The following is a 72089-nucleotide window of genomic DNA, read 5'->3' as shown; positions in this document are numbered from 1 at the left end:
AATATTCCTACTTACCTGTGAACACATCACCCATGAACGTAAAAGCATAGATGCACACAATCATGTGTTTCTATTTCTCTCTGACACGCAATAACCTACCACCTGAATGCTCACGCATAGAACAAGCACAACATACCTCTTCCTCAATGCAAACGCACACATGCACACGCACACGCACACGCACACACACACACACACACACACACACACACACAGAGAGAGAGAGAGAGGTTGGATGGAATGATGAAACTTGATATCAGAGGGACCACCAGGGAAAACTCAACTAAATCAATTCCTATAATGAATGGCCCAACAGACTGCTGCTGTGTGTGTGTGTGTGTGTGTGTGTGTGTGTGTGTGTGTGTGTGTGTGTGTGTGTGTGTGTGTGTGTGTGTGTGTGTGTGTGTGTGTGTGTGTGTGTGTGTGCTTGCGTGCGTGTGCGTGTGCACGCATGGCCTGGGACCAGCACACTTTCATAAATATTGAAGAGTTATCTTAATGCTTTCATTATGGCCCTGACTCACAATGGCCGAGCTTTGTCCTTTTGACTCTTTGTTAAAGGAAGTTGGCCCTCTCTCAATCTCATCTGCTTATATTATGGCTTGGTAGCCAGCTATACCTACTGCCCAGAATTAATGACAGGGACGGGGAGCGCTGGGACCATCTTTATTTGTCTGTATGTGTGTGTGTGTGTGTCTGTGCAAGGAGGAAGGGCAGGGAATAGGAAAAGGAAGGACGAAGGAAGGAAAGCATGGAAAGGCGGAGGACACGGAGGTGTGTTGAGGTTGACTGGGTGAGACACGCACACCAAAAACTATCAATGAATATATGTAAATCTGATGAATGTGTTTGGCTCTAATTTCTCCAGCTGCCTCAGCTAACCCCATGTGAGGCATATCCTGATGAAAACTGTGAAAAAGTCAGTGATATCCGTCTTCCATCACAGGGTTGGTTCCTGCTGCTCTGTTATTGCAACTCCTTTAAAAATGAAGCCATGGAAGTTCCACTTTTCTTTTTTCTTTTTTTTAAACTGCACGCTGGGTGAACTGCTGCTCCAACACCCAGAAGAAATAGCAGGGTAAAAAACAAATCAACGTTTGCTCTCTGCGGAGCTACAGGAAGTTTCAGAATATGGTTTGATGAGTTAAAGTAATACTCCACGATATTTCATGATTAAAAGTCAGATTTTAAACGCTCTGTTGCTGATTGACAACATGAAGGGTGATTCACCGTGAAGCAATTCATGAACACTGGGTCTACAAGGAGTACTAGCAATACCCAGTTTTTATTACAATCCATGTATTATGGAGGTATCGAATATATCGCCCACCTCCATGTTTCTCCCTGTTCCGTGTGGGACGTAATACATTGCTATGTTGCGAGAACCAGGTACAAATTGTCACCTAATTTTTTTGAAGACCCCAGAATGAAACTCACTTTGGCCGGGGCTCAAGGAACTCCAGTTGCCCAGGGGCTGACAAAAATACGATTGGAAAGGATGTCAATTAATTTTGGGATTTGAGTTGAAAAAAGAAAACAACTCTCCTTACATTACAATTAACGCTGATAAAAAAAAACAGACGTTTTGCGTAGGAGCACCGTGTTCTCATTCCCAGGGTGTCAAACAGCGTCATTTTGTTAAGGCCGTTAGTTTCAGAGCAAAAGGTTCCCTTTGGTGTCGGCACTGTGACCACACAGGTCAAAGAAGGAGGTCAGAAACAGCGACGAAGTCCACGTACGGAGGCGGTTGGTAGTGGTAGGATAGAACAAACACAGAACTGTCACCCATGTGACTGGTGTTGAAGTCTGTGAGAAAGCAAAAGTTCTTTTAACTTCTTAGGCCTGGAACACACCGGCGTTTTTCGAGAAAAAAAAAAGAACAGTTCTCTGATGTATCAATGCGTGTTTACATACATATTGTGAAGAAACATTAAATAGCATTTGAAAATCTTAAAAATGTCATTAACATGCTACTGACTTGAGAGGAAGCAGTAAAATGTGGAATGTATCGAAAGAAAGAACATGTGTGAGCAATAAGAAAGCCTCATGAGACTGGCTCCCTGAAGATTGCTTGTGCCAAAAGTTATCACAACCCATTGTTGTTTCATTGTGAAATGAATGATTATTATAGCAGCAGAAGAAGTGAGTTGACAGTTATTGAGTCACAAAGTCTGTGTAACAAGGAGGACCGGTGTGGACGGGACCGATGGGTCGTTAAACATTGAACTTTAACATGGGAGGCTGCTGTTCAGTTCCCACCTCAATCAGAAAGTCATAGTTTTTTTTAACCTTTACCCTACCATAAAAATGATTCTTGTAACCATAACAACGAAGCCCTGATCTTTCCCTGACCTTGTTGTTTTTGTGCCCGAATTTAGGCAAGCAAGGGTGAAGAATATCTGTGTTATACGCTCTTGTTGGTTTTGGACAAGCAAGCTATACCATTAAAACATTATAATATATATATAGTATGAAATACACCCTCCATAACTTTATCTCAAGTGGCTGGCATATGTTCTGGTGTCATGATTATAAGGTTAAAATGTACTCGCAGACATGGAAACAGTAAAACCACAAATAGTAGAGTCATCACCAGTTTTAAAAAGAAATGTATTTCTGGATGGTGTAAGTGCAACTTTTTGAGTGCAGAACATGTTTATCTTTCTGATGCAAAAAGGCTTTGCATGACCCTGAAATCTGTGCTATGAATGCATGTGAGTTGCACAACTATTACATGAAGGAGCACTTCCTGTTGTGTAATGGATCCTTGACTGTTCTTGCTTTCCAGCACCCCTTCCTTCTTCATTACTTCTCATCATTCCAACCAGTCAACAAGCTTCCTGTCACAATTTGCACATCAGTATCAGTGGATTGCTCGCTGACAAATGCTGGCAGTTTTCACTACCACACATTTCCAATGTCACTCGTGACACAGTCGGAGCTTTGGGCAAACTCATGCAAACATGCACTGCAAAATTATTTTGTGCATATCTGAATCAATTTCAGAAGATGTGAGTCAAGCATGATAACATATCTGCTTCCGCGTGCGTCCCGGGTCAATCCGAGCCACCGGTCCTGGAGGCACGGGCCGTTGTTACTTTTTTGCCAAGCTCCATGTTTGCGAATGTCAAACTGGATAAGTGTCATCAAAGTGCCAACACTTATCATGTGTGGAGGAGTGTGTGTTTGTGTGTACATGCATCGTGAAAATACTCCAAAACGGCATTTTGCTTTCATCAACACAAACTCCTACACTCACAAATTGCAATTAGTCAAGCAGCGACATTTCTAACATTACTCTCCACTTTGTAAGTTCAGCTCCAGTTGTCTAATATTCTCATAATAAACTGACCGAAGCAGGATTGTGTGTGTGACAGAAAGTGAGAGAGAGAGGTACACAGAAACAACTGCAAATACAAGAATAGAAAAATAAGCCGAGTTACTTTCTGTGTTTTCTGCAGTTCTGGAAAAGTAGCAATCAGCCTGCATTGATTTCCCAGCATCCCCTTGTGGTTTAGCACAAGCTAAATTAATGGCAGATTACAAACCTTTACCTCTTTCTCGCAACCTTCTTTTTTTTTTTTTTTTTTGCTTTTTTTTCATTTTCTTCACATTTGAACATTTTATTTTTGTCTTCTCTTTATATTAACTCCCTTCTCATACTACTTTTTTTTTTCTTTTTCTAGCTACTTTTCTACTTCTGGCTTTTTGTCTTTTGCACCTCGGTCTGATTCTTCATTTTTCATAGATTCAGAACATGAGCCTCAGTCATAGGATGAAGGTAATAATTATGACACTAAACACTAAACAGTCCAGTGCAGTTTAAACCCGGTTTTACTCTCTGTTATTGTCTCCCCCCTAATCTTGTCAGTATTAATGTAATCGGTGGTCAGATGTACATATCGATGTCTGCCCTTGTTGCACCTTTCTAGAGTACATAAACATTTCTCTGAGTATTTTGTGGCAGACCAGAGTGATATTTCAGTGAAGCCTTTCTCCAAAGTTCTTATGTGGGATTGGGTTATGAATCCACATGACAGTGCTGAGACAGAGCAAGGCCACTGAACACACACACACACACACACACACACACACACACACACACACACACACACACACACACACACACACACACACACACAATGACACACGCCGGGTCCCTTTCTTTCCCCGCCCATATTTTATACACACAGCATGTAGAAACCAGGAGCTTTTTCCGCTGACAGTGCAATCTTCAACAACAACAACAATAATAACAACAACGCTGGCTTTCCTGCAGCAGTAGTGGAGAACTGAGCCCTATATATATATATATATATATATATATATATATATATATATAGGGCTCAGTTCTCCACTATATATATATATATATATATATATATATATGTGTGTGTGTGTGTGTGTGTGTCTTGCAGGAGGCAGAAGAAAAATGGGCAAACAGAGACAATAGCAGGGAATACAATTTACATTGTACTATCCTGCATGGATCCCTGGAGGGGTGCAACTGCAGGAACTGAGACATCTCTTGTGTGTGTAGGTGTTTGTTTAGATAGGATAGGATAGCAATGGGATGACTATGGGTTGCGTGTGAACTCATATCTACAAATAAAAGATATGTGCATGCTTATGGAAAAGATATGAGAAATCTGCATGACATCACTTCAAAAAAAAACATCTGCCCATAAGAGACTTCCCGCTGTGTGTGTGTGTGTGTGTGTGTGTGTGTGTGTGTGTGTGTGTGTTATTGGCTTGTGTCACATTGGAGAAATGGTTGCGATGGCTGCCTCTTTTTTTTCTGAACTCTTGACCTAATATTTGCAGCCACTGCAGAAATCCCCTGTAGGATGTCTAACGTGCATCATGCAGATGCCACCATGCGGAGGAGTCTTTAGCCTGGTGTTCCCAGACTAGTTCTCGCAGCTTCAATTTTCTTCCCTGTGATTACAGTCTGGAAACCCTGTTCGCATTAATGCCTGCACGTTCCATTTCGGTCACTCTGCACTCCTGAAAGGGAAATAAAATGTAAAATATCCTCAGAACAATTCTGAACTGCAAGTCAGTCATTGTGAATGAAAAGTCTGTTTAATTTGTCATTTTGAAGAACTGTCATCATGTCTCCGTACAGTCTTTCAAGTGCATCTCTGATTGCAGAGTGTGTACGTGTGTCTGGTCTGTCTGTCTGTCTGTGTGTGTGTGTGTGTGTGTGTGTGTGTGTGTGTGTGTGTGTGTGTGTGTGTGTGTGTGTGTGTGTGTGTGTGTGTGTGTGTGTGTGTGTGTGTGTGTGTGTGAGAGAGTGTGGAGGGTCAGTGAGTGTGTCTCTCATTAGTTAGAGATTGAGAGCTGGAGATTTTCTCTGTCACTCTATAACAAATACATACATTAATGTAAAGTGTGCACCTGCAGCCTCTTAAAGGAGTATACACAGTGTATGAATGTACTATAGGGCGGCTTGTATCTTCAAATACTGTGGTTATATGGGGCTCCATCTGCGCTCTGTGTTCCTTTCTGTGTGTGTGTGTGTGTGCGTGTGTGTGTGTGTGTGTGTGTGTGTGTGTGTGTGTGTGTGTGTGTGTGTGTGTGTGTGTGTGTGTGTGTGTGTGTGTGTGTGTGTGTGTTTGTTGAAGCCTAATGAAGAGGGAGAAAACTCTCAGAAGGATTTAGAAATCCACTAGGGAGCCTTAAACACAGCTTGTTAGCTAAGTAACAATGCTTTAGCACATAGATTCCCACACACACACATCCATGTGAACAAGCAAGGAGAAGTGAGAATCTCTCTCTCTTTCACACACACCCTATCATAATGTATAAATTCAGGTTTTTAATTTCTGTTTTGATTATAAAGCAGGTCATGGTGCTTTTTAAATACTGTTAAAGTGTCAAAACATTTAGTCCATGGGGAAACTGCAACATTTGGACTTCTTTAAGTTTGTGATGTCATAATGTCACCCTCATGTCATTTGCCCGCCCTCAACACGGCACACTGTCCAACTGTTTATGTGGTAGAAAACACTGAGCGGTCATTCAGGCACAAAACTAGGAAGCTACAAGACTGAAGATAACCTATGATTGGTCTGGCCTGTGTGAGAGGATCATTGATATTAATGTAGCTTAAAAACACAGACACAAAACAGCCTGTTGTTGGTAGAGCTCTACAGAGATATAATACTGAGATGATTTTTGATGAATAAAACCACAAAAATATCTTATAGAGATCAAGACTGCAAATAAAACACCAGGGAAGTTTCAAAGATGAGACCATTAAAGTAAATTACTCTCATATAATCTCTTTGTCTCAATTTATTCATCCATCCATTACATCAGTTTGTTTTTTTATTCAAACTCAACACGTTTTCATAGTCCTACACACACACACACACACACACACACACACACACACACACACACACACACTCATTAAAAGTCTGACAGCAGTCGTGGTCGATATAAAACAAGTTGTACCCTTTCATGCATCTATTTAAAGAAACAACATAAGCTCTTGAGAAAGTGGATTGAAATGACCATCCTGATGATTTTGTGTAAATATTTAGGGTTTCGAACAAAAGATATGATTTTTTGTTTGTTTTTATGCTAAAAGTCCACCAATTGAGAGAGTGGGCCTGCAGTTTTCCATTGTAAAGTAGAAAGCGTTCAACGTTTTTGCCAGACTACCCCGCAGCAGCACCACTGTTGCGTTGACAACAGTCGTGTCATTGAAATTAATTAGGAGCCCGTACATCTTTTTTTTTTGATCCCTCCTATTGTCAGTGTGAACAGGGACTAAGAGAAGATGGTATTAACAGCCAGCTGAAAGCAGGCTGTGACTGACAAGTAAAAGCAGATAGCGAGTGAGAGAAAGAATGAGAGAAGAAAAATACAGTATCATACAAACAGTAGTTTTCAATGTTTCCAATCATTAATCTGAGCCTTTTTTAAAAGTTACCAATAGAAGCTAAATTGAATAAGATGTAATTGATTGGATTGGGGAGATAGGAAGACAACCCTGTGTAGTAATAGTCCTTTTTGAGTCCGGCAGGAATTTTTCCAGGCCCTTTTTATTTTCAGGCGATCAAGTATTTTTCCTTCTCTTAAACTGTTTTAGTTTCTTCAATAGTTCTGACCCCTGAAATTTTGGGATTAAGGACTTTTTGGCTATGTTCAGACAAATCAAATTTTTGTTGTATCCAGATTTCATCCAGAGGACAACAATAACAACACTCCTCGGACATAAACTGTCTACTGCAACTTTTGTGCCGGCAGCTTCTGTGTTGGAAAGCTGCGTCTCAGTGTAGCTGCGCCAACATCGTTACCGCAGCAACCCATTCAGATTGGTTGGTGATGACTGGACACACAAAATCCAATCTGCTCACTCGCAGATAAAAGTGTGGACAGTCTGTCCTAAAGATCTGATTTGAAAATAAAATCCAATTTGCCTGCAGTCTGAACAAAACCTTAGTTGTCCCAGGAAACTTTAAGGTAGAGTTGGCATGAGAGTCCATCTCCATTTCAACATCTAGAGTCTCCATTGTTATATTTACTTTCATAAACAACAACAAACTACTTTCAAAATCCACCTCTAAAATAAAGTTGTCACCTACATCTTTTGGCTCGGAACAAAAATATCAAAATCTTCACATTTGCTGCGATGTAGTGAAAACGTAACTGAAAATGTAAGAACGAGCCTTTGTCATCATCTTAATTCCTAACTTTCACTTTGTTTTAGGAATAATTCAAGGGACTGCCAGGTCAAAAAAGTCTATTTTCTGCATAAACTTTACCGGCATGTAGATCAGGGGAATAAATTAAAGCCGAGACATCAAAAGCAGAAAAGCAGCAGTGATATAGAGACGAGAGAACATGAAATAAAAAAGAGCAGGCGGAAAAGTCTGTTGCGAAGAGGAAGTGGAGCCAAACAAGGAAATTAGGTGCTAAGGTGGAAAATGATTGACATCTTTGATTAGCATCAAAATAAAACTCGCAAAGAGGCGTTTGATAGATTTATTGAATGCCAACGGAATGAGTCATGGTGGAACGAGGTCAACTCAGCATCTGCTTATTGTTTGATGATAATTGTTTCGCAATGGGCCAGATTTGAAATATATTAAGAGATATTTGATTATATTCTAAAGTGTCACAATGACCCTTTACGGTAAATCAAGATTACATAATGTCTTAAAATTGATTGCACTGCCATAAATGTTAAACTGTCTTTGGGGACAACAGGAAGTTGCTCAGCAAGTATGGTGTTACAATGTGCCACTTCAACATGATACATCTACTGTAAACAGATTGTCCTGCTTCTCACTGTCACATCTTCTGGCTGGGATGTCGCACACAAACTGCTGATATTACCATATTCCCCGGCTCCCTGTGAAAGAGACAATAGCAACAGTAAACATAGTGGATGTTGCGACAGCTTACTAAGATGACAAGCGACTATTATACACACCAACACATTCACATAAACTCTATTCTACTTCAAAGTCAATTCTCATGCAATAATGCAAGACCCCTCATCAAAATAATTACAGCTATCACTCTCCTTATCTTTCTGAATGTAATGTATATATTCATATATCCTTCTTCTTCCGCCGTGTTCACCCTTTCCACTTTCCTCCTCCTGTTTCTCACACAACATCCCCTTCTCATTGATCTTTTTTCTCTAATTTTTCCTCTCTTTCTGTTATTTCTCGTCTCTTTAGCCGTCTGAGCACTTTTTTTTTTTTCCTGAGAAAGCAACAACAATAAAAGAAACAGAAAAATCACACCTCGGCTGTACGTTTTTTTTTTTTCTCCCCTTTTGTTTCCCTCAGTCGTCTGTCTTCCCAAACAATATTACAAAAGCAATTCCACACCAGTCAATAGGCTCCAGGATTGGCTCTCATCTACCTTGTCCCATAGGGGCTGCCATATCATCAATACAGATTTATACTGTAGCCTGGTAGCTAATATACACAAATGCCAATACGCTGGCGCTCTGTAGCTGGTAAAAATACATGGAGCAATCTGGGCCAATTTTATGAACAGTACTAAAAGCTTGGCAGTGGAAAGAAAACAAGCCAGATAGATAGTTGTGGGGGGGGAAGAGAGAGTGGGATAAATTAACCTAGTAAAGTTGCTGGTGTGAAGAAAGATACACAATTTCATGTTCGACAGGAATTGTCAGTATGTCTGATCAACCACATTACATGAAGCACACCATTATGTTGAAGACACCATTGCCCTGAGTCGCCTGTAATTGTGAAATTTGTTTGTTGTAATGTAATAATCTGAGGTCCGTTACAGTATCTTAATTTATCTACTCAGATCTGATGTTTCTTCTGCCACCATTTCTTATTTTGTCAGTAGAGCAGATTTCCTTTGAACTTTGTTTTTATTGATACACCAACTTTTTCACTTCAGCCAAGGGGCAGCAGAAACAGGTCAAAACTGTTTTGTAATATATTTGCTTTTGTGTTGCTGAATTTTTGGTCTTAAAACTTGTTTTACATGTAACAACTTTGAAATGCACAAAAAAATGTGTGTCTGTGATTTGGCAGAATAGCCAAAAAGGTGGCATACGCTGGGTTTATAAGAGGTTCTTGTTTTTTTGCCTGCAGCTGTAAATGATTCTGATGTGAGCAGTAAGACTGAACTACAACAGCAAAGTCAAACCAAAACATCCGGCTGAAAGTGCTGAGCACTCTGCAGTGATATTTCTCTGTTGCTGTGTATTTTTCAAATTTTTCAATTACAAATAAAAAAATTTTGTTGTTGTTTTATAAGCTCTTTCCAATTAGTACAGATGTGAATGCACCTTCTGGTATCATGTCAGTTTGGTTTATATCATGACAACTTCATCCTAAAGCTTTTTGTAATGTTCAGCCGAGTTAGTTAATCGTAACAATCTTAACTAAACCAAGTAGCTGTGCAATTTACAGTCCTCAGACTTAAAATACAAATTTTATATCGGGCAAAGTTCAGCACGGTGTCAAGCCAAAGTGTGTAATACACCCATCTGTCCACTAGAGGGTATAGTGTGAGTGTCACGTTTTGCCTCGCCTTAGCATGAAAAGTAAGGTGCCTTCGATTTAGGCACCACCGTTGTTAGTTTTAGAAAAATAAAAAAACAGTTGCACTTCAATGAGGTTTACGCACCACAGCTACTTGGCTAGGTTTAGAATAAGATTATGGTTTTGGTTAAAATAAGTAATTTTATATAAGCAATTTTACGCAAGTATTGTTACATACATAACACAAGTTAACATAACTCACTTAAGTTGAATATGCTACGTTATCTGAACAATTTATTTTTGACTTTTGGTTTCTCATGGACTCAAACACCTGTCTCCCCGATGGAAGTGCTGTCTTTGTACAATCCTCCCCATTTCACGCCTTGGCGAGGCTAAACATGACGCTGACACGGTATCCTCTTGTGGACTGACTTGTGCTTTGGCGTCATACCTGTCTGTCCGTTTATATTATCATCTGTTTAGTAAATTAAACTCACTGAGCAACAACAGCGGCTCTGTGTTTGGGTTGGAAATATCAAGGTGCTGTACTATTTTACTCTCACTTAAACCAAACTTACATACACTTTCATACACATTTACCTTGACACATTAACCTCCCTGTAACCTTTATGTCATCCAATGATCTGTTTTTATGTTTATGGTCCTGTCTTCAAAATGTAATTTTCATGTCCCGGAACACAGGAAGCATCGTTGTTGCTTTTATGATTACACTGGCAAACTGGCAGTTTTTTTCTGCAACTGTTCATTACCTGGGAAATAGAAAAGAGCTCTGACCATACATCCAGCTGTGATGATAACTTCAATTTTGATTTACCTTTTGCTAAGACACAGACGGGCGCGCACACACACACACACACACACACACACACACACACACACACACACACACACACACACACACACACATAGGGCAGGAAATTATTGTCGTTGCAGACTGGGACCAGATGCTCGTAACATGTGCTGGGGTGTATGTGTGTTTTGAGTGAAGGAGTCTGTATTGTGGGGGGCAGCTTAATGAGGCTTAGTAAACCTGGGGAGCCAGGAAGGGATAAGGTGTATGTAGGAGGTAGAGAGGAGTCCTTCTGCAACTCTCCCTGTCTCTCACACACACAAACACACAGGGAGTCTTGCTCCTCAGATGCACAGCTAACAACAGCAGGATCACAGTAGGAAAACATAACTGGGATCTGAAGCAGGAAGGGAGAACAGATGGAGAGAATCATTACACATGCACACACATACACACACAAAATAGCAGTCACTGTTAGAGACAGCCAAGCACACACACATTCAACTAAACATGCACTCTCACACAGATGCACTCACACTCCTGAGCCAAATCCAGTCACACACACTGACCCCCTTCTGACTCAGTCACTTGATGTCTTTTCACTGGTTTCAGCCGATAGCATCTATCTACCTCGGAGTGTGTACGCGTGTATTTGTGTGCGTGTGTTCACTACCTGTATACAGCTGTCATTGTGCAGATTACAAAGGCACCTTCTACAAGACAACACACATCCCATAGCTCTGCCATATGTGAGCTCATTCCAGCCCGGAATCGCATAGCGTGTGATGACTGTGTCATTTGTCAGGTAAAAATCATATACAGATGCAGCCATTATAGCACCGTTTTTTTTCTGTGTGCTTGATGGTTTGCTGCTCAAAAAGGAAGTGTTTAGGAAAATCAGGTTTGTGCATTTTTGAGCAGTACATATAGAGACTGCAAAATAGACTTTGCTTTATTCGTATATAAATCTATTTGGACTGATTGAAAATTGTCTCTTATTTTCTGTAGAGCAGTTGTAGCAGATGGAGCTTCCTTGAGAAACGCGATCTTGAAAAAATCTTGAGAAAAATATAATATATATGAATGAGCATAAAACAAATGGAGACTGCTCTCAATGAACAACTCTCAGAGTCAACACTTAAAAACAGGGCCGTACTTTAGCCAGAGTCCCTTGATCAGTCCAACCTTGTAAAAGACTAGTCAGGAACTACACTTAAAAGCACGACTTTAAATCACTGTGTTAAAACATACATGGTGCTATGAAAAGGTTCAGAGAATGTGCACATAAAAAACAAACAACGTACCTGATTCAAATCTGGCCATCATCTCCTTCAAAGTAGTCCCCTTGTGCAGCAATGCACTGCTCCCGGTGCTGCTGGCAGTGTTGGAACGCTCTTTGGTTGTCCCGTTCTGTAAGCGCGTCAAGCACCATCTGTGACTCACGTTAGATCTCCTCCACAGTGTCAAAACAGCGACCTTTCAGCTTGATGTTCATTTTGGGGAACAGAAAAGAAGCAAGTAGGGATGGTGGGAAGCGACAATTGTGTTGTTGCAGGCGAGAAACTTGTCATGTCGGAGAACCTAACTGCCATCGCGCCACATTTCAGGTCATATTTGCTAAATATTTTTCCCCGGATGTCTTAGAGCATCAAAGTAGAACTTCTTTAGCCTTAAACAGTCACCCCTCCCCTTCCCACTTGAAATGCAAAATGACACCCAAGACACTTGGTTGCCTCCTTTCTGCATGTTTTCTGAGGCATTTCAAGGGTTTCTATTGACAACATTGCAAGTTTGACCCAAAGTCTCTTTGCTCCAATTTAGGGGCCATTATGAAATCCTGAATGCTCCCGTATCAGTGGTCACCAAAAGTGTGTAACTCAGGTGCTGATGTTGATCAATCGCCTTTACTGGAATACTTACTCACAAAACACATTGCTTCACACTCCTCCATGTGCATTACTGTGCTGCCAGAGGAACAGCCTCAAAACCTTTCGATTGCACCTCCATCATCAACATATGCTGCTGTTGCCAACCAGCATGGTGGCTGATGAGAAGTCAAAAGGCTCAGAAAAGTTTTTGCAATTCCTCCTGAAGGGGCGGGGTTGTTCCAAAGCAAACCCTCTAACAGTTATAGTAAGCAAGAGTCGGTCACCAAATTGATCAGAACATATGATGTGGGGACCTTTAATGTGTCCGTAGAAATTTGTGCCAATCTATCAGTCGACGTAAAGACTTTTCACATGAAAGGTTTTACCTGCTGATGATGCTACAGGACAAATTACCACAGTTGTTAACCAAATCAAGTATGCAGACACCATCAGGAATTAAGTAGCGCAGTGACAATCTCTTACAATCTCATGCTCTCCATCATATTCATTTGCGTGCGCCTGCAGGGAATAGTGCAACCTTGATGACAGCCCAGCCTGTGTGCGTGTGTGCGTGTGCATGTGTTGTAATGTGCACACGCAATAATTGCATGTTTCCATTGTGTGATGCATGTGTGTGTCAATGAAAATCAGAGACAGAAAAAGTGTATTTCAAAGCATGTATGTTGGATTGTGCACCAAAGTTCCATTACAGTGTGTGTGTGTGTGTGTGTGTGTGTGTGTGTGTGTGTGTGTGTGTGTGTGTGTGTGTGTGTGTGTGTGTGTGTGTGTGTGTGTGTCAGCTCTTCTGGCAGGCCAGTCTTTAGGGTTTCAGCGGTGCTGGTACTAAACCCACTTCACACACTTTCTCATATTTCCCTACTCTCTGTCTCTCCAAATACATTGCCGCCTTTATCATCAGCTAAAACAAATAGCCTTACACTCCCCAGATAGACAGAAACACACACACTCCACAACTAATTCTTGCGAGGACCGATCAGCGACTAAGATCCATTTTCTCACCCTTTTACCCCAAAGTACATCAATTACTTGAACCTAAACCCAATTCTAGCCAGTAAGTCTTACATTTGCCATCTGTGTTTAAGTGAAGACTAATAAAATCTCACTTTACTTGACTTCATGCTTCTAAAATCTGTCCTCACAAGGATAGAGGTGTGCAAAAGTGCACGCACACACATACCAGTGGGAATGATTTTTGTGTGTAATTTGTCCCATTCGCTGCCGGTGGAGAAGGCTGTTTGATTGGTTGCTGCAGTGATAGATGCCTGGCCAGTTTTCTGATTACTACAATCTTCGATCTCCAGGGCCCAACATAATCAGAATAAATGTCCCCTACTGTAGAGGGAATAAAGGTGTGTGTGTGTGTGTGTGTGTGTGTGTGTGTGTGTGTGTGTGTGTGTGTGTGTGTGTGTGTGTGTGTGTGTGTGTGTGTGTGTGTGTGTGTGTGTGTGTGTGTGTGTGTGTGTGTGTGTATTTGAAAGGGAGACACAGGCGAGAGGAGAAAATAGGTATGAGTGTGTATTTTGACAGGGTGGTGCAAGTGTTTGTACAAGAGTGACAGATTGTGCATAATGAGTTTGTGTGTGTGTGTGTGTGTGTGTGTGTGTGTGTGTGTGTGTGTGTGTGTGTGTGTGTGTGTGTTTTGATGTCGTGAAGGGACAAATTTAATTTTGTTTGGATGTTTTGGTCTCCATTCCCAAAAAAGTGAGGTGGTTCTGTTTTATTTATTTATTGGTAAATTTACCTTTTTTGCCACTTTCAAATCACAGTTGGAAACTGTTTTTGTGATTCAACTTGAGATGAAGAAAAAGTTAAATTGAGTGTCAAGTGATCACTTTTTGATGATTTCAGTTCATTAGACCTGTGCTGATCTGATAAAAGCGGTCACTGTCAATCATTTAATATCACTTCATACAATTTATCATTTTAGTATTCATCTCACAAATGTGTCACTTGCTGCCTGCTAGACAAAAAAAAAATTACCCCTAAGTGTGATGTATTTTTAAGTCACTTGGCAAATCTGAGGACAATTTGATTAAACAAGTGTTGGGGATTTTTATTTTTTTTCCCCCTGCAGTCATCACTTCCAATACAAAGTCACTATTTAGTGTTGCTGTGCTGCTTCAAACTCATTTATCATGAGCTACGAGTCAATTTTGGTATCCTCTCAAAAACGATGCATGGTGATGTTCAGGAAATTGCTTGACTGTGAGCTTTTTGTCTACAGGCATTAAATGAGGCTGGTGACTCTGCCAGATGACATCCATCATCAGGAATACTGATTTTAATACAGTCTGTGATGCATTTCCAAGCATGTGGCTCAGAAGAGGAGAGACAAGAGACTTTATGTGTGTTCTTTAGCAGACTGCTCTCACAGTCTGTTCACTGTAACCCTCAACATAAATTTAAAAATAAATCACAGTATTTAGCATATACATGTCCTAACACATTCACATATGAAGTCGCTGGAGTATCTGAATATTCAAATCTGTCATGAGTTCAATAGTTTTAATTGATTATTCTCGTGCTGTTCTGTCTGTGTGTGTCCCTGACTCCACATTGAGCTAATGCTGCTGCAATCTATTTATTTTTATACCTCATACATATCTACATTAATGTCTTATAAACACAAATGGCAACTTGGCATTACCAAAATGTTGCACTGTTGTCTCACAGTAGCTGGCAAATCTCCATCACAGTCAGCAAATGAGGACTTTTCTACTTCAAACTTCATCTCAACGCTGGGAGACAAGTGCTGTGTCTCATTTCAGACACTTCTGTTAGTACACTTCCATCTAGTATCTAGTGTGTTAGTGCATTAGTAATTAGTGAATTTTGATACGGTAGTGTTGTCTCAGATCGATCATGGCCATCCCACGCTTACTTGAAATGGTGACCGCAACATTTGAAAGCATCACCTGCCAAAAGGTCTGTTGGCTGTGTTTTGTAATTTTACTTAAAAATGAATATTGTTTCCATGCCCCCTCTTTTAGGCACACGTTAAACAGAATGATGGCTTCCATCCAACAACAATATAGTGGTAAAATATGACTAGCCCTCCAACCCATGTGATCATGTTGGTAATTTGTTTGTACCCTCAGATAGGACTTCTTGGTGTTTCCTAAACTAGAGCCTCTGGTTAAGTTTGTGCACAAAACCCACTTGATTAGAGTTCGGGAAAGATAACGGCTTGGGTTAAAATGATAATTAGAACCGTGTTCGTGAAGGTTACTACTTCCTTAAAGTTAGGTAACCTTCATTGTCATGGCGACAGTAAATACATTTTTAAAAGCCAACTTGTGGTTGGTATCAAGAAGCAAACACTGTTCTTGTGCGCTTTTGTACGAAATCATCTACCCAACCCGATGAGGAAAACGTACATTATGTAGACTTCAGCTGAGCATCACTTCTTTGGGGAACCAGTGTCGTTATTTATACAACCGCTAGAGGTTGCTTAGCTTCACGTCGTAGCTGTGGGTCAGAATAAGCTGCTTATTCTATTATAAGAATATATATATTCTATTATATGTTTGGAGGAGTTATGAAAAATTATCATTTTTCTGTAGGCGTCTACAACTTGCATTTGTCTAGTGCGGTGTTTGCTACAACAGCTGCAGCTTCCTCTGCTGCCATTTTTTGCAGTTTCAAAATAAGTTGGTGGTCTTTCTGCTTCACTACGTGGCCAAGAAGGCGACTGTTGAAGTTTAGAAGCGCCCGACATCTTACACTCAACTTTTTGATCGTTATTAGTACGCAATCCGGGTACTCATTGTGCACCGCATGTTGTCATACTTGGCAGTGTGAAAACACTTGTGAAAGTCTAAGTACAGAAGAATGCAATTTGAGACTCAGGGAGGGTTTCAAATTGGTCAGTGAGGACTCTCCTTTGTGGTGAAACACTTCAAGAAAAAAAAGCTGGAAACCAACACGTCAAAGTCAACCACACATTTGTGTGATTTATTCACACGTTCATCACACAGTGAAGTCACTCTGTGTTCCAATGTCCTCTGGCTTTGTGAAGTGAGTTAAATATCTGGAACAGTAGCACACATTTAATTCATTTAACAACAATACCATTGGTACTGTAGGCTGCATGGACATTTTGGTATACCTCCATTGGCACGAGAGCTTAGATTGAATGTTTCATTGATAGCTATTCAAAATAAAGTCAAACAGACTATCACTGATTAAGCTGTAACTATTCTACACTGTATATATTCATAATCTTCAATGCCTTTTAAGTCCCTTTGATAATCTCACACTTCATGAACATACATGCTACATACACACATATATGCACACAACACCTCTGACCCACCTTTTAAAATTTCAATCAAGCCACTAGTATCACATGGATCAATGTTTATACAAATCAATATTTATTAGCCTTGGATTGACTGTGATGTCAACCTAAACATATTGAATTGGCCAAGATATTGGCGTGTCACCGTTAACGCCTCAGTATTTATGGAGTATGTATGAATAATGGGAGTTTAGAAGTTGTAAGTTCAAATCACAGCTGCAATTTGGGGAAATTGCCCCTATTTGAATAACAGCTTTGAAAAGTGAAAACGCATCAGTGGACCCAGACAGGTAAGCAATCAATAGAAACTCAAATAAATGTTGATTTGCAAATATTATTTGTAGTAAAGCTAAAGTAGGCATGATATCCTTCGTCATTCTGAACGCGGTGAGAAGACGCAACCGATTCTGAGCAAACATATACAGAAGTAAAAGCCTGCCATACTTGTCAAGTAGCAAAGCTGACAGCTGACTGCCAGTATACAGTGTGTAAGTGTGCACATCTGTGTGCACCTGAATGGGCTGAATTAAAGAAACACTTTAAATCAATTCAATCTTTTTGACAGCATTTTTCTTTACCAAGACCTTTAGGAGCACAGTGGTGTTTAACAATCCAGCTAACCTGCTGAGGGGAAAAAAAGTCAGGTGTTTGATGTCATGTCATGGCACCGTATTTTTTTCTGCCTGCAATTCTGGAACTAAAACAACATTTTATTAAGGAAATTCTAAATACATTAAAATATAAGCCTGTGTGTTCTCATTGTATGAATCATTTTTTTCTGTATTGTTGACTGACAGAAGATCTGAGTTTCAGACTTTAAAAAATTAAATATTAACTTTTTAAAATGTTAATTTTCACTTTTTGTTTGTGGTCTCTTGACAAAACTGAGAGCCAATTTGGAGCTTTGGTGATCAAAGACAGTCTGTTCGTAAAATTATGAGTGCCAGAGATTTAGGACCATGCTCTTAATATGTGACTGCTTTTACGAGCCATGGAACAAAAAATAAAATCAACTAAACAGAATATGACTTGAAATGGTGCTGAGACTGAGACTGGCACAGCGTTTTGATTTTAGAATCATGTTTGAGAGGAAAAAACATGCACACACACACACACAAACACAACAACCAAAACCATGGAAGTAAAGTGAATAAAAAGTTTGTGGAGCTCATACTTTTCATTCACCGCAGTGTGACCACAATCCAGCGCAGTGTAAAATACCATAAACTTACATGACAGTTGCCGTACAGTCTGAAACCTTCAGGTTCATCTGGACACCCGAGCATGACTGAGTAAGAAAAGGGGGGTTATTTTGAGCCCAAGTGTATAAGTGTATGAACTGGGATGTTTGATTCAACTTTCATACTGCGTGTGTGTAAAACCAAGACTCATACAACCCATAGAAAACATCACATTTTTTGCTGAATGTACTTCAGTGATGGAAACAAGGCATGAGAGAAGGCAGACTGTGACGTTAGTGCGTGTTGATCGTCGCTGTTTGTGGCATCGCAAGTGCAAAATTAGGAGTGGTGTTTATGTGAAAGTGTTAGGGTGTGTGCAGACTGCGTGTGCGCGCGCGTGTGTGTGTGTGTGTGTGTGTGTGTGTGTGTGTGTGTGTGTGTGTGTGTGTGTGTGTGTGTGTGTGTGTGTGTGTGTGTGTGACAGTGAATCTAATTGCTCTTCACCTATACTTCAAAAGCTTTTAGCCCGGTCAGCACTCAGCCAATCAGAACAAAGAGCCAGTCTGTGAGCAGAGGAGAGCCGAAGCAAGACTGTCTCTCAACTAACTGGATTACCTTCACACCCTCTCTGTCAGACGCTGCTGAATAGTGCGGTACACAACTAAAACTAAATTAAGTGACAAAAAATGGTCACTCTCCTCACAGCCTGAGCAGGGATTGGTTTCATTGTGGATTTTCTCCTTCGCTCCGTTCTTTTGGTATTCCTCTCACCGCTCCCTCTCCTCCTCTCTCCTCAACACTCATTTCATTTGCATTGATAAGTATGTTTCTCAATTTGTGGAAGAAAGAATAAGTGTCTGAAACTGCCTGCTGCTATCTAGACGCAGCTGTGAATAAGCCAGCTACAAAGCTGGAATAAATGGGTTTGCAATTACCGTGGAGAAAGAAGAAAAAGAAGACAGGAACCTTCAGCTGTCAGAGAGATATGTTGGGCAGCGCATCTCTTTCCCTCTTGCGCACACAAATTCAAAGATGCTTCACACGGTATCGCTGTCAGAAAGTAAACAAAATTGCCAAAGCGGTTTACATTACAATGCTCGACGATAAAGAATACGCACGAATCAAAATATTGAGATTTTTACAGTAACCTTTCAGTCAGTCTGCCATCTGTCACTGAAGAAATCCTCAGGCTGCATTCACTGCATTTGTGGAAATTTGATTGGCGGTGTTTTTGGTGTTTATTAGCCAAAATATCCACTCAGAGTGACAGTATAGACCGACACTTCTAAGCTAATAATACGCACCAACACATAAAGCTCTGTTCATACTCCATCGCAGGAGAAGAAATACTTCAGAACAGTAAAGCCTTTATCTAAAGATTTGACTGCCTTTTCACTGAGGATATTTCGTTACAGAACAACAGACTAAATACCGAAATAAAGTTGGATGATTTCCATTTCGCTGCTTCAGTTCAGAGGTGTTGTACATGCTGGGTCAGGGTCACCTTGTCATGGATTACTGAGGCACTTAAACAGTACAGAGGCATTATGAATACTATTAGTCCACGAACACCTCTGCTTTTTATTCACCATGCTAGTAAGATTAGTCCAAGAATGTAAAGCTGATCTCCGTGTCAGCCTGTGATTTTGGACCAGAATGGAATATTTCAAGCAATTGATACAGATATTCATGTCTCCCGATTGCTGAACTTTTTTTATCTAGCACCATCTTCAGGTCATTTATGACCTTAAACCTGCAAAACCAGCCTCATCCGTAGTTGTAGTTTAACGTTAGAACGTTAACACGCTAGACTATAAAGGTGAACGTAGTGAATACAGTGGTGTGCAAAGTTTAACGTACCTTATATTTCTTCGATCCATCATGCATGATCAGTTCCAGTACAGAAACCTGGTCTTCAGTCAATGGTGCAGAATTTTACTGTTTAATAAGACATTAATAAGAAAATAATATGCAAGTGGGTTGGTGCACAGCACACAGGTTTCCTCTACAGAGAAGTATTCATTTCTACCACTCACCAATCATAACAGCAATCTGCTGGTGCAAGTGTACCTGCCTTTCAAAGGGAATGGGAGATGACACTGATTGGTTTAGTTCACGTTACGCCCCAAACACATGTATGATTAAATTAAAAGACAAAATACAACCTCTTTGAATCATGCATTTTACCTCGTGCTCAAAATATGCACGGTCAAACTAGCAAAAGTGGATGTGGACACGCCCTAATTGTGCGCTGATTAGTCTTGTTCAACTATAACAAGTTGTTTTTAGCAACAATTTACTTCTTATTTCTTTCTACCATCCCTGTCTTTTGCTAACAGTTCTCTGTTAACCAACAATCTACACTATGAAATGATTGTTTTTAGCATTTAGTCTCATGCACCTCGATCCAGTTTCAACCATGGCAAATTTTTTAAGACGAACCTTTAACTAGTTTTGGTGTATATACTCATTGTAGCTGCTCTTTAGTCTCAGAACTGCCTTCACACGCAGCTGGTTTCACCAAACGTTCAGTAATATATTGTTCCTGAACCATAAAATGGGTCTTTGTAAATTACATTTTAAAATGCCAACTTTTAAAAATAGAACTGAAATTCTATTTGTCAAAAACAACAAGAACAATGACAGCTATCAACAAACCACACACACACATCTCATAATCAGTTTCTAAATTCCTCCACAGCTGTGGGCGTTTACTCTCTTAGTATGAAATATAATTTTTTTTTACACTCTACCAATTTATCTTTAGATGAAGTCTCCTTTGTAAAAGCTCATTTCCCTCTTGGTTTAGCGGTTTCCTCCACAGGATTAGATTACCCATCTAACACCTCCACTCCTCCATCCACCTCTGTCTTTCTCTCTCTGGATTTTCACCTCAGCTTCTTCCCTCTCTGTTCATTTCGCTCTACTTTATTTTCCTTTCTCAGCCTCCTTTTTTGGTTTCGCCGTCTCTCTTTTTGGCACTTCCAATTCTCTACTGATTAAGAAAGAGAGGAGAATAAAGAGAAGTGTACGGCAGAAAAAAACAGTCGGCAGATCGGTGGGAAAGTTCAATTAAAACGTGGGCCTCTGGGCTTTTGTGTTAGTGTGATAATGTGTGTCTGTGCGCACGTCTGTGTTTATGACCGTGCGTGCTTCTGTGAGACATACTGAGACACAGTGTGTGTCTGTGTGTGTGTGTTTTGTGCGTGTACGTGTGTACGTACGTACATGCGTGTGCGCGTGTATTGAAGTGTGTGTGTGTGTGTGTGTGTGTGTGTGTGTACGTGTGAACTGTTTGCATCTCTGCTGGTGTGTGTTTCAGTCTCAGCTCTCCAGGATTAGTTTTCCTCCTTAATCAAGTGAGAGAGAAGCCCACAGGTAATTACAGCTTCTTTCCAAAAACAACAACTGGGCCTCTGATTTCCTGTTGGACTCCATCACAGTCAAATAAAGCATTTAGCTTCTGTTGCAAAGGACAACGTCACAAAGTTGCCTCAGTTATCCTGCAACATAAAGCAAAATGAAGAAATGCATCTGTGTTAATTGGACTGAATTCAGTGTTTCACACATGGAGGATGTGATGTGATGTTGCTCATCAGCTTTATATATAAAACCAGTCAGTGGTTTAAATTTACATACATTTCTTGTGAGTTTCAAGAAAATATTGTCAGGGCATTTGTTTATTTATATATACATATCTGAATACTAATTCAGATACTAATAATGTACATGCTCTCCAAGTGAGGAAATAAAATGTTCACAATTCTCTTAATCTGATTGAAATTGATGTACATTATCTAATTGCTTAAAAGTCCAATCATTACTAAAGTGCATGTCATGCAAGACAGCCAATAAAAACAAATGTTCAAGATCAAAGTCATATTGACATTTAAGATGTATTGATTGACTCACGACGTCAACTGAAAGCCTCCTTTTGATCTGCTGCCATTTATACTGTTAAAGTTACTGCATTATGCCGATGATACGGACTCAACACTTCCTGTATTGGTTTTAAAGTAAAAGCCCTTTAACGTCAGTAGAGAAACACAAGACTTTTATCGTGAAACTTTTGCAGGAAAATGTGGGTTCTGACTGAAATCGGACAAGAACATTGAGATGAGTAGTCCAGAACGTCCACTTAGAGCTGCATGATTAGATTGTTGACTTTATAAGGTCAAAGCAATGAAAATATACATCATTGACTATTGTAGGCAAACTTGCCACTACAGTTGCTACACAACCTTAAAAACGAGACACGACTAAATACTACACACACCCACGAGCACTCTTCTGTGTGTTTTGCTAAGCCTTACTCTAACTTAATATTTTGATCATTACATATTTACATATTACTCATCCTATGTTGTTCAAATACTCATGTGTCTGTAGTGTTAGTTATTACTATTTTTATGAAACATTATGTGATCAAAGTATTTTTTGACTGAGTGCATTTTCATGGGGGCTTTTCGTGGAGGGTTGGGGGGCTTTGGTGGGCTTCTTTGTACGTATAGAGCTCTCTAAAGAAACTATATGCTGCTGTCTAGGTTTGAAAATAAATCTAAAGTTTCTTCTCAGTTGCAAGAATTTTTTTTGTTTTGAGTCAACCTGCTGTCAAAATGAAAAACTAACAAAAACATATTGCCAAGGCTCCACTATAAAAGCATTTAATGACTTTGTGTTTTTATATTTTCTTACAAGCTCTGCTTTAATTTGCACCAAATCCAAAAATCTCTGGAGCAAACCTTTCCAGTGAGGTTCAGATTGAGTGAACTGCTGGCATGACTGCACCTTCAGCTGCATGAACAAGAACAGAGAAAGAAGCGTGTGTGTATGTTTGTGCTCGTGTGCACCTTTTGCCGTGAACCTGCAAAAATAAAATGATTCATGTGTAAAGCTGTGTGTGTATTTAATAACAGCTCAGTCCTTGCATCATCAAGAAGACCATCAGTCTTGTGGTTCTCCAAAGACTTTAATAAGCTTATGTGTTGTCAGTAATTAGCAGCTACTATATGATAAAAGAAGAACTGCTAATACCTCATTTTCCCAATGCACTGGCTTTAACGTGTAGCACAGATGAAGCAATCAATGGTGCAGGAGGGAAGGGTGAAGGAAGCCCGGACCGGTGTTTTCTGGAAGATAACCCTTCTCTGAATGTAGACATAAGATTAGTCCTGAATTTATTCCTACTGATTATGATCCCAAAACTGCCAAACCAGTACATTTATACTTTCTTCCATGAGAAGTAGTATCAGACTAACGAGTATGTAGTATCCTGTAATTGAATGAAGTGTCCTTTTTTACTCAGTGCAGCATTTCTGATGAGGTCATTTCTTTTAAACCCTCTACTTTTTATTCAGGGACGGCTGACTGAGTAATAGCAGTATTTGATTAAAACCAGTAAACCTTCATATAGTTTAATACAAAGTATTATACAGTTGAAAAGCAGTTGAAAAGTTGTATATCAGAAACTGGAAAATGCTCGTGATTCTTTTTCTTGCTTTCTTTTCGTGCTTCTCTCACCAGCCGAAGTCCTCCATCTGTCTGGGATTTCAATCCCTGACCTTCCCAAGGCCACATCACACGTTCATCTGCATCCATTAAAAAACATTTTTATCATTTATCTAATTGTAGCATTCCTCATAAATTATGTAACTGAGATATTTTGATGGCATACAGGATTTTGGTCACCTACTGATCCTCAAACCTCACCCGGATATCTGTGTCTTTTTGGTTTTCCCTCCACAGCAAGGTTAAAGTGCAGCACTGGCTACACAAAAAAAGCACACCTGGAGCTGCGGAGGATTCCCCGTCTTGCCCAAGGTTACTTCAGAAATGACATACGGCTGATGTCACGGTGGCTTGAACCCAGGCCACCCAATTAAAGGTCAGCCCCTTTAATCATTATCTCCACTGTAAATCTCTATCACATTGGGATTAGAACTGGAGGGAGTCATATTAGTTGCACTGTGTTATACACTGACAGGCATTGTATACAGTGGGGATTATTAGAAATATATATATGCAAATATACTTATTATTTTAATACATTGATTGAAATACAGTGTTGAAATTAGTAATTTGAAGCAATGGTTATTGGTGCTCAGGTGTCACAGATATGAATGTGTAGGCACAAGTCATACTAGATTAGATGTAAAAAAGGTAGAGCAGGAGTGGTGGGTTTGAGTATTGATGCCTTTCCGAGGTGATGTTGGCCTAACTCGATGAAACACCGGTGAATGGAGATGCCCACGCTGATAACACGCTCACCTCTTTGTGAAGGCTTTGGTAGTTTCTTACTTTGGTGTATGAACACAGCATGTGTCATGTGTGCATCTCAGTTATTGGCCAGTAGGTTTGTGTAAATCTTACAACGGTAAAAATACACAATTTAGCAGTTTCTTCTCAATGTTCTGTCTTTCTGTTGATAAGGAGGTTGTTCTGGTCCTGGATACTTTCTCCCCATCTTCATGTGACCGATAGTGTCTCCATTCAATGAACAGCTCTGTCTCTTTGTATTGAGATGTGTCATTACAGACTCAGCACACCTGCAACTTCCCATTTCTGACAGAAATTTGATACCCTCGCGACCACGTGTCTCCCGTGATTTCTTTATCGACTGAATGTGTTAAATTGATTGCAAAATGTGTTTCTGAGTAAGAATTTGAGGATAAATTGAAATCATTGCGGAGGTTTGTCGAGTTTCTGGAACAGAGATACTGAATTTGTTTTTGATTCTTTGTGGATGCACCACTGAGCCTTGGTCTGGATGTTTTTATTTATTCTATTAAGGTGTCTATATGTCACCTGCAGATTTAATTTTTTTTTTTAGGGTTTCTTCAGTTTGACTTTTTAACATGTTTCAATGTGTAAAGTCCATCAGTCACTGCCGCAGTTATTTTGATAAGCATTGTCAAACCAATTGCATATTTGCTCCAATTTATGCCAAGTCACTTTAACTTTTTTCTCCTACAAACACGATGGCAGGAATATCAAATTTATATTTTGAAAACAAAGTTTATCTTTCTCTTCAGGCAGAGCTTGGACACAGTAATCAGCCTCAGCTGAGGGAAATGATAATTATTGGCTGGGTAGTTGAGGCAGATACGTATATGTGCATGTGTGTGTGTGTGTGTGTGTGTGTGTGTGTGTGTGTGTGTGTGTGTGTGTGTGTGTGTGTAAGAGTAATATTGTTGGTTACAATTTTTATTGATAATAACTAATTAGGTGAAATACAAAAAGTAACACAGCCAGAGTCTTTGCAAACAGGGAAGTCAGGTTTACAAAAATATGCTCATAATTTCTGCGACCATTATTTGTCAGATCTTTGTAAAACAGTGGAACACAAAGATTTTACAAATAGGAATGTCATCTGTTCAAAATGTTTCATTTAACACATTAAATCGGTTGTAAAATGAAGGCACTTGACTTTTAGATGTTTAGACTTATTCAAACTGTTCAAAGTTTTAGGGGGATTTATTTCCAGGGTCACACTGCTTTCTTTCATTCTGCTGCAGTGCTGTGAAACTCTTCTTTCCATGTACATGCATTCATTAAAAACTCCTGTTAACAGCCAAGAAATCTACATTTTCCAACAGAAATATGTGTATGAAACTAGTTTATGTTTAAGGATTAATGTTGCTAACGCACTTTAGAGCTTATATACACTATTTACAAAGGATAGGTAGGCTCTTTTTTTTTTACAACACCCCAAAGGTTAGAAACAGTGATCACCTCATCTGCATTTAAACCTCTACACTAATCAGCACAAGAGTCTGCACAGGAAGCGCTTGTCGAGTGGGTGTGATTGTGCGTGCGCCATGCCTGCTCATAACCCTGTTAGCTTCTGTTGTCAGACCATTGGACCACTTTGATTTATGAGTTGTGCAGTGTAAAATAAAGAAAAGATTATAAATTTATAGTTAGGGTTAGGTAAGTGCTGCATGCTCTCTTTTTTTTTTTTCTTTCTCCATAAAAAGAAAGATTTTAAGCTTTTTTTTTTTCAACATCTTTAACAGGAAAGACACATAAATAAACAGATTTTTTTCCCCCGGCCTCATTCAGTATTTTCTAAAGGGTCCCAAAGTCTCCGAGAGCCACAGTTGTCTAAGAAATAACAGCCCATTACTGCCAAGTCGTTCCACTCAGCCAGCTTGAAGTCCAGGCTGGAGCAGGCAGGGGTCACCACAGTCTGCGACCTAGCGGGAGCACGGGGTCGACAAACTGCAGGATTGGAAGCAGAGACGGGCACAAGGTCATCTCTTTTGGCTCGGCGGGCTGTAGATGGCGTTCACAACATGAGTCCTGACTCAGCCAGCGTACGAGCTGCTCCGCTGCTGCAGCGTAGCTCGAGACTCTGAAAAGCCCACAGTTCGGGCAAAGTGGAGAGGAAAGTGCCCGATGCCGTCTCAGGGACAGTTAACCGGCTGCTACGAGAGGGGCTCATTCCTTTTTTGTGTTCATTGAATTTAGAACCTCAGTGGTTTCGGTGGATGCCGTAGAAAACTTACAAATGAAAGCATGTTGCTGATTTGAGGGTGAGCCAGGAGGTTACCACATTGAACAGACATGAGAGACACCTTGATCCCACCACAGGGGAGGGTTGCCTGCTCTACGGGGAGGCTGAAAGGGTCCAGCATTTACCCTTGAACTGTGGGAGGTAGACGGGCTTTACCGTCTCCTATGTGTTGTTAAGTTAACATATAGCATGTACAGGTGAAGGGTCAGGGGGAGACTATAGATCATTTGTCATTGTTTTTATTTGAGCTGTTTTTTTAAATAGCCTGGCATAGACAGACCCAACTTCCCAGTGTGAATATAGCAGGATACACTTCATAGGGAATCGTTTGCAGTCGTTCCATCCTACTGGGCGTAGACCTCGAGTTCATTTTAACCAATCAGCACGTGCTGAAACCAGCCGACACTGCTGCAACTGCCTACCGTGTCCACCAAAGTATTTTTTTACTGAGCACAGTGGATATTTAAATTGTTTTAATGAACGTTGGCAGCTTGAGGAGGTGCTGAACGTTTATTCTGCAGAGCGCTGGACATTCGCTGTTTATTGTCACCAAGAGTTGAAAAATATTAATGTTGCGCTCGTCACTGTCACCAGCCGTCCAATCACAGTGAAGGAAGAGTGGGAAACATGCTCATAACCACCGACATTGGTTGCTTATTGGTCCGCCCTACAGAGTGGCTAAGCGAACGCTCGTGCTAACAGCGTTACCAGACTGTAGGAAAGAAAACTGAAGCTGTGGGAAAGTTTTTAATTGGTTCCATATGTGATCTCACACTATTGTTGTGGTCTTTTTTTGGACAAATGTTATGCTTATAAATTGTGAAAAAAAGAATCTGGTTAATTTAATTAAGTCTAAACCTAATTTATTGTAGAAAGCATCTAAAATCTTAAGAGCTAAAACTGTTTTAAAGAAAGAGACAAACTAAGGAAATCTGTCTTTCAATCAACCATCAGGATGTAGCACCCCACCAGTGTTTTGCCATGACGGACACACGTCACCATATTTTTAAAGATACGGAAGTCTTTTACAAAACACCCATCACATCCGAGGTTGTTCTGTAGGTGAATGCTTTGCTTGTATTTTTAAGTGTTTATATGTTTCTGTGCGGACAAACCTGTCTTTTGTCCAACTGTATCTATGTGTCTTTGAAAACAGCATATGTGACGTTGGAATGAAGACAACTGCTCGCGCGTGTGTGGCCTCGTTCCTGAGTTCTGAATCACCATCCATATCTGAGATATTTCCAGTGAGCCAAACTGGTCAGGTGTTGTGCTCACTGACAGATGTTTGCCGCATCTGGAGATTAAAAATGTGGACATTATCCTCCTCCTGGCGAAGCACAATGCCTTTTTAAAGCTTTTTTTTTTTTTTTTTTTTTTTTAACAAGCTGCCTGCTGCATCTGAAAAAGACACTGATTAGACCAGTCAGACTAAATTTGAAACAGTTAAGTTGTTGGACGTACAAGTACAACCAAAACAATGAGCTGAAAGAAGCTACAATACTAATATACCGTAGTAAAACTGAAGGGGACTGCAGTCGGGGGACAATGATCTGTGTTTATCACAATGAGTGACACCTTTCTCATGCTTACCATTATATGGTGTCACAATGGAAATTGCAACTTTAGTGTTGCACACACAAAAGGGACTTCCAGATGTCAGTTTACTAAACCTGCACATCCTCCTGTTCCTTGCTCAAAGGACCACAAAGCTGCTCTAACTGCCTGTGTAGGCTTTAATCATTGTAGGCATAAATTAACATACTAAAATATTACAGTTGCTGTTGCAAATTAACATATATCAGATTATGAATGAGCAAAATAATAAACCAAACCAGATTGGTTTTCTTTGACAGTTGCAGGGTTGTGCATCGTTAATTTGTCCCCCAGGATCAGACTGTCAACACTGAGTTCTACTGTGATGTTCTGAAGTGTCTGAGGGAAAACATACTGCCCAAATGGACCTAAACTGTAGCATGATGGCACTTTGGTTCCCTAACATGACAACGTGACACTTCACAGCGCATTATAATGCTGTTTCTCATCCTCAACAACCCAATTGTCGCTCCCCACCAGCCCTATTCACCAGATTTGGCTCGCTGCGATTTTGTTCTGTTCTTCAAAAATTTGATACAAAATTTGATACGAGCTCTCAGCTCAGGTTTCAGGTTGCAAATCGCAAATGTGCACATACTAGTAGTCACGAAGGTCATTGCTCCCTGCTCATCATATAGTGCTGTGTTCGGTTCACCCGCAACAGGAGCACTCTCAGAACTTTGTGTTCTTGCCCTGTGTACACTTTGTTGTGTGTGAATGCAAAAACAAATAAAGTCGAAGAAAAGTCATTTTCTGCTGCATATGCTTTGCAAATATTGTCAAAGTGAAGCTCTCATAACCAGTGCTAAACTTTATGCATCTAGCTTGAATGTCACATGTATTTTTATGCAGATCACCTTATATTTAATGAGCTTTTCTTGAATCTCACTACCAGACTGTATCCTGTTGTTCAGAAAGAAAATCACGATTCCTCTATAAAATTTCCTCTCTGGCTGACACCAAAGTTCAGCGACAGTTCAGTATAGAAAAACTAGGACATCTGCAAAACCTCCTCACTGCGTGTAAACTTAATAAAGTCTGAATCAAAGCTGAAATGGCTCTCTTCTGGTAGCAATTTTTTCAAAACTTCATGTTCGATTAAGCTGTCTCACTTGGATTGACACGCTCAAATTTAAATTATCACAAGTTGATAGGAATGTATAATAAGCTCCACCTCAGCGATGTGACCTCGGCGATGACTCCCGCAGAAAGAAGGAACTTAAAGTCGATTTCTCACAAAGACAATATTTCACTTTATTTCACTTGCTTTCAATATTACCCCATGTTACTCCAACCAAAGCACAGCCTGGCATATGTGTCTGCTAATAGGGTCATTAATATTCATATCTTCGGAGATGAGATAAGAAACACACCGAACGAACATGCACACACACACAAGAGAAAGCACTCACACACACACACCACAAAGACAAATCAGTTGGCTGCTCAAATATAATTACTTGACTGCTGACTGCCATTTAGGACGATGCCGAGATAGATTATTTTTGTCTATCTCTGTCTTTCTGTCTGTATTTTTCCCTTTCTTTTTTGTTTTTTTCCTTCTCTGAAACATTGCGTTCCACAATTTCTGATTCAATTTACAAATGTTTTATTGATATAATTCTCAACTCACTCTAAAACTTTCACTGACTTGTAAAGTATGGTTTTATCTCTGCTATAAGATTGTAGCTTTCAGTCATAAATGCTGATGAAGGACAAAACATGCAGGTTTTCTTTTCAACTAAGTTCAATGTGTTTCCGAGTACATAAATTCAATCTGGTGGATCTGAATACCGTGGACAGGCTTTTATTGTTGCAAATATATAACTCTGACAACATATTGAGTCCATCAGTGTTGTAAAGTGACACAATCAGCTGGCGAAGCAAAATTGAAAGTTTGTTCTTGAATTTATAGACAGTACTTGAGAAAACAGTCTGACCATGATGTACCATAAGGAGCTTGTACAGTCAAGTTTGTAGTAGCACAGCAGCCTTTTTAAACCTGTAAAATAAATCTGTGTAAGTAATTCAGGTTTGTGCATCAACAAGATTTGTATTAGTAGCACAGATTGAGTGTGTGCCCTCTGATTGGACAGTTAGGATTTGTGATTGGATTGTCATTGTCCAATCAGATTCAGGTGTAAAGACGGAGTAAAGTTCTGCACCTGTAACTTCAGCATCACCTACAGTGTGGGAACTTTGTGTGCTGTTTTGTGCTTTTTATCAGCACACAGGTGTTTGTCTTTGAGAAACATGAACACTGCTATAATTTGTTCACAGACCTTATTCATACTTTTTTTTTTTTATCCTTACAAATCTTTTCTACTCATGCACACATTTTTTTGTACAAATACAAATAGTTTTCTACATATTCACAAACTTAAGTTGTTCATGCAGATTTATTTTAGAGTTTTATAAAGGGAGATTTACAACTACAAGCTTTGTTTATTTGTTAAACATCACTTTATAGGCTCAAAATGTTACTTAACCTAATTTGCCAAAAGTTTTGTCATGACAAAATGTGAAGACCTCCAGCACGGCTCTGTACTTTCCCATCAAAAACATGCATGCACATACTATTGGAAAAAAAAACTATGGCTGTGAAATCTTTCTGACTCTGGCTTCAGTTTTAGATGTTTGACAAATATTCAAACTAACAGATCTGTTACTCCAAAGTGCCTTCTTTTGGAGTAACAGTGTTTTTGTTAAGACTCGTAATAGACAGCATTTGTATCCAGCAAGTGCTCAGAATTAAAAGTCAGAATAAACACAATACATCATTTGCAAGAAATTCTAAAATGTGTTTTGGAATGCATCATGTCTGATTATCGTTTATTTTTTCAAGTTAATTTGTTTTTGCCTGACATATTAAGGCTCATGTTTTACATGATAATTTCAGAGGCATGATTTGTAATAGTAATATCTGATTTTTAGAGCCTATTTCAGTTTAAACAATTGTACAAAGAAAAAAGGTCACATTCAAATGAATTCCAGCCACACATTGTGCTTACTTCATCCAAGGACAACTTGACATGAGCATGACATGAGCATCAACATTTAAACATAATTTATAAATGTTAAGAAAATGTGTATTATAGAATTTGTATCAGGTATTTGAGTTTGAGATTATTTCTGTTTAATATTTTGTTTAGTACTTATACTTTCATTATATTTAAGTGATGGGTGTCAATTAAATTCTGTCCTTTCAGATTAAAAGCTGGCCTTTTGGTGTCAAACAGGGGTCTACATGGTGTGTTGTTGCCAGGGCACAAAGCACTCTGCACTAAATTGTAAGATGAAGGCATTTCTCATTTTGAAAACCCACCTGGGAGCTTTGTTTTTCCCAAACCTTATCACACGCATGACAGCAGCTGAACTGTTGTCAAGCATGTGTGCTCATGTTGCCTTCGTCCCCTATCGTCCCCTGGTAGAATTTGGGAGAGTGGGGGCTGCCTTCAACGCAACATCACCATCCCAGGATTTTGCATGTGCAGACATTTTAAAAGAATACACATGAATTAAACATACAAACATATACAGCATGTCAAGTGAGAGTAAAGCTCTCTTGATGGGTGTTTGATTCAGGTCTGCTCTGTGGGAGAAATCAGCAAAAAACTCCAGCATGTGTGTTTTGTTGCATTTATTATATATAACAAAATAGTTTTCGTTTGCCCAAATATACTCAAGTATGATTGCATTAAGGTGTATTCATTCATGCACATGTGTATGCAGGTGTGTGAGTGTGCAAAGGGATGACACACTGATTTCCTCTGTTCAAACATGGTGACTATTTACCTTAGAAGATTGGAAACCCCTGTCAGCCCTGGTCATAGTGACACCATTGTGTGTGTGTGTGTGTGTGTGTGTGTGTGTGTGTGTGTGTGTGTGTGTGCGTGTGCGTGTGCGTGTGTGTGTGTGTGTGTGTGTGTGTGTGTGTGTGTGTGTGTGCGTGTGCGTGTGCGTGTGTGTGTGTGTGTGTGTGTTCAACAGGGTTGTTGGACGTAGAGAGAATTATATGAACCAGACTAACTGCCAAAAGGGCAGTTTGCCTGAAAACAAATCAAAATATTGAATAATCTTAAGAAATATTGATGTGTCTACAGACCACTGGCCATTGTTTTGGAAATTAGGACTGAATGAATTGTTTTCACGTCAACTGACAAAAAAACTTTTTCCCCAACTGGCTTTACAGAGTTTGGAATTAAATGCTTGAAGCGTTCCATTACACACACTCACAATCCCCCAGAACAATAAGGGGTTTCTTGTTTAGACTTATACTGCATGTAGTGGCTCAGAGCTTCAGACATTGTTCAAACACCTGGGGAGCTGAATCAAGAATTCACAGAGGGGGTCAAATATTTGACATTTTCAGATGGATATCTGGCCAAAAGCTGACTATATATATATATATATATATTACAAATATGTAATAGTCACCCTTCTTCACACCATCCAATGATTTTTTTTTTTTTTTTTTTACATCTGACCCAGCACAATATTAACTCCATTACTCATTTGGTTGGCTTACATTTGTGCATGATGCAATAACAATGCAATCTGTAGAATATTTTTCAGCTAGAAGCTTCTGTACAAGTTTGACATCAGTCTTGATTTGGTATGCTTATGTGCATGTGTGTGTATGTGTATGTGTGTGTGTGTGTGTGTGTGTGTGTGTGTGTGTGTGTGTGTGTGTGTGTGTGTGTGTGTGTGTGTGTGTGTGTGTGTGTGTGTGTGTGTGTGTCTGTGTCTCCTTAATATTAGTGATTCACAAATATCTGCCCCTTTTGTTTGTAGAAGGCAGAGAAGGCATAGTTTTACTTTATGTTACTTCGTTATTGTTGCTTTGGTTTTGATGTCTTAAAAATGGTTCACAGCGTTTAAATCATGAAGCTTTGCACTTTCAAAGAAGTATAGTTTGTTGGATCCACAGTGGGAGTGCCGGTGCCAATCAATATAAAACAGTAGAATTTTCACTTATTTCACTCAGCCCATAATCCAGCCAGGGAGTGTTTAGGATTTCATAAAATTTTGTCAATATCGTCTGCTGTTATTACTGCTATTCCTACTGCTGCTGTTATCTGTCGTTTACCCCCCAACTCATGACCTTCCCAGGTGTTTTCAAATAATTGGTCTGTTTGCCGTCTTTCCATCACTGTATTGTATCTAGGCTATTATCTAAGTTATGAAGACAAACTCTACATGAGTAAAATTACAATATATTAGCTTAACGACCAACGAGAAATGAACATCCATGTTCTCTGAATTTTCTATAAGTCTCGTCTTCACAAGTTGTGACGTTTATGGAAATGACAGAGATCCGGCATCGTGAATACCACAAGAGAGGGCCGTTCATGACTGTTCTTGTGTACGGTGTAAATACGACCCCATTTGAACGCAGCATTAGTATGAGCTAAGGTGTGGTTTCAAAAGAACACAATAGCATTGTGGTGGCGGGGTGTGGTTAGCTCAGCTGCAGGGGGTAGAGAGTGGGAGGAGCGGTTCAGGGAACGGTGCCGGGCAGGGGTAATGAGCACGGCTGAGCCGAATACAAATTGATGAGCACAGCTGAGCTGGAATGAACTGATGAGCTCTCCCCTATAAAGGGGAGCAAGGAGAAGGAGGAAGGGAGGAACACGGTAGCACAGAGACATTGTTGTGTGGGCCGGGCAAATAAAGGCATTTTACACCCGAACGTCTTGACGGAGCGAGTCGTCTGTCTCCAAGGAACCCCCACGGTAGCTCAGACCTGCTACAAGCATATACTGTTTTGTTTTTGTTTTATTACTATTGTGCTTTAGTTTTTTTTTGGTTTTGGAAGTTCAATTCTTGTCTCTTTTCCGGAGATTATTAACTAAAGACATTAATATTGATTTTGTTTTAAGTCCAAAAATTAAGGCAGTACACTTTTCAGTCTTTATAATACTGCATAAAAATAACTATGGCAATAATTGCTGCATTCATATTTTATGGCCATTTGGGGGACATTAAAATGAAAAAAAACTCTGTAAAGGTTCTAATATCACTGACATATTGTCACTTTTTTGAGGTTGACATGGTGATCAAGCTTGCAAACAATTTTCTAATCAAACAGCACTCCTTTGGAGTTGTGTTTCTGGCCACCTGGCAAATGAAAGTCCAGTATTCACTGTTCTTTTAGTTCTGGTCTCAAACAACTCCTGCGAAAACACATCTATGTTCATGAGCTAGTTGCTAACTTTTACAATTGGTCGTTTGATGGGTTGGGGGCAACTGAATTTTAGAGCACTCACACTGAAAATAGCTGCTTCCAGCTGGGACTGGAAACAACACAAGAGAGCAGTGAGAGTCAATTAAAACAGTAAAGTTGTGGGCTGTAAAGTCAGAACAAAGAGCTGAAAATGATGAATCTCTTTCTAGAAGAGACCTGAACTGCAGATTTAAATGAGAAATATCAGTGAGTTAGTTTGTCAGAAACTCACCTCCTTCACATTACACACAAAGTCAGATCTATATATCTATACATTTGTGTTGTTTAGTGCAGATTTATGTAAAAAAAAATTTTTTTTCTAAATCAGCTTGTTGAAGTTTATTAGACCTGGAGGTCCTTGTTGATATTCTGTCAATGTAATGACATTACAGGTTACCTCCACCCATGCACCGAGCACACTACTGACCCGTCTCTTAAAAGTCACATCTCCAGATAGAAGCTTTTTCGTTCAGAGGTTGAGCGTTTATTTCGCTGGCTTAACTCCTGGGATCCATGATAGTCTGGAAGTCAAGACCTCCAAATTGGCTTTTAGGACCAAGAGTAACGGAGAGAGACGAGGAGAGAGCACTGAAGGATTTCCTGTGGGTGGTGAATGGAAGAAATGTGTGTGGACAGAAATAGAGGGGGGGGGGAAGGAGTTTTAGAGGGTTTTTAAAGAGAGTGAATGAAACACAGTGAAAGAGAAGTGAGAGAGGAAAAGAGTTAAAGTTTTACCTCTGGGGTGAGAGCTGTTTTTTAGCTGGGTGTTTGAAGATTGTGAATCTGTCCTCTATGGATGTTTATCATTTCCCCCCTGGATGTGCATGCCCAACCAGCTGCAATTTATCAAGGTAGACAGACAGCAAGAATGAGGGCGTGGCTGCGGGGCAGATAGAGAGGAGAACCCGTGGAAGCGAAATGCACAATTTGAATGGAAACACTTTTGAGGACAGCGAAGACGTAATTGTTAACACAAGACATCTGCGATATTTATGACTGATTTGCATGAGGTAAGAGCTTTCTGTAATTACCGTCACAAATGGCAGGGATGAGAGCTCGGACAGCTCGAATCCCATCACACCAAAAGTGTCAGAAACATCAAGCAGCACATGAATTCGATGAATAGAAATGACATGCTATGATATCAGCATGGCTGCAATTGAGAGGAATATTCAGGAGTGGACAACTCAAGGTGGCACAAAATCCATCTCAGCCTTTACGCTTAGCACGCTAAGCCTATTAGCAAGTACAGCTAAGCTGATGAAAATAGACTTAATGTTGGAGGTGTTTTACCGACAACAAAGGAATTCGACAAGCTAGATGGTAGATGGAGTGAGAAGAAACCACTGCAGTCCAATGGACCTGACGGCAATGATTGAGATTTGTTCATGGCAATCCGTCTGATCGTTTTTCAAAACATTTCTCTCAGAACTGAAATGGTCAAACATGTTGGTGCTGTAGAGGATCACCAAATTCATTAGTATCATTTGAGAACCATCCGTGTTCATCTAGTTAAGGTACACATTCTTCTGGAAAGTAAAAACGTGTACCTGCTGATGTCACAGGGGGAGAAGTCAAAGGATCAAAAAGCAGAGAGAAAATTAAAAGAGAACCGGCCACATGACGACTAACAAGAATATAGTCAGGATGTTTGTTACAGGTTTGTAAGTACGAGGAGACACCGTTGAGATTGATAGTCTGTAAATAATACCTGGGAATAGGAAGGGTTTAGAGATGAAATCTTACTCATCTCAACAGAATAGTCCCCACAATCGCATCGAAGACGCTTTAGATTTATTACCTGCCACCTGCAGCTTCTTGAACAAGTCCTCTAAAGTGTGGAGATGAAATACTCTAAAGGGAAGAGATCAGCAGCCTCTGACAAGGAGAGGGAGAAACGCAGGTCCGGATATCAGTAGCATTTTGGAGAGGGAGAATGTCAGTGTGTTTGCAGCTATGAGACAAACAAAGCCGTCAAATCATACTCTTTCAAAATCTGATTTCTTGAAACTCTTGTAGTTTCTCAGCCGTCTTTGGCAGAAGAAGGACAAAACACTTAAAGGGCTACTTGATAGAAAAGGCATGAGGGATGTTAAGTGCAGTTTTCCTATGGGGCAGAGTGTAATGTTCTCTGGAAAGACACTGTGTGTTGTCTAGTACCTCTCCAGCTGCTGTCAGGCCAATTTCAACTTTTTGAGGTTTGTTGTATCTTTAAATGAAAATGAAACTATTGGTTTATTTCAAAATATAGCTTCCGCTATGCAACACTGTGTAGGAAATTGACTCCTACGCTGATAAATTGTCATTATTAGAAAAGGCAGCAGGATATTATTGAAATGATTGCATTGAGTCATTGCAGGCAGAATTGACTTGCTCGCGGAAATTTATATTAACGGTCATCATTTAAATGAGTCACACATGATATTCAGTGGTGTAGCAATGTTTCATAGTGTATCTTATCTTATTGTGACAATGCCATAAGTCAGTTTTATTATACTTGAGGAGGGTTATTGTGTCATGGTGTGTTTTCTTAGTTATTTCTGTGTGCCATTAGCTAGCTCGTAGTGTTTTAAGCATTCCCATCCATTTTATTGGAAAGTTCGAACATGAAGCCCCCCACATTTATGCCAATGGGATCATTGCATTTGCACAGCAGGGGTGCAGACCAAAATCACTCCTGCAAAAATGCTGGGCCGTCATGACAAATTATAAAACTTGAATTACATTACATCCCTCGAGGCGTTCCTGAGATATTTGCGTCATGATCATGGGACGGACAGACATACGACATACAGTAGGTAAAATTGTTTTATAAATATATATAAACTTGTGTATCTTGTCATGCCTGATGAGTCATAGATGTATTACTCAAACAGCCCTTCATATAATATTATATTGTGTCAACAACAGCAGAGACAACACACCTTCATCATTGCATTCCTGTGTATTTTTATAGTGGAGCATTGTTGCTTTTGGTCTCAACAGCCAGTAAGAGAACTTTTCTCCAGGGTTCTTTATATTCACGGTGTTACTTACACTACGAATAACTGCTGGAAGTCATTCATAGTGCTGATAGTTCCAGCTCCTTTCTCAGCTCCTCACAGCTGGACAATCGTAGCGGATGAACACAATCCCTCGAATCTGACATCGGACATGTTCGGGATGGAAGGGGCTTCCCAACATCCATACAAGTACTTCTGGTTGTGTGTACTTGTCCTTTACATCCAAACTCATTTTTGGATGTAGAACAAAAATAGCTGCACTGGGCTCTTAACGAGTTGCTGTTCCCACTCGTAATCTGGCTTGCACTGCTACCTGCTGCAAGACAACACTGCCGATGTCTCCAATGCACAGCACCACAGATAGCATTAAAGTTTTATGTGATTGGCTGTAACCTTGCTTCGCGAGATGAACCCTCATATATATATTTTTCTTGGCGGGTATATGGAAAAAAACCTTATCCAGAGGTGAGCGTATGCTATATACCTGTGTATACACACCAAATATTGCAGTGAAATGCCTACAGTATGTTAACTTTGGCATTTGCTGCTCCTGTTTGTTGTAAAAATGATTTTCCAACGTACATTGCTGCAGTCTAATCTTTCAGTCTAATAGTTGAATTCTTTTTTTTTTTAGACGTTTCCTTCATTTTGTCTCCATCTCTCACTCGTCCTCTCTCCATCTGTTGCTTCTTCTCTGTCTCTTTTTGCCCCCCCCCCCCCCCCCCATCTGTCCAAGAGGTTTCACTAACAGGGTACTTGACAGGAGAAAAGTGTGCAGGGAGAGTGGCCTTTTTCTAGCAAGTCAGCTTGTCATCCAAAGCTAATTAAATATCGTTTCTGAGTGCTCACGTCTCTCCTTCTCGCTCTCTCTTCCTCTCGGTGTCTCTCACACTGTCTTCCTTAAAGTTGCTGCTTTTCCTGAACTGAATTACCACGTCTCCCCCTCGCTCTCTCTTACTGGCTTTCTCTCTCTCAACCTATCTATCCCCTTGTTCCCACTCATAGCCTTGGGCTCCTTACACTCAAATTAACCTTTCACTGTAGAAATCACACAGGGGAACCATATTCAGGTGTGTGTGTGTGTGTGTGTGTGTGTGTGTGTGTGTGTGTGTGTGTGTGTGTGTGTGTGTGTGTGTGTGTGTGTGTGTGTGTGTGTGTGTGTCACTGAGTCTAGGGTCAACCCAAGCCCCTGTCCATATAATTGTGAATTAGAGTGTTAAATGAGCTCGACTTTCCGGAGCTGATCACGAGAACGGGAGGAGAATAGGTGGACGAGGTAAATGTGAAATGTAGAGGATGAGATGAAGAAGATGAAAATGAGGAAGAGAAAGCACGAAGAAGAGATACACAATGCTGAGATGGGTTTGGGGTTAAAAAGGATAAGATGTGGAGGAGAGGAATTTGTATGCAGTATTTAAGAGTTAAACATGGTTGAAACAAACTATAACAGGTGGTCACAGTCACTCCAACCTGAGACCCGCTCAGCAGGCCCAGACAATTAATAAAATCCTCTACATCCATCCGACTATTAAAATTTTAAACATGAGGTGACTCTATGGTAACATCGGTAGGGACCGCCAAGCAAGCCTGCCTTCAGGGCTGGAAATTAAGCTTTCCCACTCATAAATGTTACATACCACTGACAAGCTGTGTCCAACAGGCTGACACTGTGGTGTTCAGCCTGTTGGACACAGCAGTCAAGAGTGGGTGGATAGAAATTTAGACCATCCAATTTCCCAAGTGGTAGAGATAAGGAGAGGAAGGGGGAGCAGAAGGGAGGTACAAGAGTGTGGAAGGGGAAGGAGTCAGGAGTAGAGTGAAAAAAGTGGTGTCAATCTTCAAATCTGGACTTATTTTTCTCATTGTGTCTTTTTAAATTAAATGTGAATCGCATGTGGGAAACAATCATTTCACTGAGATTGTTTTGGAGTAAAAGGGCATGCCAGCAATACTCCAGACACTTTTGATAGCAAGTTTACCAAGTTAGACTTCTTCACATTGCCCTATTGAGCTGTAAGTCGTCCTGCTTCCCTCTGTGCTTACATGAGTCTCTGTATTGCCAAACAGTTAAACTGGACTTGCATGGAGAGGCAGAATATAGCCTCAAGAAATGATGAAAAGTTAAGCACCTTGTGGCAATTTATTTTTGAGGATGTAAATGATGAAACACAATTTTCCACAAAAAGATTATTGTACAAAAGACAGAGGACAGACAGGAAAATTCAAGTTCATGTTTTGTCAAACCTACTTACTGACCATCTGATCAAATGTGGTCCATGTGGAATTATGTTCAGTATAACAGTTAAAAAAAAATCATTGGTCAACCATCACAAACAGGCTGACGGAACCTGTTCTCTCTTACAATATAATCTTTATATCCTACATGAATTACAAACCTCCATTTCTGCCATTTCTTCTTCTGACAAAGGACAAGGAGTGATTGAAAGTTACAGAAGAGACAGATGTAGGGAGGATTGTTAAAAAGATCAATTGTGGCAAACTATGGTCATTTGCATAATTTGTGGGCAGTAAAATAACAACCCAGTGTTATCATGTTAATCAAAGTCAGTCATATTGAGTAACATACAAACATTTAAAAAATGTATATGTCTTATTTTCCCTCTAATTGGCTGTCTTCTTTTCTCTCTGAGCATCAGTCTGTTTGTCTTTGTCTCTCTGTGTCTCTCTTTCTCAAGAATGAATTGTAAGGTAACAAAAAAGGTGAATGTTGGTTTAGTGTGTGTGTTTGTCTGTATGTGAGAGTTGGGCACACAGATGGGAGAGCCGAGGATGATTAGAGTGGTATTACATTGTCACTGGGTTGGCACTCGCTGTTTTAATTACCAAGTGCAGCAAACACACACAAAGACTTTTCTGATACTCACGCAAACAGATACACGGTGACACACACATTCATGCAAAGACTACACACAGACACAGACATGCAATGCAGCCCCTTCACAGATATACTCAATCACACTGGCAACACAAATATGCATGTAGAGCCCAGATGTTGATACATAAATTAAAGCAGAGGCTGACTAAACTATAAGTAATTCTTCTTTCTGCTGGCTATCAGGGACCATTTCAGTCCACACTCACTGGACTCAGTCTCTCACTCTCTCTGTTCAGTTCTCACACTTTGTGTCAGCAGAAAGATTGAGTAAATCTTAACGGCATGGACTGTTTACTCAGTTTTCCATCATTTTCATCATTATGCTACATCATAAAGTATGAAGCACGATAATACAATCTCAATAATTTGTTATGCAGCGAAATAAATCATTCGTCTTCAATGTGATTCTGAAATCCAACACTGATACTCAGTTTAAACAGCTGCATTGAAACTAATGTCTGCTGTTTACATTCAGTGTGCAGGTCTTTTGTCCTGTCAGTCATAACAGTCTGTTTTAGATTATTTAGATTACAAGAATATATTAAAGTTTTGTTTGCTGTGCAGACACTTGAATTGGTATTTGATATGCAACAAGACACTGCACACATAACAAGACGCTGCGTAGCGGGAGCAAAAGAAGAATAGGATCAGCTGTTTGGTTTCTGTTTCCAGCTTGTAATAAATGCTGTTGTTGGCACATCGTAGCCTGGTACTACCGGACCCAAATTCACTGTTTGAATCCATTGAGTCTGGCCCTGCTCCACTGGGGAGTGTTTCCAGTCTTTGTATCCTAATGGGCGTAGACCTTGGGTTCATTTTGAAGCTATTGGAGCAGCCTGTAACCAGTTATTATTAACCACCGTATGACGTATGTTGGCTGATCAAACTCACCAAGCTGTAAACAAGATAGACCCTCCTCTAATGTGAGCAGAGTGCAACGCCATGTGGGTGAAGGACCATTGCAGACATTTCAAAAAAGCTTCAGTTCCTCGATAGTTGTAGCAAAAACTGTTTCGTATCGCTTCATCTGGCTCTTCCACCGCAGACCTGCACGCTGATGTTGAAACTACATTTCAAAATGAATGCTTTATTTGACAAATGCTTGACATCACCCCACATTGCTGATTGAGCCACACTTTAGAGTGGCTGAGGGAACCTTCATGTAAACAAGGCTTCTAGACTATTTATCACAGCAAAAACTGAAGCTGTGAGCAGTATGTGGGTGGAGCCAAGTTAGGCATGTCAGACTAGCAGTGCTGAATATAAAACTTTAAAAGAAACATGCAATAAAGATTCCAAAGATGATACTGAACGGTTTATAAGATTTGTACTGTACTTAATCTTTAAAACTTTAAAGTTCGTTCAATTTAGCTTCTTTTGTCTTGACAAAAATAATTTTTTTGAAAAAAAATAATTTCCAAAAAGGTATTGAAATATTGTTTTATTACTAAATTTAGGAAACACTTGTATCAACATGTTTGGAATATTTAAGACTGTTGTTTAAATTGTTACTACAAAAATTATTATTAGCTCAAATGGAAAATAACTTTCCCAAATACTGTCCCTGGCGGCAATGTAACCCAGAACCAATGTTGAACACATTGGCGGCAGAGTAAACAAAATAGAAAACAATTTTTTTTAACTATTTGTAAAATCCATCTGCAGATTTTTTTGGGACAAACTGAGGAGGGAATCTGTTGAGGAATGAAAAAAGAGGAGGAGGTGGAGGAGTGGTGAGGGTCAAGAGCTCAATCTATCCGATAGATGAAAAGCAAACGGCAATCGGTGCGGCACAAACATGCGTGTCATCCCCGGGAATTGGCTGGCGGTTGGTGGCTCATCAGGGTCCTTCTTTCTCTTTTGCTGTGCAAGTGGGGGGGAGGCGCAGGGAGAGAATGAGAAAGAGAGAGACACACATTTATATTTCAGTGGACTAGATGCCAAGATGCCCATTAAACTGATGTCGCAGCTCTCCAGGGGACGGAAAGAGATGGCGGGGCGAGTGCAAAAGACCAAAAACAAAGGAAAGGGGACGAAGAAGAGAGGGCGAGACGCAAAGAATAAAAAGAGATAAGAGTGAAAAAGCAAGACTGAGAGGAGATGTGGGAGAGAGAGTGAGAGGTTAATCTTGAACAAATATCCAGTGACAGAACAAGAGGGCCGGATGTGGCGAGTTGTTACTGGGAGTGGATAAGAGGGGATTTACACAGGGAGTGAAGAAGAGGGGTTAGTGAAATTGAAAAACAGAGGACAGACACAGAAAGGCTGACAGCAAAGGTGAAGGCAAGGTGATGGAAAGGGAGAGTGAAGAGAGAACTACAATACAATATGACAGAGATAGAAAGAAGGATGTTGAGATCATGAAGAAAGTACATGAGTGCAATCAAAATGACAGGGGCAAATCCTCATAGACTAAAATGGAAAGAAGGCAAAGTGACACAAGAAGGGTATATTTCATATACAGTTTGTCCCAAACTAAGAAAAAAAAAAGCCAGACACAGAGCAGATGAAGACATATCTAGATGGTGAAGTTTCCTGATCCTCTGGTGCCACTTGAAGGTATTAAAGGCTGAGCTGAAAGTCGATGAGAAAGCTGTGGTCAAAGGAGCCAGGTTTTTATAGCAAGAGGTGAAGCCTGCAAACTGTTGCATCCTTCATCCCCTTGTTATCAGAAGTGTGGATCTATTACGTCATTACAAAGCTCCTGATTCATCCGAAAGAAAAATCATGAAAAGATACAAACACTACAACTACATGCACAAAAACAAGGTTAAAGTACACTTTCAGGACTGACCTGCTTTCCTTGAGCATCATTAGCAATGTTTCCCCCAGCAGACAGCCTTGGGGTGGGGGCGGGGGGTCGTTACTACGCTACGCGACTTGCCGGGGGGTGAAGCTCTGGGCTTGCTAACATAAGCATCCTTACGACTTTCAGTAGTTACAGTGTATATTTAAAAAAATGCTGATATTCTGGTCTGGTTTTCATCTGTTTGACGTTGAGGTTTGTCCATTGATAGCTTAACTTTAGGCTTTTATTGTGTTGTTTTTTTACAGTCATGCAACAAGTGTAGTTGTCTTCAACTCCAGTAACGTTCATCCGTGTCCACCCTTCTGCTCTGCTGCAGTGTATGTCTGAGACTCGGCCCCACCCTTCACGAAACACAGACCTGCAGCAAAACAGACAAATTAAGAAAAATGCATGAGCGCATCTCACACTGATGAAATGAAACGGGTTCACAGGAACTAACTAAATAGAGAGTAGTTGCAGGACATAACTGCAGTTCTATGAGTATGTTGGAAATGTGCTTCTTTAAGGGGGGGCATGGTTTCCCCTTTGACTAATTTAGTCAACTAAAGCGTAAAACTGCAGGTCATAAAACCAAAACAATGAGCTATTCAATTCACATCAAATAAGTTACAAACTAAAGCATCAAGTAAAGAATAGCCCCTGACCTGCATGTCAGTATGGATTTTCCAGTAACCAGAGGTTTTCTTCATTCTCAAAATCCTCCCAGAGAGCTCCGAACTTAGGCCAACAAATCTTAGCAAGGAGTCTTAGCTTTGGAGTGATTTAGGAAACTTCTCAGAGGAACTCTGAGCAAGGAAGGGACAGAAACCCTTATGTTAGTGAGGAATTGTGACGCATCCTTTTAAAAGATGTGATTGGCTGATCAAAAAAAATTATGAATGGACAGTGACATCCAGTGGAAGTGAATTTAAGCATCACTTTGCTGATGGAAGGTTTCGATAGACCCGAGTCATGAGTGCTTCACTGTCACATTTGTAAAGTCGCCAAACACCCACGCGCTGCGACTGCTTTTACTTCTGTCATTGTTGCGTTGACTGGGAAATGTGAGCATCTCCAATGAGATCAACCACAAACATCATTCCTGCACGATATAATGTGTAACGTTTTATAAAGAACATTTCTCCTACCTCGATTTACTTCCGCAATTTTCTCCTCTGCTTAAGGGATTCTTAAGACCTCCTCCCTTCTCCTAACAGATTTTCACTGTAGAAGCTCTCTTAAGGGCTAAGCTGTTTTGTGAATAACTTTTATCTTTACAAGGATCCAGTCTTTAGTTTAAGGGGAAATTCTTAAAATAATGTCACAATTCTAAGAATATTCCTGGATTTACAGCACTAGGAGAAACGTTTAGCACGAGGAATCCTTATGAAAAAGCCCCAGATTTCTACAATACACGTAGAAATACCTGTAATCCTTTATTATCTAATTCTTCTCTACTATAGTTACTCCATTACCTATCGTCAAAATGATAATACACTTCTTTTCCTTCCTCTCAGCCTCAAACTGTCTGTAGTGGCTCACTTTGCTGGATCTCATCATTCCTCTGTTGTCAATCATCCTCCCTGTTCTTAGGTACAAAACCCCAAACAGGGAACATCCCAGCAGTTCAAGAACTCAACATATCTCTTCCTTTGTCATGGCCATTTTCCCCATTAGCAAGTCCTCTATCTGTTTTCTCTTGAGTTCACCTTTTGTTCCCATCTCCGCAAAGTCCTTACCTCCACCAACACTCACTACAACTCCACCTGCTTCGCTGTCTGCCAGCCCTCCACCTGTGTCCTCATGGGGTACCATATTAAGAAAATGGTGCAAGACTTTTTTATTGAGGGATCCATTGATTTTATGGATTTAATGGGAAAGTGAAACCAGAAAGTTCACAGTGACACCATCAGCCTGATTAGACATTATACAAACATACAAGTGTTAAAAAAAAAAAAACACACAGGGGGTCCCAGAGTGAAGCCTGTCTGGTCTGTAAGACTGACAAGTGACGGACATCAAAATTCCTTCTAGTGACAGATGTCAAAGACGCCTCTAAAAATGCTTTCTATGTGAATTGGCCTTTAGCCTTTACACTTCAGTTCTCTGATACCCGAAAACTCCTCTGTCTCTGATTCCTAAGCCCGCTCCAGTCCTACAAGATCCAGCTGTAGCTCAGTGTGCCTAGTCTCCAGTGAACCAGTCACCGAGACACCATGAGTAGCAGCAGGCATCTCTCAAGAGTCTTTGGCCTCCCATTGACTCAGATCCCCTGACTAAAAGAATTGTGAGGTACCGTAACCATAGTGACAACATGTTCGACGTCCTACTCCAGCTTCCCCTCTGCCCCGTGCTCCAGAAGTCCCTCAGTTTGGAAGTAATATTTTCAGTCATGTGATGAGGAAGCACAGAGTGCAACAACAGCCAACATACTGTATAGTCCTGCAGGCTATATTATATATATCATATATTATATATGTCATGCATTTAAGCAGCATCATTACAGTCTAATGTGACTGAGTGAAACGTCTTTCACGTATCTTTGAGCTTACTTCTGATGCAGTGACTTCAACAGTGAGTCGGAGTTCAGGTAAAAATACTCACCACCATAGTTTGACAATGTGCTTACTTCTTCCTTTTCTCCATCACCACTGTTTTACTGTTCTACCTCTTTGGTTTGAATGACTTTGTAAGGCCGTCCACCCAGCCATTATAAATGTAACTTTTTCAGCATGAGGAGGTCCGTCTTCTCCTCTGTCAATGACTGTCTGCATATATTTAATGTGACATCCGGTTGTGACACAGATGTGTGGTGCAGAGCAGCTATTCATAGTGAAGCACAGCAGTAAATAACTCTGGTGTTCCTATAAAATAAAAGAGAAATGGCTTCAACCGTTTTCCATAATGCAGTATAAAATGTGTCATTGGAAAAAAATTGCCGATTTCACAAAAGTGCAGTAAAAAAAAAGTAAAACAATTAAAAACAAAATGTTTCCTGCTGTTTTTTTCCCCTTTATGTTGCTGCTACAGTGGTGTTAATGTCACCACTACTTTTCTTAAGTAGATTTTCAAGCCAGAGCAAAAACATTACATCTGTTCTGTGAGGGCTGTTGAAAATAATTAACAAAGCATGAGTACCAGCAGGTGGATTTTTCTTTTCCTTTTCCCACCCAGCACTCTTATAATATGAATATAAATGTTGTCTGTGAAGGATTCTCTCATTCATTTTCACTGTGGAAGGAGTTGTGTCAGAGCACAGAGACATTTCGACAGACAGATGACCAGATGCACATACAGCTTCACAGACGAGATGGAGGGGCAGATGCAGACAGATAGGGATGATGAGAGGAGAGGGAGACAGATGGAAAGATGTAGATAGATGGAGACAGCGAGTCAAGGAGGATATTCGAGCATTTGGCCTTGAGCCTGAATAAACACAGCAAGCTGACAGCTATATCTGTGGGCTTTATTAACATGGAGAGCCACACGTCCGTGCGTGCGCACGCACACACACACACACACACACACACACACACACACACACACACACACACACACACACACACACACACACACACACGCAGACATTAGAAACTGAGTAAACTTCCAGGCAGATATTTTTGAAAGACAGCCTTCATCACACACCCTATTCATATTTTTTTTCAGAGATGGACTGAAGATTCCTGACAAACAGATAAGTAAACAAGCGGGTAAATAAGAATCAGGAAGGAAAAGAAAGACAGACAGCAATGTGTAATGCAATCACTTCATTTAAGTGTCTCTGCTCCACAAAATTTCCATGTAATATGGATTTTATGGATCGTATTTGTTCTTGCTTTCATTGTTAATCTGGATGAGAAGACTCTCACTAAATGTGTGAAAAGTAAACATGTAAAACACGCAGCATGCACGTATTCCAACAAACTTTCCACTGAAGGCGGACGCTTGATTAGCAGCGCTTTACTTTGCCAACTGAGAAAATAGCATATTAAACCAATGGCAATTAATAGTTCTCAAAGATTGTGTGCCCCACACAAATGCAGGCTTGGAAATATACCAGAACACTTTGAAAACAAATCCTGTCAACAAAATAATGGGAGGAAATTTGCACAATATTGGCTGTGAAAATTATCAAAAGTCAATCCAGAAAGGGTGAAATTATAATGTGAACATTAGAGCTATACAAATATGATGATTTCAAATGAGAAACACATTTATAAACACATTAAAAAAATAAAATATGTTATTTTTGGGACAAATCGTGTGTGTGTGTGTGTGTGTGTGTGTGTGTGTGTGTGTGTGTGTGTGTGTGTGTGTGTGTGAGACGTGGCAGCTGGTTGACACAGTGGGCACTGGGATGGGTATTCTGTCAGAGTTGGCATGGGGAAGTGACATCACCCGTCACAATGTTTAATTAACACCTCGGAGTGTGTGTGTGTGTGTGTGTGAGCTGGTGTTACCCATGTTGTGGGGACTTGAATGTGTTTGTACACCAACATTGTGGGGACTTGTAAGTAAGTCACTATAACATAACTGATTAGATCTTGGGTAAATAACTTGGTTTAAGTTAAAGTTAGAGTTAGAGTTTGACAAGTAGTTATGATTATGGTAAGTCTCCAGGAAACATATCTAAGTCAGTGTTATGTCCTTTGAAGTGACATAGACATGACCGTGTGTGTGCGTGGCTGTCATATTTGTGTGGAGTTTAATTAGCATCTCAGTGTATGTGTGTGCGATTATGGAGGAGGTTTAATGTGTGTGCATGTCACCTTGCTTGTGTGTGTGTGTGTGTGTGTGTGTGTGTGTGTGTGTGTGTGTGTGTGTGTGTGTGTGTGTGTGTGTGTGTGTGTGTGTGTGTGTGTGTGTGTGTGTGTCAATGACACCTGAGGTCACTCCTGGGGGGTTTAATCTGGACTCACATCAGGAAGTTGGATGGCTTGAGCTCGTCTGATTGGAGTTTCCGTTGGCAACCCAGTGGTTCACCAGCTGTACAGATGATAGGCTTCCTGTAATGGTGGAAATCCTCTCCCTCTTTCACTCACTCTTCTCCTACTACACACACGTACACACTCTAAGGCATGTACATATAGACTCACATTCAGACTTTCTCTCTCATTATCCAGCAGCTAATCGGACAGTGACACAGCCTCTTTGCCACATCTTTGCTCACCTTCACATACAACTAAATTCTACTATCCCACTGCTATTAGCAGAGCACTTAAACTCAGTAAAGTTCAACAATCATGATGATAGTTATGTGGGTATAGCCATGGAGCACCTCTCAAGGTCAGACTTATATGCATAGATCCTTAAATTGATATTTTACTCTCACTGTCATTTCCTGCCTCTTTAAAGCAAATTACAGTCAGAGTAATTCTTCTTTTTTCTATTGTTACATGAACTTCAACCAAAATGTTTTTTCTGAGAGGTCCTCCTCTTTGGTGGTACTTATACAAATCTGGAGGAACCAAAAACTATCCTGGTTTTGAGTGCCCAATATAACCTGCTTGTGCCACTGTTGTTTTTAATGTACGAGTGCATATACAGCATGTTATGTTATACTTGAACCTCCACCTCCGTCAGTTGTTATTTACTGTCTCCTCAGTGTCTCTTTGTTTGATTTACTGTATTTCTTTGCTGTATCATTTTTGTTTTACTGGTATTTGAAACTATGATGCTCATGTAACAAGTGTGATCATGTGTTGTGTTGGATAACGTCACCACAGACCAGGATTCTCAGTGGAGTCCGTTTATTCTGGCTAATGACAGATCGTGCTGTCAATGGACTGTTCGGGAACGTATATCCTCAGAAATGAATCGTACTAGAAGTATAAAAAACACTTGTGTTACTACACAGGCTGTTTGATTATTAACTAAGCTGACGATGAAGCGTATATGCCGTTGTTGGTAGAACAGACATAACAAGGATACAAAACTACAGTTGCACAAGCCTTGGTCAATGTTTAAATTCCTGTAGGGACATATGCATTAATATAATAATAAGATTATCAACAAAATTTAACATAATCCTAAATAAATTTGTACACTTTTATAACATACAGTTTGAACTGGGAAGAGCACAAGGAGCGCCATTCCCTAAAGGCAACCACCAACGCGTATTAAAGTGACAGAACACTAAATCGAAATGCACAATACACCTTTAACACGATGGCAAATGGAGGCATTATTAACCCTGTTTCCCTTTTTTTTATTTTTTACTGCATCTTACTTACTTATTAATGGAAGTAAAATCATCTAAAATGCAAGTAAAAGCAATTTCTTTCATAAAATGAATCTTGTTTAAACAGATCATCTCTATTCATCATATAAAAAGGGTGAGAGTATGATCATTTTTGTGGAACAGGGATTATTCTGTGAATGAAAGAAATATCCTTTGCCCTGTTTTTCATGCTTTTTTTTAATCTGTCCACTTTTCTCTCTTTTAGTCAGATTTTCTTCTTTCCATCTTGCTGTGGTTTGACTACTCCATCATCCTGGCCCTGTGACAGCAAGGCATTAATCCTGGCTCCTCTCTTGTAGAACACATGAGCACACATGCGCACATACAAGCCTGCACACATACATGTACAGAGATACTTGCACAAATACACATACATACATATGACCATGCATACATGCACGGAAATACACAAACAGACACGTGCTCTTGAGCACCAAAAGACACACACACACACACACACACACACACACACACACACACACACACACACACACACACACACACACACACACACAGCCTGGGTATGGATGACAGATTTGGAAAGAGATTCAATCCCTCTTCAGCCATACAGTACTTCATGCTCATTTTATTGCCACACAGCCCGGCTGGTGGAATGAAAGATTTCAAATGAAAAACAGCTCTGACTTTTACAACATTACACAAACTTCAGAGCAGCAGTGAGAGGTTACACAATCAATATATATTCAAAGTGCTATAGACAGTTCTGTGCGTTATCACATCCAGCACACTGCGAGTTTCATTGTTTCATATAGACATGGTCAAAGGCTGAAACCAGTATCAAAGTATTTTATGTTCCAGTACCATAAATAGACACTAGAATAGATGCCAGCTCTGTCTCCAGTACAAATGAATAGAAAAAAGTCAGTTTTGCTGAAGAAATATTAGGTTAATATTTATTTTAAACATGCAGTAGCCTCATTGGAGCTCAGTTTCATCGTAGCTTTCAGACCAGTGTCCCAGTTTACTTTTAGTATTTAGGCCTATGACACCATCAATCTGAGTGATGCAGTTGATCAATTAACTGGCACATCTGGTATTTATTAGCTCCTGATAATGATTTTCAATGAAAACTGAAAGCCTAATATAGTACACGTTTCTCCGTAAAAGGGATTATTCATCAATCCTGGAACCTGAAAAAGATATTACTTGTTTGTTTTTTTTATTATATTTTTGATTGTTTCATAATTTTTTATTTAACCCGTATTGACTCAAACAACACTGTTTGTGTTCCATTGTGCTTTTCATATTTTTATTCATTCATCAAGCTATCCTCAATCTGGGATATTTGTTCCAAATCAGAGTTCCAGGATGTCAGCAATCCCAGGATGCATTGGGGGAAAAGTGAAGAAATACTTAGGCAAGCCTCCAGTTTGTCAAAGGACCAACACATTTACACATTCACAGATGTACAGACAAATATATCTGATTTACCCTAAACTGCATTTTTAAACGACAAAGGTTTATGGAACTTTGCACCTTTTTAGGTTTTTTTTGAAAACCTGGCCAAAAATCCACTGTGAGAGGACCAAAGCCTACATGGAGCTGCCAGGTTTTTCACATTTCAGAGCATTAAGCAGTCTCACCAGGACTATCATTGTGCCTTTGAGCATCGACAATTAGCAGCTGAGCTCTCGGAGTCATTATTGAGATAGGAAGGGAGCTTTTACTATCATTGTCCCTGCAGATTTTACTGTCGGCCGACGATGTGTGGAAGCTGCCCCCAGAGTCACCATGGTGCTGTAACTCTGCCACCCTCCAAATAACATGATTTCTTTTACTTTGGAGTCAAATAATACAGCTTTATTTAAAAAGCTTTTTTTTTTTTTTCCTCAAGAGGTCATAAAATATTAAAAACCCAGAAAGTCAGTAATTGAATAGCAATATTATAATGAGAATACATGTAAATATAGATTTTATTTTGGCACGAAGGCTCTGTTTCATATCACTCCCTGTGAAGGCTAATTTAAAGACAGCACACAGTGAGAGCTGGAAGAGATCAATGTAACCCCCCACAGGGGAATCATGGAGAAACAGCATCATTTTTAAATAGACTGCTCTGCTCCTGATACTAATATGGAAGCTCAGTTGACAATTCTGCCAGAGTGTGTAATGCACGCGTTAGTCCACTAGATGCTCTCGTGTCAGTGTCACGTCTGGCATCAAAAAATAACAATGTGAAAAATAAGGCGTCTAAGGCACCAAATACCACACGGTTAGAGTAAGGCAACAAAACTATGTGGTTACGGTTTGGGAAAGATTGTGGAATGGGTTAAAATAAGTAATTTTATGTAAGTAATGTTACATCATGCAAGTTAATTAGCAAACATTACATTAATGCAAACTTTTTCCACGAAATACACGTTGACTTTTCCTTTCTCTGTGAATTTTAGGGCTTTTTACGTTGTTACATGACCTTCATAAATGTGTGTACTTTTCCCGCCTAGGGACACACTTACACAGTGTCCTCCAGTGGACTGACAGGTGTAGTACACGCTTTGGTGTCATACCACACTGAAAATACAAATATAGTTTTCAAATGCTCCCTAGAAACTTTGATTCAAACCGACATGTTGCTACTAATCACATCAGTCACAAAGCATCATTAACCCAGCTTAAAAGCTTTTTACATAGACGTGTGTGTGTGTGTGTGTGTGTGTGTGTGTGTGTGTGTGTGTGTGTGTGTGTGTGTCAGTGGATTTGTGTGCAACATAGAGGGAGGACTGAGGAACCATGGTTAAGTTGAGTGTAAGGGGCAGAAACAAAAGAGTTGATAGCTGTAAGTCATCTTAATTTTCTATCGAGAGAAGACAGCATGGTGTCTGTTTCTGTAAGTGCAACTGCTGTGTGTGTGTGTAGACTGGAATGTAAAATCAAGTTTAAATGGCAATAAAAAAAATGCCTATTTGTAGGTATGCGGAAGGACACGTATCACATGTAACTGTAATGTTATTTTTTACTGAGAAATGCAACTACAAAAAATGTCGAAACAATGAGATAGATAATTATATAAACGATATACAGTTTAAAGATGTGAATATTTGAGTAATCAAGGAGCTGCAAGAAGAAAAGCAATCAGTCAAAATTACTTTATTGTCATGTTTTTTTTTTTTAAAGATATTTTCTCTGTTTATTTACAAAATTGATGAAAAAGTAAAGATGACCCTAAGAACAAGTATTACAAACTAATGATTTTGCACAAAACAACTAAAACAATTAACAAAGGCAACTTTAAGCAGGTGGGTCGTGAGATGATTATTGGAGTCCACTAATATCTATTTTAATAGGAGTGAATTTGAAAGTCTTGAAGCCACAACTTCAAACGCAGAAAGCCAAAGCCTTTGATTTTAAGTCGGGAGCGAGGTACAACTAACATGCCCTGGGCTGTCGTAACTTTGTAATGTAAAAGGAAGCTTGACCATGCAAAGCTTTCAAAGTGATAACAAGGATTTTGAATTGAGTTTTGAAGTGAGCGATAAAAGGAGGGAAAGGAATTAGACAGATAAAAGGAGGACCACCGAGACAAAAAGAAAGAGAAGGAGAGAGAACAACACGGTCGTGTGCAGACAAATGGCTCTCAGAGCTGCTCGCTATAGGGGGACAAAAGACAGCTCTTAAACTATGACCAAGGTCAACTCCTTGCTTCCTGGCTCGGCCACACTGACATATTTACACCGCTATCACCGCCATTACTGTTGTCTTTGCTCTTCTTTGTCTAGCTTTGCTGCTCCATCTCTACCTGTCGCTCCCTCTCTCAATCACTCATGTTGGTGAGGACGAATGTGTTTGCAGGCAACTTGTGAAGAACAGACAACACCTTCAAAACGTCATTATTTTACTTTGTAATATTGTCCTTAGTTTCAAATGTCAGTGTAGAGAGCACTGGGTTTTAGTTACCTGTGTGAGTTTACAGTCAACATTTAAAAGACATCCTGCATGTTTTGGGTGTCTTATCAATCAAACTTTATTTATATAACAGCTTTCAGACAACCCTGTTTAAAGAAAAATTGGGACCCTATCAAATGTAAATAAAAACAGAATGTGATTATTTGCAAGTCATTTATACCCATGTTTAATTGAAAATAGACCAAAGACAATGTATCAAGACAGAGATAAAAGATAATAATAGATTATGAAGAAAAACATGTTATAAAACCTACTATAGGAGAATTAATTAAACAAAACAACAATAAAAGATATGTAAATATTTAGAGAACGAGTCAAATCTGAACAATAGAAGAAATAAGGCTAAAATACATGATAATAACTAGGCTATCCACTAAATCAATATAATACAATAAAACAATAGATTTTATTATCTTTAGACACTTCAGATTTGTTTATAATCTCTGGTTTCGGGCTTGAAACACAAGCTGAGCTGGCAAATGTTTTACATGATGTATTACAAAGGTTGTTAAAGACAACTCAAAATTTTGGATTTTAAAATGATAGTACATTTTCTTTACTTGTTTTTGTCTCTTATGTGCCTGTTGTCATTGAGAGTGTATTTTTTTTTTAATTTTAAATAAATTGTATATAAATCGTTTTTTATAATATAGTTTACTTTTCCTTTTAAGGCAGGAAAACATTACATTTATGAACAGTTTCTTCTAAGAATTAATCTAAGTGGTAGAGCAATGCCACAGTAAAAGTGTTATGTTTTCAATTGATTTATTCTAAACAACTAAGACATAGTTGTTTATATATATATATATATATATATTTATGTATATAAGAACATAATCTACAGGTTCAGGCTGACAAAATCTAAAATACGTCTCCAAGAAGCTCAACAACGGATCGAGCTGCTTCTCAGTCATATTTCTTCATTATGTCTTCATAATTATAGATGTTAAATGTTACACTAATTAAAACGTGAGCGCTCGTGATGATATATGGTTCCCTATTGTTTGTCAGCTTTCTATTAATAGCTTGTTTAGCAATGGGCTTAATTGATTTCCTAGTGAGCTAATTGATTGCGAGGCTAGAGGGAGATTTGTTTTGGAAGGTAAATTGAGCTGATTGTCAGAGAGTTTAGCAACTGAGACGAAGAGGGAGGGCGATATACAGTGACAGACAGAGAAACAAATGACGCCTTAGTCGCGTAGGCAATTAAGACGGAGAGCCTGACCTCAGGAAATGACTGATTACAAGTTCAGCATGGAGGAGTGTGGCTCTGTAAAATGTTTACCCAATACATTTACTGAAACTTTTAATAGCGTTCTGATTTCTATGTAGAGTTACATAATCTGCTGATTGGTTTCTCCATCAGTCAAGACACTTCAACAAGATGCTTACTTTTACAAATCCAGTACATCCAGGTCCATCCAGTCTCCATCATGTCGTGTTTTATGACCATTACACTCAAGAAAATACTTATACGTATTACTTAAATATTGCAACTAATATAAATACATAAAATGAAACACATAAGATTCAGTAATGCAGGCTGAGTAGATGTGACTGATTGCATTTACTCATTAATATGCATTAGCATCCACAGCGACATAATAAATTCAACATCATTGTATTTATTAAATGAATCATAGTAAACTGGCTCGTTATCTTGTAATTGGTCTCAACACTGTCACAAGAATATTGATCACAGCAGGTAATTGGGGTGTTGGTGAGCATTCAAATGCGTTGCCTTAGTGACCCGTTGATAAAACATGGGGTCATTCGCTGCCTTGCCTTTCACTGCAAGCTGTGACATTAAGCTCCTCCCCAGTGCCCTGTGCAACCTTATTAAACCCACTGAAGTAATGAGAGTCTTCTGATCCCAGTGAATAATTCTCCATTTATTAACGTGGACAAGGTTGTATTGCCAGTGGGGCAAAAATGCAACTGCCCCGGGACCCTGAAACCCTGAGGGGCCCTGGATGTCCCAGGTTTAGTGTGTGGGACAGGAATGATAAGGGCCTTAAGGTGATGGTTATAAGCTCTGACACAGACAGGCACTTGTTTTGTACACAACAGAGAGCAGGAAAAATGAGAGGGGTCAGTAAGGAGCCACCGCTCATTTGAAGGATAACTCAGTCAGTCCTGGACCTTGGCAGCCTTGTGCACATTTTGAAATCTGGAATTCTTCAATAAGTAAATCAAATGAGGTAAATGAAATACACTTGACAACTGAAGTAAAGAAAAAATGTTTTTACTTTGCTGCAGTTGCACAATTCTTTTCTCCAGAGCAGTGACAGCCCATTGTCATGCAGTAGAATTTGAAGCCATATGCCATGCGAAATGAACTTCAAATAATTCAAACTAGTGGGCACAACATAAACTTACAGAATAATACAGGTTAACTAACATTGTGAAGATGATTAATAGGAAATTTAGAAATATAAATCTGGAAGAATACTTGCAGAGCCAGCTTCTTCAACCCCACTAGGAGCAGTCATGAAGATTTTTTTGATTGTGCTTGATAATTGCAACAGACCAACCCAAGATAACTAATATAACCGTTTTACCTGTGATTTGCTACGAGTTAGTGCTTTCTTTGTTAATCTTTCTCAGTTCTACAGTTTATGTGTCTCCCTGATCGTCAAATACGAACAAAACTGTGCAAGTGTTTGGAAATGGGATTCCTGTGTGTTTTGTTGAGTCCAGTGGGCCATCCTTCCATTGTCTTCCCGCTTATCCGGGATCGATTGATGGTGGCAGCACGTTGAGGAAGTTGGCCCAGATCTCCCTTTCTTTAGCAACATTTTTCAGCTCCTACTGGGGGGATCACAAGGCGTTCCCAGGCCAGATGAGATATATAATTCCTCGACCTAATCCGGGGTCTCCTACTGGTTACATGTGCTCAGAAAACCTCCAATTCAAGACATTATAATCAGATCTGAGTCCAAATAAATTTAAAGTAATCTTTAGGTTTGTCCTTAGATTAATTTCGCAACTGTATCGAGTCAGAAAACGGTTTTCTTGAATTAGTTATTTATAAAAGAGGTCCAAGTTATGGTCTGATCTTGCATCATACACCTCCAGTAGTCTGTTTTTCTTCCCTCTGCCTGTCTCTCCTTCCTAAGTGGATCTCTCCAAGGTCTTCTCAATTGTCCTTTTGTGCTGTTTTGGGTGCTTGACTGTAAACCAATTTACTTAAAGCAACTGTCAAACATCTCACCTTGGGACGAGGGAAGTGTTGCAGAGAAAAATGTGAGGAATAAAGAAAGAAAGAGAGCGTGAGCATGGAGAGTCCAAAGAGGAGGATAAACATATCAAGAAATGGAAATAAAAAGGAGCAGATTGCGAGTTCTATCAGAGCACATAGTGTATCAGAGAGTGTGCGTCCTGGGTGTGTGTGGGTGTGCACACATCATTTAGTGTCTCTGCATTGTTCACAGGTCCGCATTTCCCACAAGGCCATGCATGAGCGGGCAAGCGGCTGGCCTCCAGGGACGATGACAACGGCAGTTCCATTGTTGCCGCGGTGATATATTGCAGGGAAACCCCTGGGGGCACGGACCACTTATTTAGACATCAAATTAAGGCTGAAGACACACACACACGCACACACACACACACACACGCGCACGCACACACGCACACACACGCACGCACACCCCACAAAATAGGTGCACACAAGATGCCTCCTAAGCACTGATGTTGATTTACAGATGTGCACGTGCACACACACACTCATGCAGACACATTGCAGGGAGAAACTTGAGTCTGTGGTTAATGCTCGGTTTGTGTGTGTGTGTGTGTGTGTGTGTGTGTGTGTGTGTGTGTGTGTGTGTGTGTGTGTGTGTGTGTGTGTGTGTGTGTGTACCTTCTCTTCTTTGCACTCTTTAAGAACCAGGTGTTCTCTGGACTTCATGTCCAACTGCAGATAGTACCCTCTCAATGCGGCATCATTAGCACAGCGACGCCACATGAAGCTGCCACAGCGTCATCTTCAACGGGACACACACCAGCTGGATCCTTTCATTGGTAACCAAACAGAGGAACATCTGTATATTGCAATTAATCGACTAGTCCAGTGAGTTAACAAAAACTGGGGCCGCTATTAATTAGTTAACAATGGTTTGTGCAGGATGTGCCTTGTTTGTGCAGGCAGTAATACAGTGATTTTAACAATTCTCTCTGACCAATCAGGGGTCTGCGGTGTTTTCCCGTTACATTATAGTATCGGCTCAGCTCCCTTGGAACCTCAATGGAGGTAATACTAAAAATAGTACGAGGTACCATCAACAACTTTTGCCCAATGGATTACCAGCCAGCTCCCTGCACACAACTCAAATTCTTAGTTGAGCTGTTTGCTCTGATTTGCTAACGATAGTCAAATTCTCAGTTGTTTGTTGTCCCAAGTCACATAATCTACACTGTCCTCTCTGGCCACTAGAGTGTCACTGTCCCCAAGCAGACTGTATATAAAAGGTAACGTAGGTTCCGTGTCTGAAAAATGAAGCCATTGAGGGAGTGCCTTAAAATGCAATACCACCGAGGGCCAATTTTTTTCCAAGAGTCCACTAAAGTGCCCCTTGCTTATACGTTTCCTGGTGCCCTAAAAAAATGGCATGTTTGGGACATTTCTGTTTGATTGACAGATCTGTGGTGCAATCAGGTTTCCGCTATAGATGGGCGGGGCGTAGTGTCCTCGGGTTCCCAATCAGATGGAGTCAGAGCCACCGCTGTCTCCTCCCCAGCTCTACCAAATACGGTCACTTCTGGCTCCAATATAGCGAGATGGCAACAGCAAAAATCTGAACTCGAAACTTTACAATAGCAGTTCACAAACCAACGGCTGACATCACTGTTAGATGCCGCTTGTCCCCGAGGCTCGTCTTATCTTCAGTAACCCCGCAAGCATCTGTTCATTTTTCTTTCTTGTGTTGTTGCATCCTGCAATGAGGCTCTATTATCACTACTACTTACACCATCCACTCGTTTATGTCTGGTTCGTCCCCGCTGTTTTCATTTTTGCATCTTGTATAACGTACAACAGTGGGACTATAAATTCATTCCACATTTTAGTGTAAATGTATCACAAACAAACTTTCTTGCATGACAGCTGGACAGAACAACAGTAGAAAGCTGTTACATCCTGGAGCTCAAACATGAAAAGTGTCGTTTTCACATGTAGTTTTTTTTCTTCATGCTCTTAGAAATATTAAATCAAGTACCGAACCTTTGCATTTTATTTTTAATTACATCCAAGTTTTACTCTATACGTCATACCTCTAATTTATTATAATGTCAGGCATGATTATGCAAGTTAAGATGAAAGAGCCAACAGTCATTGTTGTCAGTCTCCGCTTTAATAAAGTAGAAAAAGAGGGTGGTTATTGTGAATGATCATCTCTGAATCATGATGCTACAGTTAATATTTAATCAACTTTCCTGCAAGTTCATCAGTACTTTTCTATATTTTTTTTCTCCATCCTGTCACTTTCCCATTCCTTCCTCCAACCTTTACTTATCTATGAATTCCTGCTTGAAGTATGAATCACACTTCTCCCCACATTCAGTCCTTCAGTGATCAGAATCTACTCCACCTGCCATCCTGTATTATTTTTCTCGATAACATATTTCCTTGTATCCCAACCTCGTTCCATCAATCTTTCCATTAATGTATAGATCCACCTTTCCTTTCATACTATGTCCAATCAAACAAGATTATTCCTCAGCATCAAACACAGTCATGGACTGAGTGATAATCAGGTGTCAGGTAGTGATGAGTTGTCGCGCTGGTGCAAAAACTTCCCCACTGATGTCACATAAGAATACAGCTTGTGTATTCATCTTCAGTATCATATGTGACTTCATGGAAATGTAGAAAAACAACAGGCAGCAATGACGAGCCAGAGGTCTGGGCTAGAAAACTGCACAGTAAGCTATGATGCATATTAAAGAAAAATGTTTCCGATAATTGATCAGAAATTTCACTCTCCTGTCTGTTCATCTTGATAAACAGACAGGAGAGTGAAATTTCTGCTTCACTCTCCCCTTGTTCTCTCTGTTTGATTGTGCTCATTAGTAAAATATACTCATCTGTATTGGCTTTAATAATTCGCAGTACACATCTTCCCTGAAGTTGACAATGAAAAGCATGCCCTGAGGCCGCTGTAGTCCGAATGAATTTTATGTTGCAATTGAATGCAAATTAATTTTTCACTGTTTTGTAATCAACAGTGAATTTAATGCAGAAAATTTAACCATTTTTACAATTATCTCGGCTAAATGCTCCTTTGGGTATTTGTGTGCTTCATGCAATGTGGTGTAATGTTGGGAGATGAACTTTGGATGTTGTGTAACGAGTGGGAAGGTAAAGTGAGATGGGAATTCTGGTGCACTGGAGGCTCAGTAATGTACCTGATACTACAGAGGAGAATGAAGAGGCTGTACTAATGTGACTTGGGAGGAGGGTGGGAAGGCCAAAAGGATATGAAAGGCATGTGTGATAAATTGACTGTGAAGGTGAGTGAGTGAGGTGAAGAGGTACCTAGTGGGTGATATACCCAACAGTGGGTGCACTGATTGGATAATTGGATGACTGGACCTCACCAACATTGCTCCTGTGGTGTGAAGAAAAATTTAAAAAAAAGGAAATGGAAGAGCTGTGTGCAAGAATGTGCAGCTCTGTGAAGTCAGAAAAACAGCATGATGTGAGAAATTTAATCTTCATCTGAAATTGAGACACATCTGTGGCAGGTGTGTGTGTGTGTGTGTGTGTGTGTGTGTGTGTGTGTGTGTGTGTGTGTCCTGGAAGAAGAATCCCTCCTCTGTTGCTTCTCCTGAAGTTTCTTCAATGGAGGACTTTTTTCTGGGAGTTTTTTTCTAATCTGAAGAGAAGGTGTAAGGTCCTGTACAGTCCATAAAGCCATTTCAGGCAATTTACGATGGTTAAAAACTTGGCATGACCTGATGGCAATTTGAATCCATCGTATGCAATTCATAGTGCAGATCAACTGAAATTCCTTTCTTCAGGTTGTAAAGAAAGCAGGCAGAAATGTGTGTTTAGTGTAATTTTACATTAATGTAATCTTGCTTCACAAACACACGTCTTTGGGGCCCTTTACAGTTGTTACTGGTGCACCTGTGGCTGAAACAACTAACAGTATTGTGTCACTTTTATCATATAATGGTGAGGGAAAGCAAATACAGCACAGTCCATGCAACAAGTCAAAAAACAATAAAGTTAGTTGTAAAAATGTATGTTTTATCTTGGGATCTAATCAGCCAATTATCTTAGACAATTAGTACATATAGTTCTTTAATGAAAACCACAACTAAAGTCTCGAACACTAGACTGATGAAGCTAATAATTAATGACTGGCCTTCTGATCTCATCCTAGAACTCCTCAAAATAAGGGAATGTCAAGTTCAAGACCTTCTTTTTATCAAAAACCTCTGAACTTTAACTCAGTGCTGCTAAAGATAAGTTATTTGTGTCTGTGAAAGCAGTCCTTTTGACACCGCAGGAGTTCAACTTTGAAGTCACTTCTGTCACTCTCCATGTTCAGTTAGAGCTCAGCCTCAGTTAGAGGCTCTTTGGTTTGCAAAGCAGGGCTACGATAAGCATTTTAAATAACCTCAGGTACACAAAAGCACCTCCTCCTCTCAACAATAGAAGCATTTCCTGCCTGAGTACCCTAGACCTGTCATTGCTTTCAGCACACTATAAAGAATTACTTCAAGAATGCCGCAGGGAATTTAAATTGCAAATTTAAGATGCGAAATTCTAATCTTGACTCTTATTAGCAGAGTACATACAGTATCGGGAGCAGATAGGAAACTTGACTTTGGACTAGAGCCATTAAAGAGTCCTACAGGGCTACTGGTAATTAAAGTGTTTCCATCTGTATGTGTGTATCAATACTTTTATACACAAATGTGTGCAATGTTTTTGATTAAATAACTTACATATTTTCTGAGACTGAGTTGCAGTTTCTCCTTGATTTGCTGCATATAAGTGTGTTTGTGTGTGTCCTTACATATGACTCAGCATGCAAACGTGTACATGGGTGTGTGTGTGTGTGTGTGTGTGTGTGTGTGTGTGTGTGTGTGTGTGTGTGTGTGTGTGTGTGTGTGTGTGTGTGTGTGTGTGTGTGTGTGTGTGTGTGTGTGTACAGTGATTGCCCATTTGAAGTACCGGCCAGGGCTGAGCAGGTCTATCAGGGCTGAGCTGATTCAGCATTTCACGATACAGAGAGAGAATTAAGGACTGGACACATTCACATGTGCACACACGCACACACACACACACACACACACACACACACACACACACACACATTTTCCACTGCCAAGTTGCCCCGATGCACGCACACTCAAATGGACACTATCTCAGTCTTCATACACTCTTTGACACACATGATTAAAGAAACTGCACACACACGTAGTACTCGCATGCAAGCGGACACTAGTCACACAAACACATACACACACACACACACACACACACACACACACACACACACACACACACACACACACACACGCACATACACACTCCCTCCCTTCTGGAACGTACACCTAATGGAAATAGGATTAGATGTAGCCCCAGTTATTACAGGAAAGTGGTGTGTAGCTCTTAACTCTCACAGGTCACACTGTCCTCATTGATGTGTTGTGTGTGAGTATGTGTGTTTATGAAGAGACAGGCAGAGACAGATTGCGTATGTGTGTGTATGTGTGGATATGCCCCTGCAGTGTGTATGCATTGTGCTTTACACATTATGTCCTTGTACAAGTGTAAGTCCTTCTGACTACATATGTCCAGTGTGTGCATGTGTTGATTCGTGCTCTGTGTACAACCAGGCTGGTTTTCTGAAGCATATGTTTTTCCTTTCCAAAGCATGTTACCGTCATTAAGAGAAATATGTTTTCTGCCTGTCTGTCACTAGAAAGTAATACTTAACTTTGTTATGAAACAAGCACGGTTCAAAATATTTCAAAATTGAATTCATACATTTTATTGGTTCTTACTGATGACTGATGTTAAAGCCTCCTTTGCTGCATTGACAATAAGTGTCTTCCTCAACCTCCAACAATGAGTTGTGTTTTTAAGTAAGTGTACTAAGTGTTCAGTGAAGTGTGCTTAGTTGTGTACTCTCCCACCAGTTACTGTCGATGGGCAGAGCTGCTGTGTGGCAGAATTACAAGAGGCTACAACATTTCATGAACTGGAGGGAATAATAAAAGGGGCACTTTTTTCATTCAAACAGGTGCCACCAAAGCAATGCAAAATATGGCAATTTAATTTGGATAGACCAAGTCTGTGTAGGGCCTTTAAGAACTATAATCAGACCCAAACCATTTGCACATTTTAGCTGAAGAAATCATGTATGTGGCTCCTGCCTGTAGTTTGTAGCCCTGTCTTGTAACATGGTTAATATGGAAATTCTAACCAGGGGTTGGAAACGCACCATTTACTTGCGTGCAAATGAGATTTAATACTATTTTTTATCTTTGCTGAACTGATGACATGGTAAGTGTCAGTTGTTGCTTACAGACTGTGACAAACTGTAAACCAAAAACAGATAAAATGATCAGATTTGGGTTAAAAAATAGTAGAGAAATTCCTCATTATTTCATCAGATTTGTGCAGAAACTGCTACGGTGACCCACACAAATACACACATACACATTGATGCCACTCTGAATGAAGAAATGCGTATGTACATTATGCAGACAATATCTTAAATCCTGTACATGCACATGGATACTCTATGTAACACTGCAGCATACCTGCAAGACGAATAGATTTCTCCGCATGAGTAAATATGCAGCGACAGGAATATCATCGTGGCTACACACACACACACACACACACACACACACACACACACACACACACACACACACACACACACACAGAGAGAGAGAAGAGGCTTAATTCCATAGTTAGAAACTGATCAAACTCTGTGGTTGGTGACAGCACTGCAAACACATCCGCCTCATTAGGAGAGGCAACTTCTGTGTGTGTGCACAGTCGAGTTATCTATGCATATATTTGCGTTTGTGAACGATGTGAAAATCCAGCAGTATACCTGTACCAAGAATGAATGTGTGTGTGTGTGTGTGTGTGTGTGTGTGTGTGTGTGTGTGTGTGTGTGTGTATACATGTGGTTACTTGTGAAAAATGTCTGTGTATAAGTGTTCAAGTGTGCGTGCGTGCATGTGCATGCATGCGTAGGCGGGTGGGTGGAGAATGGGGACATTTTTGTGCACGCGTGTTTGTCCCATGGGGATAATGTGACGAAGCCTGTGGTGTGATGTGTGATGTAAACAGGGATCATTAGCATAGTGACAGCCACCAGCATTCACACTGTGTCTACACCACCTGGGAGCTGATAAACACACACACACACACACACTGGCAAGAAAGTGATGCATAAAGATACGCACCTGGAAAGTAATACACAGTCACTACATGTCCAATAGAAGTAAACAAAAACAGACTTACACACGCACACATTTTACATTACATACATTCAATCCCATCTCATCCCTTCCTAGAGCAACCCCCTTGTATCTTTATGGAAATTGACTGCAGACAGGGATTGGCTTTTTATGTCTGATTTATGTTGCCACTGTGTGTGTGTGTGTGTGTGTGTGTGTGTGTGTGTGTGTGTGTGTGTGTGTGTGTGTGTGTGTGTGTGTGTGTGTGTGTGTGTGTGTGTGTGTGTGTGTGTGTGTGTGTGTGTACAAAAATGTAACCCAGACAAGGATTGCGTTTTTATGCCTGTTTTATTTGACAGCCTCTATTGCTGTCAGGACCGGTTGAGGAGAGGAGAGGAGAGGAGAGGAGAGGAGAGGAGAGGAGAGGAGAGGAGAGGAAGTATGACAGAAGTAGGGAAAAGAAAGAGGTGATTCTCACCTCACGCTGGCAGAAGGGAGCTGGATACTAGGTATAGCCATTTATTTGCAGCTTCCAAAAGAAATTACAGAGTCTAATATAAAACTGGAGGTTACTCTTAATGTTACATGGTGTAGTGTCGAGCCTCCTTCAGAGATGACTCTCCCTCCAACTCTCTTCCAGCTCATATATATGAATATATTTATATATATATGTATATATATATATATTTATATATATGAAAAAAGTTTAACTTGACCTACCAGGTCAGAACTCTCAAAAGGAGTTGACAAAGTTAAGAACAAAATATTTTTCCCAAAAAGCTTCCAACAACACTTAATGTCTCAATTCGTAGAACAACAATCCATCATGAAACCTGAACATTCAAATATTGGTGCATCTTTCAGTATTTATCTGAAGTACTTTTAATTCCAGCATACTTCCACGATCCAATCAAATCTGATAATGTCTTTAGACAATTAGACAAATAGTCTCAACTCTCAGATTAACTATAATTCTACCAACTCAGCCCAGTATCAAAGTGTGACGCACATCGCCCGAGATAGGTCATGAGATGGAGATCATGTGATGAACCTTATGTGACAGAGGTCATTAGACAAAGTGGAAGGGCAGTGAAGTCATTCTGAAGATGTTGGAGGTTGAGTAGGTGGTGTGAGTCGCAGATTTTCACCCAGATGACCAGAGTTCGATTCAGAAGGCAGATTTCTTTAAAGCAATCTAGTTTTGGTGGATAACCAAGCAGCAACACACAGTGACATAAACATGTCAACCTCGAGTTCAGTGTTTCGGCCATCACCATCTTACTATTTTAGAGCCAGAAGTGATCATATTTTGACGAGCTGGTGAATCTCACTTGATCTGATTGGGAACCCAAGGATATTACGCCAGCTGAGCCTGGTGCTACTGCGCGAATACATGGTTCAGGGTACATTCCATAGGAATTGATTGCACTCGTTGCATCCTACTGGGCGTAGATCTCGGGTTCATTTTGAAATGATTGGAGCAGCTTTAACCAAACGGTATGCACTGAGTCTCTACTACTGCTGCAACTACATTCAGAAAACAACAACGTCATCGTACACCGCCCTTCTGAGTGTCTGAGCAAACGCTTATGCAAGTTGCGTTTCCAGAATATAATCACAGTGAACAAACCTGAAGCTCTGAGCACTGGTCTGGCAGAGCCAGGCCAATGCCAGCTCACCTTTTGCAGAAACCTGTCAATCAAACAAACACGCCCCCAAACATACCGATTTCTGAGTCCTAATATCTAATTAATGATGGGATTGTTTTCAGATGGACCACCAGAAAACTAATAACAAGTAGTGACTTTGACTTGTGGAATAAAAGGTATTGCCTTTGTATTTATGAGCAAAGTTGAATGGGAGTTTTTGGAGCTAGAGCCTTTTTGGAGCCCTCAGTGGTATTACACCTTATAAATTAAATACAGAAAAAGAGCATTGGTTTGTGATTAATGTCTTCTTACAGTAAATTGCTGAGGACATAGTCAGGAAGTTGGTCCTTTCCAAAAGATTCAAAACAGATTCAAAGAAGAGACATCAAATTGGATGAGGAACAGAAAGGAGATGAGTGAGGAGGGTGAGGGGAGGAGAGGAGGTAAATGAGCCAAAGAAAATCAGTGGCAAAAGGAAAGGAGGAAAAGCCAAGGGATTAGGAGAGACATGAAGAAATCAATGAAAAAGATGTTGGAAAAGAGGGAGAAGGTCGACCTGAGGACAGAGAGGCAAGAGAAATAAAGGAAAAACTAGAAGAAGGCGAGGAATATAAAAAAGAGAATGCAGACGTTGAGGAGAGAAAAAGAAAGATGAGGAGAAGAGAAGAATGAAAACACGAGAGGTGAGGGAAGACCAAGAAGGGAAGAGATAAAAGAGGTATTCGGGCGATCAATCCTCACCTGCTCACAGGAGTGGCCCATTTTTCAACCCCTTGTTTAGCAACCTGTGGCGCTACACACTGGCACGCAACACACAACCCCCTCCACCTTCTACCAACCAACCAAAGCCTCAGGAAAGCAGCAAGTGTGGGTGTGCGGGAGGGGTGGGGGGTGAGAGAGAGCATGAGCCCTTTCCCCTTCTCTGTTCATTGATATTCTGCTTCCCTAAATACAGACCAATCCATCTCTGCTGTCACACTCAAACACACACTTAAAGACATGCTTACAAGCGTGCTTTAAACAGACACACACACACACACACACACATACACCTCCCGTGGGTGGGCCTAAAGGGTCGGGGAACGTGAAGACGAGAGGAAGATGAGAGGATAGAAATGTGAGAAGAAAAAGAAGGGAGGTGAAGAGGAGGGGAGAGAGGTGAGGAGGAAGATTAAACAAACAAAAAAGCAACAAAAGAAGGATGACAAAAGAAAGAGCAGGAAAGACAAGAGGAGGAAAAGATCTGAGTAGAAGGTGAAGAGAATGTGAAGAGCAGCAACACAATCCAGAGTGATTGATAGGCAATCTGCACATATGTGTCAGCCGCACAATCCTTAACAGACAGAAAGCAAGGGGATGTTGCGTTTCCTCTTTTCTCTGCTGTTTTACTCATTTTGAAGACCTCGTCTGTTGTGTCTTCCCTGTTTTATCATTACATCCCGTCTCTCTCCAGAGCAAGAAGCATTAATTTGGTCCAGTTGATTGCTTTGGAGCATTTCATGGAGCAAACATACTCAACATAACTCTTCTCTTCCACCCCTCCACCCCCTTGATTCTTAGTACTTCTACCTCTTTCTTCTCCTCCAGTCTCTTTCTGCATAATTTGCAATTTCCCTTCCTCACTTGAAAAAAACCGGCAACAGCCACTGTCGATCAACTCATATTTATTTATTACTTAATAGCAAAAAGTTAACAATATGTTCAGAACAGAACTGGGTACAATTTTGTCATTTTGATGTCATCACTTTTTGGACCGTTAATGCACCAAACTTCATCAGTTACAAAGGAATTTGAAAATCATATAGTTTATTCCCATCAGAATACCAAATAGGCTACACATTATGTCTTCTGCAGTGCAGGGTCAAGAGCGTGAGACCGTGGACATGAAGTGTCCAAAATCAGCTCATAGATGGTGTTGTATGTATGCATGTGTTAAAATTTTGTCACAGAGAGTGATGATCCACAAAACGGCCAGTGTGGGCAGAGAAGGGTTTGTGGTGGTGTAAGGCAGGCAGGGATGGTGACGTGATTGGCTGAGAGAAGGAGGCTGGTAAATGAAGGACAAGGGCCGAAGTTGAAGTGAGGCAATGGCAGCTGGAGTCAGGCGATGATCCTGAACACACGAAAACTGAAGTTGGTTTGAGAACACATGAAAAATAACATCGAAATGATTCACTGAGTGGCCAAGAGTGAGCTATACCACACTGGTTGACTCAGTGATGTGGCGATGAATGGATAAAAGACTGGAGGAGATAAGCAGTAGGACTTGATGAGATGATGAGGAACAAGTGAGGGAGAGCCGGGAGTGAAAGCAACCACACCCATGCAAGCTTGGAGACAGACACGCAGACAGCAAATAACAGACCGGGAAACACACGGCACACACTCCAAGCAGGAGAAAACACTGAGGAAACAGAAATACGACCTCAACTGTTACAGCCTGAGACATCACAGCTTGGATTGGACATATCAGATCAAGAGAAAGGGCATGTGTACATTTGAACTGGAGGGAACTGAACCTTACAAAACATCAGCTGGCATTTAAATGTTATAACCATGAAAAAAGATGATGCAAAAGGACAGGGTGGCATTTTTTTTTTTTTTATCCTTGTTACTGTGTACAGGATTTTATGCAGCTAAAAAAAAGGTCCTAGTATGACAAACATGAAAATTATGAGGCACAAACCTTTTACAAATCTACAGATTAACAAATACATGTGAGAATTTGTAAAGAGTTACTAGTTCATTTTTCCTGAAACATAAATGCATCACCTCCTGTGTGGCAATTTTTCCCTGAACAATCAGCAAATGTCAAAGCTTTCATAACCATACAGTAGGTTGTTGCACTGCTGAATATATTAGCATTATACATAATGGCAGAAAGTAACAAAACTAATAAAATGCTGTCATAAAGAAAAAATGTCACACTTACATAAATGTATTTAAAAAAAAATGATTATGTCTGTTTGCCTTTCTTATGAATATCAGCCAGAGGAGATTAATTCTGACCCTGACAAAGAAAGCACTTTTTAATACATTTAATGAAAGTTAAATTTGCATAATGACCACGGTTCTGCAGCAGCATCCTGTTATTGAAGAACTTTTTTTGAGAGACAGGGAAGGGACAAAGGAAGTTGCAGGGATGTGGGGACAGGAGAGGAGAAAAGGAGGGAGGGGAAACAGAGTCGGACAGACAAACTCCAGAGGTGCAATTTTTCATTACGACACTCACAGAGTCACTCGTGTTACTTTCCTTGGGGTTCGTCTCAGGAAAAAGCAAAACACAACAAATAACAAAACGTTTGAGAGACATTGAAGAGAAACAGGTGAAGCTTTTCTGCTCAAAAACTTTTCGCCAAACGCTTGACCTCACAAGTGCCGTCATATTCACTAAAACCTGAGCTGGTCGTGGCCAATTGTTAATTTGTTACTCGAATTATCTCCTCAAAATAAAAAATTTTATCATTTGTGCCACAACAAACATTAATGTCATTTTTCTCGAGGGAGCAGCTGATTGAACAAAGTTTAAACAATGATTTAGATAAATAAACGTATTTTATCAAGGTGAGAATTTAGATCGTAGATAACAAATTTGAAAGTGCCTTCAGAATGAACATAAACAGTTTCAGATGTTTTAATACTACTTCAATGGTATATACGTGGTAATAATGAACATTCAGACGTTCATTCAACACACTCATATGTTACTAATTAATTAACTATTAGAGTTATGTAACAAATACTCACCACCTGCAGCAATTGAAATGTAGCTCTTTCTGCCACCTGCATGGAAATTAACTGAATCAAGTGCTCGTGTATCTTTTCAGTAATATTTGATGGAGCCTTGTAAATCTTTTGTCATTATCAGGAAATGATTGTCCTTGCTAGTTAAACACAGATCAATATAAAAAAAAGAGAATCCATCACACCAGGAGAGATGGCTATCATTAAAAAAAAAATTAAAAAAAAAAAAAAAAAAAAAAGCTTAAAAGGAGAAATAAATGACTAAAAGAAACTTGTCTAAGTTTTCTCAAATTATTCTAAAAAGACCCATTCGTTTTCATTTACAAGAAATGTCAAAAAGAAGTCTGCATAGTTAATAGAACGCACACATTCAGTACTCAGCTTTTATGTACTAATCAAATTGCCAGTCACCTCATAAAAGGTGCCTTTTAAAGAAGCAAAAGAATGAATGAAAAACAAATTTAAAGTTGTGAGGTGCTGCTCAGGATCTTATTCTAACTTATTATTAATTATTCTTCATGTGCTGGAAATACAGACACACAGAACGTTTCAAATTTCAACAGAAACATACAGTTAATGGATGTATTTACCCCCTAAACTGTGACAGAGCCTCAGATATTAACAATTCTGTTTTATTATTTTGTGTGTCCTTCAAACTAAACAGCAAAACACCTTGTTTGTCCACATTTTGTGTGGAAGGTCAAGTCGTTGTCATGTATGAATGTTTCCAAGCACAGCAGCTAAATAAGTTTCCAGCATAAACTTAAAGTTCACTCTCACTGGTCTTCCCATTTTCCGTCTGAGGACAAGCACTTTTTTTTCATATGTTATGTTCATTTTAACTAATCTCTGCCTACTGTGGTAATGAAATCTATCATTTAAGACTCCTGTTTGCTGACAGGCTGCCTTTCCAACACACACACACACACACACACACACACACACACACACACACACACGCACGCACGCACGCACGCACGCACGCACGCACGCACACACACACACACACACACACACACACACACACACACACACATATAGTTACAGTACATGAAGATGAGAGCCAGTCAGAGAGCTCATACAAGGAAAAAAGCATTATTGTATTCAGACACACACACACACACATCTTGACATTGATGTCTCTGAAATAGGACACAGTTCAGTTGACTGTAACAGTAATCAGCCATGAGCTTTCTTCCCATGGGTTTCCCCCCTCGAGATGCAAGGCCTATGTACTACCAAATGTGTGTGTGTGTGTGTGTGTGTGTGTGTGTGTGTGTGTGTGTGTGTGTGTGTGTGCGTGCGTGCGTGCGTGCGTGCGTGCGTGCGTGTGTGTGTGTGTCTCTTTCTCTCATACCTACATGCATGATAACCTTGAAATCATCCTGACACGTTCTCTATATTTACAGATATATTCAGCGCCAGTAAATCCGCTCCTCCTCCTTTTATCTCTCTTTCCTCTCATTCACAGCCACACATTTCTTTTCGAACTCCCCTCTGTTCTTAAATAAGTAATTCTCTCATTGAAGAGTCCCTTAAATAAGTCATTCTATCATTGAAGAGTCCTCTTGTCCAGCTCTCATCCTCTCTTCAGCTGCTCTTGACACTTACATCTGCCTGTCTATATTCCTTTTCTTCCCCTTGTATTAGCGTTTATCTGTTTCTCACCTCCCGCTTCTTTAACTTCAGTTTCTTTCCCTCTCAATCTCTCAATGTCACTCTCTGACATTGTCCTGAATTGACAGTTTCTTTTTTTTTCTCTTGCTGCTAATTCAATTAACAAGATGCCATCTCCCCAATTAAGCTTTCCAATTACTGCTCCGTTCTTGGTCCGAATGAGAGTTGGCCCTCGTTTGTTGAAGGTTTTTCTTTGTGCTGGATTTTGAATTAAAATTAACTTGCAGCTTGTGTGATAAGACCTGCTCATCATCATCAAAAAAGAGAGAAACTATATGAAAAATGTTCATAGTTCACTCACTCCGACAGCTCTCGGGCTGAAATATTCCGTTTGCTTCCATTTTACTCTCATCTCACTCAAATGCACCATGCTGTTAACCTGTGGAAAATCATGAAAAATAAATAACACAAAAAAGTCAGTGCGCTGAAAGAAAATCTGTGACCCACTGAAAAGAAGGAAGAGATTCATGCATGAGGGTTAATAGAAAATCCACAAATGTTCACATGGTGTTATCTGTATGGCTCTATATTCCCTCATGAGAAGATCAGTTATGAGCAAGTTCTTCAGTCTTTTTTTGAAAAAAAAAAAAAAAAAAAAAAAAAAAAAAGCACATAACTACTTATGTCAAAGAAGAGAAAGAAAATAATAAAACTGGAAAGTGAAGGTGTAAAATTGTACATTCACGAGCTCTTTGTCATGTCATCTTTTTTTTACAACACTCTTCAAATGTCAAAGTCAAAAAGTGAAAGTGTGAGAATTTTCTATTTCTGCTCACTGTGATAAAACCTTATCATGATATGGGTAGAAAAAAGGTCTCCTGTTACAGGTGACATTATCATACTGTCATTATTCATCCAAAGTGTCAAGTAAAAGTCAACGTAATGATGTTTGATTGATTTTATTCTCACAAAAAATAGCACTAGCTGTCAGAATAGAACCATATAGTGGAGTGCCGTTTTATCATGATATTGTTGGCATGATTAAAAATGTGTGACAATGGCTGTATTTAGACCTGCGTACGTCATGTTTGTAACTTGTGCACAGAAACAACAAGTGTGGCTGAACGCTGCTCTACAGTGGAGGAGGTACTTCCAAACAGGGCAGCGACTTCAGCGGTGTGGAAGTGTTTGATTAGATGTACAACAAACGACAGGAATATGTCACTTTTTACTGAATATTTGAAGGCAAACTGTTAAATCTGTGCTGACATATAAAACGAT

This window comes from Embiotoca jacksoni, unplaced genomic scaffold, assembly GCF_022577435.1.
Source record: "Embiotoca jacksoni isolate LCO1_2020_lvr unplaced genomic scaffold, fEmbJac1.0.p SCAF_8, whole genome shotgun sequence".
Lineage (NCBI taxonomy): Eukaryota > Metazoa > Chordata > Actinopteri > Embiotocidae > Embiotoca > Embiotoca jacksoni.
This window is presented reverse-complemented; position numbering follows the sequence as displayed.